Genomic DNA, 60,948 nt, shown 5'->3' on the forward strand with positions numbered 1-60,948 from the left:
TAGAAAGCTCACCCCTTTTAATCACGACGAGACTAATTATGTTTCTGTGAATGTGTGAGAGAGAGAGAGGGATAGAGGAGGCGATATGTGCACTTTCTCATCGCACACATTCTTCTGTGTGTGTTTATGAAACATTAAAATACTACTGAAGTCAAACCTGTCAGTACAAACAGTGAAGGTGTTTTTTTCCTGTCATGCTGAATGTGCTTGAAAAGAGGATGTAGTATTTTCAAACTTGGGCTCTAATTTATATTTTGAGTGATTTATTTATCCGTACACATTTCCCTTATTATCAAAATGAAGGTCATTAGTTCGATTATGTGCCGGAAATTTTGCACTCTTTTGGCGGCTATGAGTTTCGAGAACTCACATTTTAAATGTTCTTGAGTACTACGCTACGCTGTCACTCTTTTGGGTAATATTTGTCTTCTTCGCTCATCTAGTTCTCCTCTTATTTTTGTCTTTTCTGGAGTCTGTGTGGTATAAAGCTAGGCGCTTATCCACCAACTTCAGAACAGCAAAAAATATAAAGTTGCCCCTCGCCCCCCCCAAAGCCTTTATAGTCAAGTTCTCCTTTCACCAAGACTCTGTAGTCAATCTCGTATTTAATATCACTGGCAATAAATCACCATGGTAATGCCTCCTCATTTGATTTAGGCGGGATCTGATTATGTCTTATTGCGGAGTCATTTGAGTGGAGCTGAATTATTAATCACCATCAGCCTATTGTTTTCCTATTTTTATTTTCTCCCAGCCCCTTTTCTTTGTTAATTGAAATCATTCAACCTGAGGCACACTAATCACATTCTCATTGAGTAGTTTGTACGCTTGTTGGGATTCACGGCATGCTACCATAAAGAGCTTTGTGTGTTTATATAAGAGAATAATGTCACCTGAACTATTTAACTTCTTTGTAGGGAAGACAATGTAGGTTGTTCGGTCCTCCTTTTTGGTCCAGACTGAAATATCTCAAAAACTATTTGAAGAATTTCCATGAAATGTGGTAGAAATATCTTTGATGCCCAGAGGATGCATCCTAATTAATTTGGTGATCCGGTTATTAATTTGGTTAGTTATCCTCTCACACCACCAGCTCTACAAAGTTTTGTACCGGATGGAAAAGCACTAGATTTGGTATAGACATTCATGGTTAGCAGACGGTGTTATTCAATCACTTGTAGGACCACCATGAGATAAATATTTGTGATTTGGGGTAAAGGTTTTGACCACAATCTGATGGATTGCTGCATCATTTAGACCGACATTTATGCCCCAATGTGAATACATTTTAATAACTTTGGTGATTTCCTGGTTTCTATCCCTGTCATCAGCTAAAACATTTACTTTAGAAGTTTCAGGTACTGTTGCAGAAAGTCATCTAACCCAGGTTATGTCTCAAGCTTGCATACAAATAAATCTATCCATCTTATGCCACAAAGTAGTCTCTTTCCTTGTCAATCTTCAAGTTAGCTTCATACTTTTGAACCCTTGCAAACCTATCTCAACTCGCATTACCTTCGCTAATGTAGCCATTAAGCCACAGCCCAGTTGAATAAACACACACATAGTCCACTTTCAAAGAGTTTTCAAACAGTCTGAATACACTAGCAGAGTCATTATTGTGCAAAATCCAGTAATATTACTGATCTTGTCAGTTGACATGTGTGGTGGAATTTCTGTACCTATGTATTAAGATTTAAGTGTACAAACATCATCATGTTTTTTTCATCTAGAAACCAAGGACAGCTTAGTGTGTCAAGGGTCTTCTCCTTTATATCTGCATGTTTGGTAGACTTAGTGTCTGTTCCAAATTGTACTACACAGATTAGTTAATGTCAATATGACACTAACGTCAATAATGTATTTTCTATATCTGCAAAGCCTTTGGAAGAGTTTGGGGGAATTGGCATAGCAGGGACACAGCATCAGACGTGTGCTTGCTACTCCATCTCTGCTCCGGAGTATTCTTGTATGTATAAACTTTCATCAACGTAAGCCATCTGAGTCAACTGAGTCTTATTGTGTGAAGTCAAGTTCTTAGTAATTTCCACAACAACATGGTTGTTTAGCTGCTCACAACATCTTTCCCGGCTTCGCACCATCTGCTTGTCAACAAATGCTCGTTGTCCAAGAGAGGAAGGCGTAGCAGCACCATGTGTGTTTTACAACTGTGCAGTTGGACCCCAAAGTGCACCAAACCAAATTCCTTCATATTGTTGCTTTAGATAACAAATATAGTAATAGAAGCCCAGTTATGAGTGTCATTGTCCAGAGTAACGTTGAGTTTTCTCCAGTTATAAATCCAACCTCACATATCAATTATTAGCCCTTTTCAGTCTGATGTTTCAAGGTTTGATATGTATGTCCCTGTGACGTTTCACCTTCAATGTGAATGCGGCGGGGGCGTAATGGGGGGACAAAGTGATCCCCCTCTGTGCCTTCTGAGGTAGTCTCAGAGGGGTTACAGGGCTGGTGGAGCCAGTGGGGGAGTGCAGCGCTGTGTGTATGTGCATATCTGACTGTGTGTGTATGTGGAGCTCCTGCTGTGCCGTGCTCTCTTGTGCTTCTGCAACGCCCAATATCACGCTGTTGGGGAATCAATATGAATGCGGAATCCCACTCTGAAAATGGCTATTGAAAGACATTGCTTAGTTTAAGAAGAGACATTGTCTCCAGTTGGCCTTAGTCGTCTCTGCCACAGAGCAGGACAACATTAGATGATTTTCTTCTGTACTTGAAGCAGTGTGATCAGAGACAGAGGACACTTCACCAAGTCTGTATGAAACCAAATGAGTAAAAAGTGTGGTTTCAGTCATTGTAACAGTGGCTCAAAGTGGAGACAGGGCTGTACTTTATTAGCATGTTGAACACCATCTAATCTGTAATTTTTCCCACTCCTTTTTTTTTTTTTTCATCAGTGGGGTCAGAGCTCAGGTTCAATCATCATAAATGAAAGTGGAGCAGAGATGTCATTACCGCACATCAAGGGCGCACACAATTGCATGCTAACTTTAATGGAGTCTGACCCTGTGATCTTCTGGTCATAAAAGGTCGCCTCTCCAAACAAAAAGCCTGCGTGTGTGTACTTCTCAAATCACTGCTCCAGTATTACTGTATGCCTTTAACATTTGGTTCAAGACCTTAAATTATAGGCTGCTGTGAGATAATATCATGCCATAAAGCTATGCTTAGCAGCAATGCAGCATCCTTACGTAAGGCCTGCGCTGAAGTTCACTTTTCCAGCTTTTTCTTCACTTTGGCTCCTTTCTGTGAATGTCTGCAGCTCCCATTGGCCCCCAGCTCTCCTCTCCTCCCTGCTACCCACCACTACTTTCTTTATTTCTTCCAGCTCTTGTTCCAGAGTTTGTGCTTTTGTGTCTCTGGTCCTCTATGGCCAACTCTGACTCCTGCACTCTTTCAATACTTATGGGCTAGATTTTTTCCATCGGTATCCCCTGTTCAATCTCTTCTCTTTTCACCTCCTCAAACATATATCCTAGAAACACACTTGAACCACTGTCTTGTATCACCCTGTGGCAGGGCAGCAGTGTACTGTAGCGTACTGTAGGATATGTGTGTGTGTTTGTGTGAGTGTGTGTGTGTGAGTGACTGCAGCTGCTTTTGGCCATCCAGGCTGCCTCCTCGTTTTCAGCTTCATTTCCCCTCCTAATGAAGATTCAGAGGCAGTGCTGCTCCTGGTACAGGGCAGGGGAGGAGAGGAGAGGGAAGGAGGGAGGGAGGGAGGGAGGGGGAATAAATGATGCCAGGGAAGAGAAGGGAGGCTGAAATATGTGGAAAAAGGTAGGGAAAGATGAGGGGGATGGAAGGAGAAAAAAGTATGGGAATAATCCAAGGAGGAGAGAGTGGCATGCATGAGAAAAAGGGTGAAGGAGGGGAAGAGAAAGGAATATGTTGCTGAGTTTAGTGAAGAGATGGTTAGAAAGAAAGTAGCCCTCTCTCTCTCTCTCTCTCTCTCTCTCTCTCTTTCTTTCTTTCTGTCTCTCTCTCTCCCCTCTCCTCTCCCTCGCTCTCTCTCTCTTTCTGTCTCTCTCTCTCTCTCTCTCCCCTCTCCTCTCTGTTTCACTCTCTCCTCTCTCGCTCCCTCTTCCTCTCTCTGTCTCTCTCTCTCTCTCCCCTCTCCTCTCTCTCTCTGTCTCTCTCTCTCTCCCCTCTCATCTCTCTCATCTCTCTCTCTGTCTCTCTCTCTCTCCCTGTTCCTCTCTCTGTCTGTCACTCTCTCTCTCTCTCTCTCTCCCCCCTCTCCTCTCTCTCTCTGTCTCTCTCTCTCTCTCTCTCTCCCCCCTCCTAATTAGCTTCCTGGCTGTGATGAATGGCACCGCACTTAGAACCCAATCGTCGAGCCGACCTTGTCATGTGTGTTGATGGGGTGGGGTGACTCTACCCCCCCTCCACCACCACCTCTGTCCCCCTCTTACCTATTGTACCACCTCCTGTGGAAGCAGATGCTGCTAATATATAGGTGTGTGTGTGTGTGTGTGTGTGTGTGTGTGTGTGTGTGTGTGTGTGTGTGTGTGTGTGTGTGTGTGTGTGTGTGTGTGTGTGTGTGTGTGTGTGTGTGTGTGTGTGTGTGTGTGTGTGTGTGTGTGTGTGTGTGTGTGTGTGTGTGTGTGTGTGTGTGTGTGTGTGTGTGTGTGTGTGTGTGTGTGTGTGTGTGTGTGACTGGCCACTTTGTCCTCCAGCTTCAGTGTCTGGCAGTCAGTTATACACACATCAGTGTAAACATTGTGCACGCACATACATTACACACCTTTCTTATTTCATAATTAAGGACTTCTTTTTGCAGATTTAATGTTGTATTATACACTTGGATTAGACTCTGTTATACAAGATTACAAAGAGTAGAGGATAAAACATCCCCCTTTTCTCTCCCTAAGCTGTCGTATTTATCGGCTGTAAATCTGAGACCAAAAAGGTGTTTGACTTTGATTCATTTTCTGCATTGTCTCTCAGAAGTCCTCCCTTTTTTCTTTGAACCACCTCTCTACTGAGAATTCTCTCAGTTCAAAAAGCTCTGTGTTGTTGTCTTTACCCGTTGGGGATTTAATTTGAGACCTGATTTAGTTTGACATGAAAAAAGCTGTGACAATAAAGAACATTTGCTTTTGTTTTGTACAATTTGGCAACTAAGACTTGGCAATCAATTTCAGAGCCCATTCATTAACATCTTCAACAGTATAGATATAGACAGGATGTTTTTCTAGGGCTTTGGGTGTAGCAGTTATCAGCCATTTGGGATAAAGACGTCATTTTCATTGCCCTCATCATTATTTACATTTCGTCTACCAACTCCAGAAGCCAGAAAGTGATTGGAGTTGATGGGCGATGTTTGCAACCAGACTTTATGTATATTTAAAGAGATTGATACAAAGCAAATTTATTGATTAATTCTATATGTCCTGTGTTTGAACTACTGTGCTCAAGTTTTCATCTCTTTTGTTCTCATTGTTGTCCTAACGACAAATGCTCACTATTTATGTCCTCACACTGTACGACCCGATTGTTGGGAACTACCTGAGTTAAATCGGGACAGAGCATTCACCACTGTCGATAGAAAACTCCCAGAGACGGAGGTTGAATAGATCTATGTGTGTTTCAGTCTTTCACCCTCACACACAACCTGCATCACAAATAAACACAAGTCTACAAGCTGCTTTGGTAATTTTGAACGATCACGAGAAAAAGGCCTGATATAGGGAAATCGGCTCATGGCTCTGCTCTCACTGTGCGAGTGTGTGCAGTCCTTCGCTTAAAATATCAAACATACCAGAAAATCATTTGGCTGATCGGGAGCAGCAGATCAGGCCGTGATCCGCTTGCCTTTATCTTTCTGAACTAAAGCCATGATTTAAAAAAATAAAAGACACGCAGGATGAGATTTTTTCATTAAAGCCTACTGTGCATATTTTTACAGAACAGGATAAGCAAGAAAAAAAGAGGGAATTGACTGGAGAACAAAACAAGGGATAGATCCCATGCAGGCAAAACAGAAAGTCAACTGTGGTCAGAATGAAATTGTTGCTACTCGCTATAGTATTCCAAAAGGACATGAAATAATTTTGTAACTTTGCCCAGCTGTGTGCTTATGTTGTAATGTTGTGATCGTTAGTAATTTATACCATTTTAGTGGAACTAACCGTGTGAATACCTGAATGGTTAAAATAAACTGCACTTCTCCTATAGGCAGAACACAGTTTGAAGAATTACTTCATCCAAAACTTTGCACGATATCGTAGGGTTTGATATCAGCAGATGAAGTTCTGAACTTTCTATTATTATTCTGAGCACTTTGACATATTTGTCATCTGTGTTCCCTTAAAAGTTCAACATGACTTTTTATGACAACAGTGGATTAGAGGTCCTTGGACAAGCCAGTTTGATTCATTCGCTTATTCACTGTTTCACACACCTAACAGACTCTCTGTTGTTTTCTCTGCATTAGCACTAAATTGAGATTTCAGACATGTATGAATCACCATCGTTTTTGTGCGTCATCACTGACAGCTGTAGTGTCTCACACCTGTCTCACAGCCTGGTGCTGAGGATTTTGAGATGCAGCTGGAATTTTACCAGGTCAGGAATAATCAGCAAGCTACGGTTGTTGGATGATTTTTACCAATTTGGACTTTATTTTTCAAAATGTGTCCACAGTCATAGAAGTAAGCATTCGTTTTGGAAAAAAAAAAAAAAAAGACTGAAAACTACGACTATAAGAACTTGGATGCAATAAAAAAATGTATCCTTAATTCACCTTTTTTAGCTACTAATAAAGAAACCTTGAACCTTATGGTGATTTTCCATTTACCTCAGAACTCTGAGCTAGGACCGACGTCAAATCTGAGTTCACCGCGTTGCAATTTGGACAAGCAAGATGGACGCCTCAGGAGTACCTTTGTTTTGTAGTCTTAATACCTGACGATAACGATGCACTACGTGATAGTTTGTGCATGAAAATAACATGACATGTATTGTCTACAGATAGAACTTGCATGATACTTCACGTGTGATTGATTTAGATACTCCAAAATAGGACTAACATGCAAATAAACATTTTAGTTACATCTTAAACTTTACTATTGATGCACGAAGCAGCCATCTTGGATTTGAACTCGGACTACTGAAGTTGCTCCTAGTTACGACTTCTGAGGGGCGTATGACCAGTAACTCAGAATTTCCGACTTCCGAGTTCAAATTGAACGCACCATTAATTTTCCAGAAGTTGGTGAGAACATTGGACACAGATAACTAGAGACAATGTGTCCAATGTCATATGTCTGAACTTTGAGTTGACATGTGCTTAATTCCACCAAAATTGTTACCAAGACAGTGTGCTTGTTTTTCGGTTTATTTCTTTTTAAACATGTTCAAGATAAATTTGAATCAATCATCAAAAACATAGACTCTTCCATAAGAAGTGTCTTGTCAGTGATGGGGCTTTTTTGATGGAGTCTTTGACTGCGATATCTGGAGCCACATCGATAGCCTCAGGTCTTCCTTCATGTTTCCATCAGTTTCTCATGGTGTGTGTTTCAGATCTCATGTGTTGTGTCTTTTCTCCCCTGCAGAGCAGTAAGAACTGGCGCGCTGCAGTGGATCTGACGGGCCGGCTGCTGACAGCTCATGGTCAGGGATACGGAAAGGCTGGCCAACCAACCTCCCACACCACCGACTCACTGCAGGTAAGACGCCAGGGTGTTCTCCTCATCAGCTTCTTTTTCTTCTCTTTGTGTATTTGTGGGTGTCGTAGAGTGGAGCCACATCTTCTTCTACAGATTAATCCAATCATTTACAAACTACACCTTAAAATTTATAGATTTTTAAGGTTTTGTTTGTTTCAATGCTTTCCTTCTGACATGATTTGCACCATCTCTCGTGGTTTTGTGAGGCTCTATCCAGGAGATGGATGGCTGCATGAGCTCATTAGAAAGGCCACCCCTGTGTTCAGCTCTGTGCGTGTGACTTGAAATGAATCGACCATGTTGTTGGCTTCTGCTCCATATATATTTTACTTTCTTAAACATACATGCACAAAGGTTTTTTAAAATATGCAGCCCTTTCAAAGTGTGTTAAATGTGTGCTTTTTCCCCATTTACTGCCCCTAAATGAAGCCAAAAGGTCAACAAAAGTATCCCAAAGAAATATGCATCTTAACATGACGCTGTCGACCTTTTACCACCAATAGAACATTAGCACTATGATGAACTTTCTCACTACTTAAGAAAGTTACGTTTATATGAGCATGTAATAAAAGCACAGGTAGAAAAGAATCAATGGTCATTTTTATAAGGAACCCAGAAGAGTACATGCACAGCTGGTTGTACAACTCCAACCTTACACGTTTTGTTTTTCGCTACATTCAGAGCAGACTGGCCACTAACTAGGTCATCAATAGTTGACAATGACGATCTAACTGGTTAAAATGTGGGCAAACATTACCATAGAGCGAGTGGATGTTTTATTGTTGTGCTTTCGAATGCATGTGAAATATAAACCAAGTTGGAAGCAACTGGAATAATTAAAATGTTGTTTGGCCAAAATGAAATGCAAACTTTTCACACAGCGTAGATTGCAAACAATGCAAAGACATGAAATCACTCCAGGCAGTTCAAATCATGATATTCATATGTTGGTGCAAGGTCAATTTTTCAAAGATAGATAGTTGCCTACGCCCTTTAGCTTAAAGATGATCTGTAAGTAAGAAGAAAAAGTTTTTGCAAACTTTTAGAAAACAAGTGTTTTAAAAGTTGTTGCTCTTCTCTTCTCAGAAAAATACCTGACAAATTAGAGATTACATACGAGAACAGCTTTTTTTAAGTGGTGGCGTCTACAACTAAAGGGCTTCTGGGTCCTTCCTTGTCGTTGTCTTACTGGGAGGTAGTCCATCCTTTCCTCAGTCACTTCAGCATACAGCAGCATGTGTCTGGGCTTCTGTCCAACTGCATCTGGGCCACGTGCTGCTCAAACCCCTGAGACACACAACAACATGGTCCTGAAACAGCCTGCGCCCTGCAGATGTTGAGAAGCTCTGCAACATAAACATATTGATGTGTATCGTTTCTGTTTAAGTTCGTCTAAAATAAAATATCGATATGGAGCCTTCTGTCATTTAAACCATTGGATATGTGTGATGATAATATGAAAATGTGGAGGCAACGCGTCACAAATCTGTTTTACCTACAACACCTCCTCAATCATCAACTAATTTATGAATTCAATCATTTATAATCATCATTCTTTATAGTAACTTTGGTTTTGGTTGACTCGGGACATTTCTGGCCGGGGGATCAGTGTTTTTTCTCTAGCCAATGACAGGGCAAGGTGAGTTTAGGAGTGGATACAATTAAAAATGACTGACACAGACATAGCGGCAAAGAAGAGAAAATATAATCATAGTGAGGCAAAACACCAAGAAAAATAAAGCTCAAAAGATGAAGCTTGTTCCAAAATGAGGGTGAACCTTGAGTTAGCTTTCATCCCTGGACGTGGAGTTGGCCTGCAGGTGCTGAACGCTGGCGGTTAGCTTGTGCTAGCATACGGTAGCTTGCAGTTTAGGTACAAGCATTAAACATACACACTAACCCAGCAGTGAGTGTGGACTCGAGGGGGTGATGAGCCCAGGAGGAGGGGCCCTGTTTGAGTGCTGTGTTTACAAGCTCCCACCTTTAAGTTTTAGCAAAACATGTTAATGTTTAATCATGTGATTGAGCTCTAGACCAACATATTTAACCCCCATTATAACATTCTTGAACAACATCTATAGGACATTTAATGGATACTGGACCACTGTAATGTCATGATTTATTATGTAGGTATTAGACAAAGATGGATGTAGTCCATTTTAAATCAAACTGACTGGCAAATATTTGGATGTTTTACAGTAACAGAGTTACTCGTATGTGTATTTTTGTATGTCAGAAAACAGGGGAAAAAACATACCACATACTGTTTTTATGGATGATTCAGACCCGCTGAGAGGAGATAAGATAATTTATACAATCTATCTTTAATGTTTCTGTTTGTACTTGTGCTATTTGATGAATTCTTTATGCATGTTATAAACAGAGGGAGGTGTGTTTGTGTGTGTTCCAGCTGTGGTTTGTGCGGCTCGCCCTCCTCACCAAACTCAACCTGCATCAAAACGCTGAGCTGGAGATTGAGCCCTTTGGCAACCTGGACCAACCGGACCTCTACTACGAGTATTACCCCACTATTTACCCCGGGAGACGAGGTACATAGCTCGGGGTCATTATTATAGATCTTTTGCCTAGCGATTAATGTCAGAATCTCTGTAAAATCAAGCTTCTCTTTTAGTTTATTGGTCCAAAAGCGTCTTCTCTGTGACTGAAGGTTTAGTAGAAGGATTCAGGAAAGTGCTGAAAGCTGCTCTGAAATTTTTATCCGTAAGTTTTTGAATGTGTTATTACTTAGCCTGCTCTCCAAAAGGATTCTTGCATTTTACTCAGTTTTTTTTTTAAGGATACACAAGCATACCAGCACTGTCCTATTAAATATTCAAAGGAAAGTTTGTGCCAGGAGCTTGATATCAGACTGTATCGTCGAGAAGCTCCAACAACTCCACTTGTCTCCTGCAGTTCTTTGGTTTTGTTTTCCTTCGTTTTACACTGCATGAATTGCTCTCTAATGTATTCCCATTACTTTGGATCTGCTTCGCCCCTCGGGCTACCACAGTGAAGGCAGTAGCAGAGACACAGCTGCATGCACACACACACACACACACACACACACACACACACACACACACACACACACACACACACACACACGCACTCTTGTACTTGAAGCTACACTGCACAGCCTTTTAAAGAGAGCACCGATTGACTTTCCATTGCTCAATTTAAACACTCTGTGCCCTGCTAGGTGCTCGCAGACAAACTGGCACGAGTTGTGTAGCCTTGGCATCAGAAGTCGAACATTTCTCCAGCCCAACGCTTACATCGACTATCTATTACTCATGATCGCACTCTTAAGAGACAATAGCACATGTATCACACTCCCAAGTATTACAATTGACTGAGTGCTCAAGAAGAATTCAATGTTAATCAGTTATTAATTTGTTTTTTTAAATGAAATGTTGAGTCCAATTTGGACGCAGAAATATTGAGACCTGAGTGCCACAGGCTCGACAAGCTGCTTTCATTCATGTATTTTTATGAAGCTGCACACTGAAGTCTTTCATATTTCTATAAATCATTTGAGAGAGAAGCACCAGTCTTCTCACAGGATGAATTAAACACACTTGTGGTTGAATGCAAACCTCCGTACCTTCTCTTAAAATAAATCCCTCAGCTGGTTGATTGATTATTGCCAAGTCTGCAATAGTGCTCTTAAAAAAGTCAGTGAACTGGGAAAATGACAGCCCAACTAAATTATGCAAATTCATGGCCTTTATCAAGATAAGAAATATGCTTCTATTGATTTACAGTTATAAAAATATCCCTTTAATGTTGAATCTGGTAAAGATGTGAGTAATCTTTATTACTTTGTATAACACTGAGTAGCATGTAATCTCCTGCACCATGACCACAACTTAATGCAGCTGAAGCCGGCTGATAAGATGTTGAATACTAATTTCAGTAAAGTATAAATGCATTTTTTTAAGAGGAAGTACTTTGTCTTGTTTTGCTCAGAAACTGTGTGGTATGATTTTGAAAGCACATATTTAATGTCTGCATTTGCACCAAGCGTTACCCTCTGGTGCAAAAGTGCAAAAAAAACTGCAGTTCCTCAAGTGTCCACTGGAGGATGGATACAAAAGCCACAGAACCCCCATTAGACCCCATAATAACATGCCCACTTTAAAGCAGAAATGTTTATAGCCTGGTCCAGAAAACATTTGGGGATGGGAAATTTCTGAAACTTATCCTTTTTGATTTCATATTAAGGCTCACTTCACCTCTTCCTCTTTGAGTATTACTAGATTGATCGAAAGTAAGGTTGAGATAGCATTTCCAATATGGTGACTGCCATTGTTGGGCTTCTTAACGCCTCCTCAGAAACCAATGGGTGACATCACTGAGACTACATACACATTTTATACAGTCTATGATTTTAAAAATGTAAATTCTTTGACAGGAGAGACTTGAAAAATATGCAAATATATATATATAAATATTCATATGACATTGAATATATCTGTAGAGAACCATTTGAACCAACAACTCCTGTGTCGGTGTTTAAGGTGTAGTTGGAGGGATAGCCAGCTTACTGTAAAGTTAAATTTTTATACAGATAGATGGATTTAAACGTCAAAAATCTGTACAATATCTGTGAAATGTTGTAGATTCATGGGTTGTTTCCTCTCCGTTACAAACACTTGACCTTAAAGGACACTGTAAAAGCTTAAAAGTCTTGATTTTAAGATGATAAATCTCGCTGACACCCGAGAGAGAGAAAGTAGAGAACAAGTCCACAGGAGAGCGCTGTGTCCAGTCAGCATGAAGATTAAACGCAGTAAAGAGGGCAGCAATAAACACAGGGGTAAATGTGGAGGGATGAGTTTCATGTCATAGGTAGAAACTTGAAACGGGTAAAGAGAGATAGAAATCTGGATCCATAGACTGGCAGAAGCAGCAGCAAAAGATGGACCAGCTAGCTGAGCCTTCAGATCTGATGACAATATCAAAGAGACCCTGATCAAAGCCCGGGGACTCACCTGAATATAGGCTTCTCCTTTTGGGAAAAGTGTGCCTGTGTGTGTGTGTGAGACAGTGTGAATGATGCTCAGGCAGAGAGAGACAGAGGGATGAGGCAGGGAGATGAGTGATGGAGCTGTGCAGCACAGAGAGAGAGAGATGAGAGGGTTTAATAAGCAGCCATACGTAGCTCAATGCCATCTGTAGGTTCCTGCCTTCAGGGCTGTGTGCAGTCTGTGTGTGGGCGGATGGGTTTATATTCTCATCTCGCACTCTGTGTCTTCCTGTCTCACTACGCCTTCCATTTCTCTTTTTTTTTCTCTCTCTCTCCCTCCCCTCATATGTCCTCATCCCACCCTGTTTCTTATTTCCCCCCTTTTCCCTCGCACATTTTCTCCCCCCCTCTCTCCCCTCCCTCCCCTCCTTTCCAGGTTCCATGGTGCCGTTCTCTATGCGGCTGCTGCATGCCGAGCTCCCCCAGTACCTGGCCAAGCCCCAGGAGGCTTTGGACCGCCTGCACACTCTCAAAACCGGCTGCCTCACTGTGAGTACACACACACACACACACACACACACACACACACACACACACACACACACACACACACACACACACACACAAGCCTGAATTCAGCCTCTGGATCAACATAAAGATATGCATACTCTGTAGTATTCACACAATAAAACTGCACACCCACACAGAAGCACATTAGCCATACAAATCCTTAAGCCCACCTGTGTAAACAGCCAAATATGAATGGATTTTAGAGGGAATATGCAGATTCTAATACAAACAGATAAAAAGCCTTCAGCTCTGGCAGTGAAGCAACTTCCACCTTATGAAGTCTGCACCCCACCCTCCTCACCCACCTAACCCCCCTCTCTCATTAACAGATTCTGGAGAACTTGGAGAAAGGCTTGGCTGAGGATGGCAGCATGATCACCTTAACACAGGAGAACAGGCAAGGTAAGAACACACACACACACACACACACACACACACACACACACACACACTCTTTGCACACAGACGTTTGGCTACAGACCTGGCCTCAGTCCCAGACTGCATCAAACTGTGGAAGGAGAGTGAGGTCATGAGCCCCAGTGGGTAATACACACATACACACACACACACACACACACACACACACAAACACACGAGCACTGAGGCTCACCTGGTGCAGGATTGCAGCATACCTCGACTTACACACGCTTCCAACCACACCAACTCCACCAATGCGGTGCTCTAAAAGTGTTTAGCACCTCACTGCTTCGGTACTCGCACTGAATATCAAACGGTCTCTCCAGCCCTTCACACCAAGCAGATCAATACAGATCAATCCAATCCAATCCACTCACATCTGCACAAGTGTGCCGTGGAAACAGGCAGGCACCCTCATTAAAAACTCACCACTTTTAGGGAGATACACCTCCTCACAAGCTGATGTAAATGGAGTTCATTTATTCTTCTTTTCTCTTGTCTCACGCAGCAATACTTCTCCGATCGATGCCGCGTTCTCTGAGTCCTGTGATGACTAATTTAGCAACTTTTACAAAGGTTGTGTCAGGTTTTTCTCTTGTTAAAAGCAGCTAGAAGTCATTTAATCGGCTAATTCAGGGCGATGCACAACAACAAGCCACTCTGCGAAGTTGAGCTAAATGTACCAAGACACTTACTTATAATTGGGGGAAACTGGCGGGGTGAGGCGTGTACGGATGTATGCGTGAGGGCGCAGCGCCTCTGCTAGTTTCTCCCCCCTTCAGAAAGCAGCGTAATAGCCGTGCCCTCTGTCTCTCCTCTCTCTGCCCACGCAGACAGTCGACAGTCAATAACGCAGGGGCCTTGCCTTCACACATCAGACCCCAACTGAGTGATTAGCTCCTCTCCCCAACACACACACAGGCACACACACACACACTAACACACACAGGCGAACATGTGTGCAGCAATGAATACTAATAGGCCTGCAGACAAGCTCTTCCACAGGGCGCTCTGTCTGAGGGAAGAGAGGAAAGAGGAGTGTGCCGCAGTGTCTTCCTCACCACCTCGACTTAAAATAAACCTGTGTGAAGGAGGCGGGTGAGGGGAGGGGGGTAATGAGAGCAATGAAGCAATAAGAACGATGATGGAAGGGAGAGAGGGGGATGTAAGGGGGATGCCCAAAAAAAAAACAAAGTAACAAATTAAACCCTCTGTCTTTCTTCTTCTCTACTGTCTGTAGTGTCTCTGAAGCTGTGGAGGTCTCGCCTCAGCCGGGTCATGTACTCCATGGCCAACTGTCTGCTGCTGATGAAGGTGTGTGTGTGTGTGTGTGTGTGTGTGTGTGTGTGTGTGTGTGTGTGTGTGTGTGTGTGTGTGTGTGTGTGTGTGTGTGTGTGTGTGTGTGTGTGTGTGTGTGTGTGTGTGTGTGTGTGTGTGTGTGTGTGTGTGTGTGTGTGTGTGTGTGTGTGTGTGTGTGTGTGTGTGTGTGTGTGTGTGTGTGTGTGTGTGTGTGTGTGTGTGTGTGTGTGTGTGTGTGTGTGTGTGTGTGTGTGTGTGTGTGTGTGTGTGTGTGTGTGTGTGTGTGTGTGTGTGTGTGTGTGTGTGTGTGTGTGTCGTTCACATTGTGCTGGAGAGGATGTGTTCCTGCGTGCCTGTCTGCGGGAGGGAGTGTTTCTGTGTGTGTGTGTGTGTGTGTGAGACTCTGAGATCTCTGATGCCAGCCTGGTGGAGGATTCACAGTGAAATCCCCCCAGACTGACCACTAATTGGATTCTTGGTCAGTGAGAGAGAGACTGAGAGAGAGCGAGCGAAAGAGACAGAGAGAGGTGGAGGTGTACATGTGGCTCAGATTGTAGAGAGAACCACAGTGCCACCTACTGGTAGGAACAGAAATTACACTTATCTTTTTTTGTTTAATTACTTTGGCTTAGTTTCAATATGGCAAACTCTCACATTTATAGGACTATTCTGATTTTATAAGTTTAAGGACATCATCTTGAAATCATAAATACATTATCTCTTCGTTGACTGCATGTTTTAGATGCTTTAAACTCTTTAGAAAGCCACTGGTTTTTATTTGACTTTATAGTCTGAAGATTTTAATCTTTTAGAAGATTTTAATCTTTTAGATTAAAATATTTATTGTGTTCTTCATTGTGTAGTCAATCAAAGTTAAAACCACAGTTTCATTATCAATGTAAGGAAATGCTTTACACAATGATATCTTTTAAATCACTGTATTTGTTGAAGTCGTTGACTCTACATAACAATGAAGAAGGCATGCCCTCCACCTGCTGTTGGACAAAAGTGAAGCCAAAATACCCTCTGTTACAGCACTGACATATTTCTCACTCACACTAGGCAAAGTTTCCCCATACATAAGCACGATTGCCCCCCCTCCCCATTACCCCGCTGGCCTGCATTCACACTGCTTTAGGACCAACCGGGCCTGAGCACGGTTACCTCGTGTACTCAACATCGTAATAAAAACATGCATGGCTTTAGGTGATCATGAAACATGCTTAGTTGACAGGACAGGCGGACTCAAAATCACGATATTGGAGGCTGGGATCGATTATACTTCATGTCAACGCTGTGTACCCGTGCTTGTGCATGAACTGTACTGTGCTGAAGCAGACATCTCTCAACCGTGCCAGGGCCAAGGAAGTGTACTGTGCTTGAGGCTCAGTGCTCTCGCACTAGTCAAACAAACTGACTTTGAGGGTGAAGCATGCTTAGGCACATGCTTAGTGTGAGTGCGCCCTCAGACTTGCTGGAAGAGCTGTTGTATACTGCAGCCAGTCAGCAGGGGGAGCTCCAAATGTTTTGGCTTCACTTTTGGGGAGCTGTCATGTCAACCTTCTTTTTATACAGTCTGTGGCTAAAAAAACGATTTAATTCCAAACATTTTTAGACTTTAGTTTTTTTTTTTAAGAAAGTGTTTCTCAAACTAGGGGGAATCCTGTCCTGTTTTGGACTTTTTCTTAGCAATAGATGAATCCACATTTGATGCCTCTTTTGTTTGAAGCTGAAGGAATATGTCATGGATGTGTTCTTTCACAAAAACATGGATTGCTAATATATCAGCCTTGTTGAAACTGTTTGCTTTGTGGTCATTTGTGGTTTTTAAGTCTGATTTTGTTCAGAGTTTTGGACACTGTAAACTTGTAAAAGCCAAACCATCTTAAGAAAAAAACACTTCACTGTAATACATATGTACAAAAACAGGAAGCGAACTCTCTCTGCCATATCACAACCAAGTACTTTCACTCGCTTTCTCTCTGCACTCCCACACACACACACCTTGCTGACCTCGCTCAGTCGTCGTGCTCAGCAGTCTGGTCATTGTGTGAGCGATGTGAAGCGGTGCAGTGTGGAGGTGGGACGAGGGTCACATCGCCCTGCTAATACTCCATATGTTTGATTAATGCCCTCTCTCTCTCCAAGCCAAACCCTGCTCTTACTTACCTTGCTCGCCCTCCACCTGTCTCCACCGCCCACTCTTTACCCTGTTTTACCTCGCTCACCTCTAACTAGTGTCTTTACTTGTTTGTCCCTCCATTCTTACTATCTAAACCTGTTTTTCTTATCTAACTATCTCTCTCTCTCCGTCTCTTAGGACTATGTTCTCGCTGTGGAGACCTATCACTCCACCATCCAGTATGAACCCCAGCAGAGAGTGCAGCTGCTCAGTGGCATAGGACGCATCTTCCTCCAGGTCTGCACATTAAAACACACACACACACACACACGCATGCACCTAAAGCTGTTTTCACACATGCATTCCTGAAAATGCTTCAGGGACAGTCTGCCACCCAAAATCTCCCTGAGTTGGTTATTCGTACATGTCCCTCACAGCATGAAGTTTTCACAGTGGAATGGGAGCAGCACCTCTTCAAGTAAAAAAGAAGCTGTAGAAATCCTAAGAGCAACATAGTCAGACACTGCTTGTTTTCAGTGCTCAGCTCACGCTCAGAACATGACAACTTCTGAAAACAATCGTACATAGTTAGAGGATGCTGTATTGAAACTCTTCTGTGGACCATTTTTGTGCCTTAACACACTGCACAGTCAGGGTGTTTACTCGTTGGTTTGCAGATATGTTAGTGCAGATAACTTCCCCTCAGGTCCACTTACCCCCCCCCCCCCCCCCCCCCCCCCCCCAGCCGTTGGTCCATAAGCGAACCTATGCAAACCACGTCCTGACTTTAGCTCTGTAATAAAAGAACAGATATGGGATTAATACCGTACTCCTGTAAAAATAATAACTCCTGATGTTATTGTTTGTTCTATCATCAGAGAAATATTAGTTTTGTCCTTATTGTTCACTCTTGAAGTTTTCCTGTTTGTATTGTTTACTGATGAAATAAGTTAGCTTTCCCTGAGGCATCATACAATCCAACGTAATTCATGAATGCGTATCCTGTTTAACAATACACACACACACACACACACACACACACAGATCGTTATGAATATGTCGTTGCTGCTTTGTTCTTGGGCAGATTGGAGACGTTAAAACGGCAGAGAGGTACTTCCAGGATGCGGAGAAAGACTGTTTGATGAAAGGGAGCCAGCCCGGTCATACCACATGTGTGCTGATGAACAGGTAATGTGTGTGTTGTTGTGTATTTAACACCTCGGCTCTGTGTACTTTTAGCTGCTCAGGATCATTTTCACTCCTCCAGAGTAGCTTCCATCAGGGCTTTTTTGCAGTTTTGTGCTTCCTCCTGGTGTGTGTGTGTTGGCACAGTAGGGCACACCTGTGCACCTCCGACCTGAGGAGATGTGAAGTATGAGACACAGCTCAGGTGACAACTTGTCTCACTCTCACGCAGGGCGATGCTCACTAAGGAATGTATGCAGCTACATTACAAACAAAAGGGTTTCTTCTAACTTTGTGTGAACAGTTTGTGTTTGTCCCTTTCCTTCAAACAAAACAACACCTCAGGCACAAAACCAGCACCATAAAGCCATGGTTTTTCCACTTCTGTGCAGAAAATGTGTGTGGTCTGTCTGTGCTGAATCCTGAACTCAATCCATGAAACATGGAATCAAAAGAGTGAAGGCGACCCGTGAAGCCTTAAGCCTCGTCATGCATGTTCTCCAGAACTTCTATCGATATGTAGCTATGACCAAAGCATAGGATGATTTTTTTATGTTTGTAGATCTCATGACCATGTGTGTTTATTCTTCAGGGCCTTTGTCTACCTCAGTCAGAACAACTACTCTGAAGCACACTCATCCTTCACTGAAGTCTTGAAAATTGACCCGAAGAACCCCGTCGTAAGTGTTTCCACGTATACTGAAGTGAACAAGTCCTTCACTCTAAAGCAGCGCCATAATGCAGGACAGGACTCCGAATCATATGTTACACGCCTTTTGCCACAAAAGTCATAATAGTCATAAGACGGTTTTTATTAAGGCTAATGCAGGGCGAAATATTACAGCCTCTGAGATTTCCAAATTTCACTTTTTGCAATTCAAATTTCGATTATTGCAATTCAAATTCTTGCCCTCCCTCCCTCCATATGTTCCCAGGCCAACAACAATGCAGCGGTGTGTTTGCTGTATCTAGGCCGCTTAAAGGAGTCCCTGGGTCAGCTGGAGGGTCTGGTGCAGCAGGATCCCGCTCTCTACCTCCACGAGAGCGTCCTGTTCAACCTGACCACCATGTATGAGCTGGAGTCGTCTCGCAGCACCCAGAAGAAGCAGGCTCTGCTGGAGGCCGTGGCCAGCAGGGAGGGGGACAGCTTCAATACGCAGTGTCTCAAACTGGTCTGAGAGGCAAGAGGATAAACTGGAAATAACACACACACACACACACATAGACACACTTTCTCATCCTGTGAGAGAGGGAATGAAAAGCCCAAAAGTAAAATCTGTAGAGGAGAAGAGAGATCCTGTTCCTTTAAGAGTGTGGGGACAGCAAAGTGAATGTTTAGTAGATGGGTTTAGTTTCCCAAAATCATTATGAACTGTTTTTATTCTTATGAAAGTGATTTGGTGAGCTAAACCCTGGTACACATTTCTCTTTGTGTCAGCCCACAGGAGGGGGAAGGCATTCCTGTCCCTTTGACCCGATAATGATACAAAACTTTACATGCAGGAACAGAAAAAGTGGTTAAGTCACCTGCAGAAACCTACAAAAGTCCCGTCTATGCAGGAGTTTATCTTGTTTTGTTTTTTTAGCAGATTAAAGGAATAGTCTGACATTTCAGCAACTTCAAATTTAATAAATGTGCTTTTGTTTTTGTTAAAGATCAGTGTCTCTCTCCTTCTGCATTGTTAATATGATGCTAAAGCTAGCAGGCAGTTAGCTTAATTTAGCAAGTTAGAAGAAGTTAGCACACAAGAAGACTGGCTCTGCTTAGAGGTTAATCTAAAAACCCGGCAGCTACCTGCAGATAGCTTCATTTAGCTTCAAGATAAGAAACAGGAAAACATTTAGCCTGGTCTGCTCTTAAAACAAATAAATTACCCATCAGCCTCAGCCTAAGCTTTACTTAGCATTAGGACTACAAACAGGAAAACGCTAGCCTTGCTATGTCTTCATGTTGATACATTCACCCGCTCACAGGAAGGATAGCTTTACATAATAAACCTGGAGCTCTGCTGGAAGGAAGAGAAAGTTCAACTACAAGCTAACAAGCAGTTAGCTTATTCACACCAGGACTAAAAACATATAAACAGACTGGCTCTGTCCAAAAGTTTTTCATAAAAATCAGTTTAAGACTAGAAAGAAAGCAACAGCTGACATCGTCAAAGATCTAAACCGTTCTCCACGGAGGAACCAGTCTGACCTCATGGTGAGGGTCACATGATGCCTACTTTCAGACTGATGCCACATAGTTATTTTTTAACACATTAATATAGAGCCTTATGATGATTTCAGAGCCAGCCCTGTGACTCAAGGCTACTTTCATCATCTGCTTATTTCTTTGTATATATATATTTTTTTACATATAAAAAACATTTTATTTTGGTTCACAGGCTACACATACACAATCATTAAGCTAACTCTACACTAGTTACACCTCTAGCGAGCTTTTCTTCTGGCATGTTAACTTCCAGATGTGTCACATGTTAGTAAATATTATTATTGTTCCACTTTTTTAATTATTTTTCTCACAAAAATGTAGACACACTTTTACTCTTTTTTTAAATCCATCTACTCCATGGAGCTGTTGCCTTTTCATTTTCTGATTCTTTTTTTATACAGACATCTTGAACCAAATGAACCACAGCCTGAGAGGAACACATTTGGAAGAATAAGGGACAATTCTGTGATTAAAAAAAACATGTTATCATGATTTTAAAATCTGGTCAACTGGGTGCTATTTTAGCACCAGAATCATGAGGGATATTTATTTTTGTAAGGGAGCTCAGCTTGTTACCAAACTCTAGTTCGCTTTAACATTTCGGTTACAGTGACGAGGAGCAGCTTTAGCAACGATAAAGTAAAAGTGCAGCAGTATGTCAAACCAGCTTTACTATCGTCTTACCTTTACTGTTAGGAGGACACCTTGTTCTACCTTCATCTGAGATGTGACCCTCATCATGCAGGTCTCAGTCCAGCCAGAAACAGTCCAACACCTGAATCCACTAGTCAGCTAAGCAGAGCCTCATATTAAGGGTGCAGACATTTTTATTTATTCAATCAACGAATTAAAGTGTAAAAAATAATCACCTGAAGTGTCAAACTATTCCTCAGTTGTTTTTCTCACACACGACAACAGACGATAATCCTCCATGAAGCATTGTGAGAGTGGAGGAGACAGCTGGGTTTAAGGGAGTTGTCGGTTCATAACTTGAGACTCGGACACGGGCATTATCCTGAGCGTCAGTGTGACTAATAAACTACCACACAGGTCCAAAGCTTCTCCATCAGCACACACCTAATGTATTAACAGTCACAAACCACTCCTTTTTAAAACTGCCGGGGTCATTATTCACACATCCTGTCCACTACACCATGATGTAAATTTGTACATATCAAAAGGATGATTTTTTTTTTTTTCTGTTAAAATAATTATATCATAAATAACTAAGTTTATTTTTTTTGTGATTTGTCCTGATGGATCTTTAATTATCACTGTTTACATACTGTGCTGATCATATTAATGTATATTATTATAAATCTTTTCTTTTTATCCTAAATAAAAATGTGCTTTTAAATCAACTCTGTCGTGTTCAATGTGAAGAGGAAACAAAAGCAAACAGTAGTGCAGCTTTATTTTCCACAGAACAGAAATCTATAACCTTTGAGTCCGTTTAGAGATGCACAGGGCCGATGTTTGTTTCATGACTTCTTTTGGTGTCAGACTCCCACATTGCCGACATTTTCTCTCAAGTTTGACACTGAAAACAAGTATGAGTTTGTCCAACAGGTGACTTCTTCTGCCCAAATCAACCCTCTTCTCTGAATCAGTAGTTAGGAGAACTAGATGTCCGCATGAAATCGATTTGGCACAACAGACGAACATCAGCTACTGACATCGGCTTGTGTCACATTATTTGTCGATGTCTGAAAAACAGGGTGGCCCATACCGATGTTGAACCGATGCATCCCGAAGTCAGTTACATTTGAATATGGAATTAGAAATGAATGCTCATAAGCTGCATAATTCAGTTTAATACATGTTGTTAAGGGGGGGAGTCTGATAGCCTATCAGAGACCTAGTACAAATGTTTAATAAGGCACCAGTGATTATTCTGCTGTGATTATTTACGCCCCAAAAAATTAAGAAAATACTCCTTTATGAGTCGTAGCCCTCAATCAAATAAAACTTAAAGGTCTAAGAACAAGGGATGTTTTGCTAAGGGGGAAATAAAAAACTGTTTTACCTGTTTTACTTGTTAAATCACCTGAAAGAACTTTTGGATGTCTGTATCTTTTGACTAAGCCCTTTATGCCAACAGAGGGAGAATTTTCATTCTGCTTTTCATTTTGCACTGCCAAGTTTCTACAGTAGCACAGGAGGGACAAACAAAACTTAGGCTCAAGATCTTGACTGTTGGAAGTTTATGCAGCCACACGTTGGCCCAATCTCGATGTCCACCCTCACACACTCACTGACTTTGGTGTGTTCCCGGTAAGTCTGTGAGGGCTTAGTGCTGCCCTCCCACTGTGAAATCATCAAGTGTTTGAGGGATCTCTCGCTGACGAGCCCTTTATGCACCCTGTCCGGAAGTGGCCATATCTGCAGACTTAACATGAGGGAATTACCCATAGTTCATAGCATTGTGACGTCAAACATATGATTTCCCGGGGAAGCCCACAAGAATTGAAAGGTAAACAAACGGCATAAAACGGAAAAAAGGTAGAGATGGTAAAAAAACAGGAAGGTGAAACCATGCTCTATTTACAGTCTACTAATAAAGGTTATTTGGAAACTACAGCTACTTCAGAACTCCTTTGCAAGTCTATAAACGTAAACAAGAGAGACAGAGAGCATATTAGTCCCATAAGATAAACCTTTAATTATCTCACAACGAAGACATTTGTATATAGGCCTATATTGAGTAGAACTTTTTATAAGCGCCATGGCTGTGAGTGAGAAAAGTAAAAACCGTTAAATAAGCTTTTGCCACATTACATCATGTAGTCATGGTAACAGAGAAGTCGCAAAGTGCTGTCCCATTTGTATTTAACCATTAGAGCCCTCGCAGCCTCACGCACTCAATCACTTTCCAGGTGACGTCAATAAAGTCAGTCAGGGTTCAGGGTTTAGGGTTTAGGGTTTAGGGAGGACATCGAGATTCAGCCATTAAAACTGGAGGAGAGGGGTGCAATCTGAAACCTCACCACTAGATGGCACTAAGTCACACACTTCTTGTTAAATCAAATCATGCTCAGATATCAAAAATATAAGAGTTCAAATAGGCCCCTTTACAATGCTCTATAATATTTTATCAGTATTCTTCATGCATACATCTGTACAATTTGAATAAAGCCTTTTAATGGAGAACTAATTATTTATGTAAGTACATAGTAGAAATCGTCAAAGAAAATGTCAGTAACATGAATAAACGTGTAGTTTACCCACTGAAATGTCAAATCTAACTAAAAAGAGAAAATGACGTCTTCTCTGCTATAGAAGATCTTTAAATGATCCACATGTAAAAATATTTTTCATTATAAATCTACTTTTTTTTGTCTCTGCAGAATCACATGAGAAACTCTTATTCTACTGCGCTCGGTGTTCGTATGGAATCTGCTCTGTAGTTCACATGAATGTTTAGTGTTGCAGCTCTCGCTCTCTCAGGATCCCTGCAGAGAAGCCACGTACTTCTGACGGATCTCGAACTCATCCGCAGGCCGGTTGTAAGCTTTCCACACCGGCTCCCCGACAAACAGCCTCATGGCTTTTGTGTACTCCTGAAAAAAACAAACACAAACAACAGAATGTGTCATTTAGTCCTACAGATCAACAAGAAATTAACTTGTTAGCCTCCCTCACAGAAGCCAGTTCACTTAGCTAGCCAGAAGCTAATAAACTAGCAGCTGTACGAGTAAGACTTTGAGTTCAGGCACTCTGAAGACGAAGGCTGACGCTGAGGCTGAATTTCCCTTCTTTGAAGTTCCTAAAAGAATAAAATAAATAGCTGCCAAAAAGAGCAAATTCTCTAAATGCTGAAGACTGGAGCTTCAATGCTTCATTTATATCTCCTGCAGAGGAAACATTATTCCTTTATGAAAAGAACAGGGAAGACACAGTCCCATAGTTCATTGTGAATGTGAATGTGACAGAACATTTACAAGTTCATTAAAACAAGGCATGTAAATGGTTGAAGTAAATCTGGGTTTATCTTAAATCCATTTTATTCCAGGGTCTGGGTGAATGCTTTTTGTAAGGATAGATTTTGGGGCTCTAGTGCCTTTCTTTGATAGGACAGTGGATATAGATGGACACCAGGGAGAGCGAGAGAGAGAGAGAGAGAAAGGATTCAAACAACAATCGCCCGCTTGCAGAACCACAGCCTCCATACATGGGCCTAGGTCATTGGCACTCCATGAATACTGGACTTTGATTTGCTTCAGAGAGTCAACTTATTCTTGACAAATGGACACCTGAGAAGTATTTCCTGTGAATCTCTTCACCTTTCTCCATGATTGCACTGTGAACACATCAGCCTCTATCAGTCAAAGCTTCCGTTTACAAATAACACTGCCTGTTAAAGAACATTAATCTCTCAATAGGAGGGATTTATTCATCCATTTCTCATTTATTTTTTGATGACTTGAATGCAGCTAGAAAAGAAAAAAACTGAGAAGAAATTGAAGACATTTAATTTATATTTTTTGTACATTTTATTTGTTGTATTTCTAGTCCCAAAACTTCTCGTTAAACCCAACATGACCCACATTCACCTGACAAGTCCGGATAAAAGCCATATTTCAAGATATAAAAGGCAAACATTTTACAAAAACTTTCTTGAAATAGGATCTTGCGTAATTTGTTTCTTGTTGCATTTGCTGATTTTTTCAAATTAAAAGCAAGTAGGGCTTATTTTGTGTTACTTTTTACCTGGATTTATCAGGGGAAAAATTCAATTGAAATACCACTTTATGCAATTGTAATGAGATTTCCAGCTTTTAGTCCCACCCTCGAGTGTCAACAGGGAAGCTGTCTGCTTCTTAGAGAATAAAGGAAACTTGTAAACACATAATGTTTTTCACCTGTTTGTCTACTTTCCGTATAAATCAACAGGCTCAAGACCACCGACCATGCAGAAGACGCTCGTTTAGTAACTCCCCTCCCTGAAGAAAAACTGTAGAGTTTGTCAAAATGTCAAAGTAAACCTTTCCTAAAAGTAAAAACAAACAGAGCTCCACTTGCCCCTGGCTGAAGTAAAGACAAAGCAGACATTCATGGCTCATCACACAGCTGCAACACTTTGATGAAGCTGTGTCACTGAGTCTCTAATGGACACAAATATGTCTTCTTTGGACATGTCAACTAGAAAATCATGTTAAAAACTACGGTTAAATTAAAACTCATCTGTACATTTTTTGTTTGTATTCTGCCGTATGGAAACACCGGTCAGCATGTCCTCTCCATATTTGCTTCAGTCTTATTCAAATATTTTTATTTTCTGCAGCAAACTGTCCTCAGGTATCATTTAAATGTCATCTCATGTACTCCGGTTTACTGTGGTGTATTGCTGACACTGTCAGAACATACACACTACCAAATCCATGAAGCAGACGACTTCAAGAAATGTGGCTTTAAATGAGGCTCATCGGCAGCAGCCGCCATGTTGGAAATCCTGTCTCAGTCTAACTTTCAGTCAACATAAAGACAGATGCAGAATTGAAAAAAATCACCCCCTGTACAGTGTGTGTCCATGAGGACAATAACTAATCAGACCTATATCTTTTTTCTACCAGGCTGTAAACATGTTTATTTCTGCTGTAAAAACTGTCTTTTTTCAATGGGTGTGTATGTGACTCTCGTGCTCTTGGAGCCAGCCTCAAGTGGACACTTCACGAACTGCAGGATCTTGCACTTCCTCTTTGACTTCATTTTCAACACTGGCTAAAGCCTTTTACCTTAGAACTGTGAAAACTACTTGAAAGGCGTCTATTGTAACTAATTAGTTGACAACAGCCAATCAGAATCCAGAAATTGACTCACACTGAGATATAAAGTAGTATATGTAACGTACGGTCTCATCCGGGGTGAAGCGGTGGTAGATGCCAGCAGGGAGTGTAATCAGGTCCCCCTTGGCCAAGAAGATGCGGATCCACCTTTCCTGTTTGTCCCTGATGTCAAAGTAGGCGTGGCCATCCAGGATGTAGCGGATCTCATCGTCCAGGTGCAGATGCTCTGAATATAAAACCTTCAACTGACCGACACAAAGAGACAAACAGGCCTGAATGATGCAGTGTCACTGCCCCCCCGCCCGCCACAAAAGGACACAAATGTGAATGTAAATATTTTTTTCTATTCACTTTTAGTTGTAGTCTGACTTTTTTCCCCAAACAAAGAACCAGCTCTTCAGGATAAAAACAAATATTAGATTTATTCTAAATGTCAGGGTGTTACCTTTTCATCGTAGTCAGGTAGTGTGTCCCTGTGAATAGTGATTATGTCCATGTAGGAGTAGCCTTGATCTTTTCTGATCTTTTCCAGCTCGGGGTCGTTCTCATGGATGTCGGCGTTCAGCTGTAACAACAGAACAACAGCTCTGATCAGACACTAAACGTTAAATACAAACATGTGTGGAACAAGTTGGCTGTAAGAGATTGTTTAAACTAATGAAGGGAGCCGACTACCACATTAATAAGTACAGTGGATTTGTTGTTACACCACCTGGATAGTTGGACTTATTCCACTTATACATCATTAAATGAGCTGCTATTTCAATGTCTTGAAGATGAGATATCTTTAGGGTTTATATCTGGCAACAAATTAGAAAATAGTCAAGAAAAGGATATGTGTCTATTCACTTTTATAACCACTTAATGGGGAATGTGTATGTTTGACTCTTTTCTCTCTTCTATCACTTCTTTATTATTTATTCATTCTCTTTATTGTTTTTCCCTGTCTTAATGCTTTTCTTCCTGTGGACAGGTGTTGTTTAGAACTAGCATGTATGCTAAAACACTTAGATAATGCATCTGGTTCGTCCAATGTATCTGTGATGTCCATGTCAAATAAAGTCTATCTATCTAATATTATGGTATTCTGAGCAGTGAGCGTTAGAAGGCTGAGAACAAGCATGTAAAGAAATAAAAGCCTTATATGTGCATTTACAACAATCATGGGTCGAAATCATGCAAAAACAGCTGAATTAATAAAACCAAAGTATCAGTCTTTAAAATGCCTTCAGGAGCTCATATGGGCGCGGTCACACTAGTCAGCTCTTACTGCTGATCTGAGACAAATTATCTGAATAGGTCAGATTAGAAATAATTTCCATCACTCGTATGTCATTTTTTTTAAACTATGTATTAAATCAAAGTTTACATGAGTCCCTAACTGTGTCTGTTATGTAATGATAATCTGTCATGTGATAATACCCATACGGCCAACTAACCTGCAGGGTGCTGGAAGTTCAAAATAACAACTTCATCCAGGTTTTTGTGTTTATTCTCACTGGCTTTACATCTTCATTCGCTTCTGATTTTTGTACATAACAATAGTTTCAACTTTTACGAGCTCAATCATTTAAAAACTACAGCCAAAGAGTGGACATATTTGTTTTGATTTGTAGTTATATAACATGAATTAGTGATTAACTGAGAGAGGCTTTGTTAATTATTAAGAAACAATGTCAAAGGAAAAAGTTGCCCTTTGCTAAACAGAGTACTGATAGAAACATGCATGTGTTAGTTTACAGCTGTTATGAGGAATGCATTGAACCAGCGTGTCGTACCTTCCATGAAAAGACCCCCAGCTCCCTTAACTGGTCCACAGACACGGACTGGTTCGGCTCCAGTCTGTGCGGCTTTTTCGGGTCTTCTTCCGAGCTGTCCATGAACCACGCTTCTATAGCCATGTTTCAGAGATCCGCACGACGTTTCTGCAGCTGCTGGACTTAAAACACAGTAAAACACACTGAAAGAGAGTACGACAAGTCTGCAGACACACTTCCTGTTTATGATAGTGGCGCATGCTCAGTTAACGTGAACCTACACAAGGCTGTTTCTGCAGGGCTTGGGGGTCTGCAGACAGGCTGCATGTTTATGGAACTGTAGATAATAAACGTCTTCTTTCTGAAAATAAATTTACAAAAGTTATTTAATAAAATCACGCTCAGCTAGGCTATCTATTTTGGTAGTTTTACTTTGAAGGGTGGCGCCGGAAGTCGCTACTTCGCATGACTTGTCATTCAAAACTTTTTCAAGAACAAATATGTACAAAATAGAGCATCATTAATTTTTTTAACATGAGTCAATTCTTATTTCCATGTCCTGTCTTTCATTTAATCTTTTATTCCATTGTTTGCTTTAACGCCAGGAGGGGGCGATATAGATATATCCCCGTACATTGACATGTTTAAATGTATATTCATCCACTCCATGTAGTTTTGTACTTTATCTCTATTTGTCAAGCTTTATTCTATAAGTTTCAAGAACCATATTTATGTATTTGTGTATTACATACTTTGCCATTGTAGTGTAGAAGATTCTGATTTTTCCAAACTTTTGACTCGTTATGCTGAATCTATTTTCTGTTTTCCCTTTAGTTTGTTTGACACACAAGTCAAGGACATCGAGTAATTACCAACTTATTGACAGTTTATTATGTCATTTGGCACCAAGAGTTAAAAGAAGTCACATAAACATGTTGTATTTCAAGATTCAAGATTTAAAAAAACGTTATTGTCTATCACATATAGTGGCAGAAATCTATCTATCTATCTATCTATCTATCTACCTATCTATCTTCAAAGTTGGGGAGCATACCTGAATTTTATCATTTGGAAAACAAATTTCCGACTATTCCGTCATCGCGTGAATGCAGCGTTATTTCAGCGTTACAAACATGAATAGATGTTGAGTGACCACGTGATAATCTGTAGCGTGAAAAAAAGTTAAATGTCGACGAGGATGGGATTCGAACCCACGCGTGCAGAGCACAATGGATTAGCAGTCCATCGCCTTAACCACTCGGCCACCTCGTCGATGCGACCCACGGTCCCACATTGCCATTCTGTAAACGAGATGCGTTCAATGTTGATAGAAAATAAGCCTTGTGGTAGGTAACCTGCACATCATGACAAACACGGTGGTTTTAAAAACAGGCTAAAACCTCCTGCATGCAGAGAAACAGCTTTCAGAGAGATGACTTCTCTCCACGTAAACATTGCATATAACCTACTGTTACTTTAATTCACTGCTGCAATCAAGAAAAACTGATTGTAAGTGTCCAAAATCGATCTGAAAGTTTACACAAATGTGGTTATTGGTTTGCAGCTAAACGTGTAAGCTAACAGCGATAGCAACGCTAGCTCCTAACAAGAAGTGTTAGGAACAAAAAGGCCTTTGTGTTAAGGCTTTATGTTTGTATGCAGTGTAACAAGCAATGCATATTATGCTACATTTTGATTATTTCACATTAAGGATTGTTAAATAGAAAGTGTAGAAAGCATTACTAAGAAGGAAACGGGCAGGGAATACAACTTTATGCACACAGCCTTCCTGATGGGAAAACTATAACACCAAGGCAACGAACATGAAGACAAAAGTCTGTAAAAACTAGGTCAGATTTACGTTTTAAAATTCCAAATACAGACGCAATTTAAAGTTCTGTATTAAGACAAATACAAAAGTGTGACAGTTTAACCACCAGAGGGCGCCACACTTCAGTAAGAGACAGACTGCACCCCACCTGGTTCACCTGGAGGGTGTTTCATAAAGCCGGATTTGTCCAGAGAGCTGTGAAATAAATGTCACACTGTGTGATATGACTTGTTTCAGGCCGAGAAGACAAATCTTCAACTATCAGCGATAGGAAAATGTACATGTCTGACATTTTGTGAGTCTGATATCCCCCAGAGAGTCAGTGTCCTTCAATTTCAAGGTGAACCGACACATCATCCTCCACGGGAGGAGAAGACGTCATGAGGCTGTGTCATATCAGCTGGCACTGAACATTCAGTGTGAGGTTACTGAACACACACCAGCATATTTCAGCACATTTGGCTTACAGATCTGCAGGGATTTATATCTTTTTCATAAAGCCTAATGACGTGTGTTGCTGTTCCTATCGTCATATTGAATTTCCTTTTTCTCAGCTGTATATTTCAAACTTGTAGTTTAACATTTCAGCTTTTAATCCAGAGGAGGAGAAAGTGCACTTGTGTGTGAAAACATTCAGATAAATTATTTAAAAAACAAGAAGAATTTGTTATAATTTGTGATAATTAAATTCTCACAGAGGTCGGCCACTGACAGTTTCTTACTCAGCCCTTTAAAGTTTATGTAATCAGAGATATGACCTCAAATATGCTGAAAACCTGCCTGATTCTTGCAGCAGGGTAATATATGGTTACTGAATTACACCGGAGTAAATGACAGTAAAGCAACAAAAAGCAATAACAGAGTGCACGGTCACAGATGTAATACTTGTGCTCAACTCCTCTGAGCCATGTGCCCATGAATAATGTAACTTTATTGACTATTCCAGACAATTATTGGCTGTGTTTGGTTGAATCTTTTCTGTTTTGTTATGTGCTTAAATTGAATAATTAAACTTTATGTAACTGAAATTTTACTAATGTTAGATTAGTTTTGAGGCAGCTAAGGTGGGCTATAAAATGAAGATGTTTCAGTAGTTAATCTGGACTGGTTTATTATTTAATTAGTGCTGCACAGCTACACCAGTGTGATCTGAAAGCATGACTTCTATGGCTTTCAAACATGCACTTAACTCCTGAAGTTTTCAAGGTGAGCTGCATGTGTGATCACAAACAGCAGAATCTTTCACTCAGACTTCATGCATAGTTTCTCCTGCCAGTCCTCTAATATTTTTTTCCTCAGAAAGTCTGAGTGAGCTGATGTGAAAAGTTGAACGCAGCAGATTATAATCAGGAGAATTCCTCTTGAGCGAGTGGGAGGGGTTGGTGACGTTTATTCCCTGCGGTCGGTGCACGACCTTAGACTGTACTGTATGCATGTGACCGTTGTGATCTAGGTACATGTTAGGCAGGGGTGTTTCTTCTGTAAATGTTCAATGATGAAATCATGAAACAGACTGTTGATTTACTCCATTTATTCAGCCAAGGTCAGACAGAACAGGATGAGAAAGACAAACCTTTCATGTTAGCAGTCTTGAAGCCACAGCCTACAAATTGCTTTCTATTTGTATGCTCCTAAAAGGCTAGAAAGGTGACATCACCCTTACTTATAAATGTCAGACATATACATTCCAGTCTGAGCAAACCTTGTTTCCTTTCAAGCTCACAACATTAACCTGGCTCCTCTCCAAATATAGATCTGCTGCTATGAGGGTCTGACACATACTGTTACATCTATACAAACCTAAAAAGAACCCTTACATGGCTTACACAGATTTAAAATAATATATCCACAAAATGACCAAAATGAATATATGAAAAAACAAACTAACAGTACACTTATTTACAAGTCTGCATTATGTTTTCTGTTCTCCAGTATGTTCTTCTTCCTTTGTTGATTTTGTGATTCTGTCATCTGCACATAACATTTATATAAAGGCAAATATTCTCATTACAGTATCGCATAACGGGCTCAGTTTCTTTGTCCGCCGTTGATTACCCGTCGTTCTTTTTAAGGTACAACTTACCTCAGGAAACACCCCATCCGCTGTGAGGTGCATGTGTGAACAACATCAGGATGATTTCAGGGTGCATATGTGAAAACGGCTTCAAAGTGCTTATTCAGTGAAATTCAGTATTTAACGTTACACATTATGAAATATGAAGGAGAGTATGCACAAAATGACTCACTGACCTCCAGAGATTCCGGTTGGTCCAACAGCATTTGGACTTCTCTGGAGTTCCAGTTTAGTTTCTTTCTCTGTATTAGTAACCCAACCATAAAGCCAGGATCTTTTCTCAAGAAACTGTACTTTATCATGCTTTTACTTTGTATTTTGTACGTTCTTAAGCATTGATTTCCGACCTTAATCTCATTGCGATTTACGCGTCACCGCTGACAGCCCTACTAATAAGTAATTAGTGATGCACCAGATAGATCCTTTGTTGCATGGGGAAAGGAAGATGCATTAGTGTGCCGGATTTGAAGGAGCTTTTGAAATGTGACAGCATTCAATGCACTGCTGGGACGTAATCAAGTGCACCCTCTGAAGGATGCAGCACCTGAAGTGGGACACAGACAATCTATGGTTTAGATGCCCACCACAGGCTGTTTCACTCTTAGTGCTTATTGCTAGATTTTAGGCGTCATGTTATTTCCATGCCAAAAATATGAAAGATATACTTTAAGTGATGAATCAAAAAACAATTAAAAGTTTTGTCTTGTTCTGAGAAAACCTTGATGAAAATTCAGCGGCAGGGTCTAATTTAGTTTGGCTAAACCCCACGTCACATCTCATCTCAGAGTCCTTTGAATGTGCTCCTTCATGAGAAGCAAGCTAACACTGCAGGTGCTGTTTTCAATTACGCTTATCAGCCTGGAAGAAAAAGCAGCCACTTTTATCTGTGCGTTGTCCAAATCCCTGCAGAGGGGAATTCATATCATCATCCTTATCCCACAATATTCATATTCTGTCTTTACCAACACCACACACATCCACCCACCTACCATACTGTACAAGAGTCTATGAGCCTGTGCAGCTCTGTCTGTCTTTATTCAGCTCTGATTCCTGCTGAAAAACACAGAAACAAACGTCAGGAGTTTCTGGAATCATTTGACCAGGAGAGAAATTTGGAGGTGCCTCACTGCGATAAAAGCCCCAGTCTGCATTATGTAACTTTCCTTTAAAGTCCCAGTTTGCTTTCTACCAGGTTCTGAAGGGAGGGAAACACACACACACACACACACACACACACACACACACACACACACACACACACACACACACACAGAGTTTTCTGCAATGGCCAACATATCAGCCCACACTGCTTCTTTCTCTGAGCTCAGGCCCAGGTTTAAAATAGCTCCGCTCCCTCTCAGGTCCTTACCATGATATTTGTGATAGTCTTATATAAGCAGCACCTCCTGATCTTCTCGTTCTCTTCCTCATAGTGTATTTGCATCCCCTTCTGCCTGCCTATATCTGTTTCTCTTTCACAGCTCTCTTCCGTGGCTTTGACAGAGGAGGAAACGGGGGGAGAAAAAAAAATTGTCAGAGCAATTTTCATGGCAAAGACAGCCGGTGTGCTCCGGCCCAGACAGACTGGCAAACATTAAAATCCTCCTGTTTTCAGCTTTTGTTGCTGCTTTTTGTCATGTGGTAGTTGAGGAATGAAATGAAACGGATATGAACATGCTAAGGGATGGATTTCACTCGTCCTAATTGCACCAAAGAGACAGTTTATTTTGTGGCAACTTCATCTCCTGCTACGCAGATAACCGGTTTGAGTTGAGTTCCCTGCATGCTGTGAAACTCAGTACCACCTCCATTGATGCCTGCGGATATTTGACCAACAATACAAGTCCAAAAATTAGTGTTCCTGTTACAACAGCTCGGAGAGACTAGCACACCTCTCAGACTGACTTTGGTGGAAAACTTAAATACAATCTAGAATACATTTTACATTTACAGAAAATTAAAAAAAGCTTTGCACTCCACTGATGTTCAGTTTTTTAGTTTTCAGTCATGCAGCAGAAGAAGGAGTCTTTAGTAATGTTGAATGTTTCTGGGTTACTTTCTCTGAAACCATCGGCTATTTTCTAACGAATGTGAGTTTGTTTGGAAGGATCTTTGGATTTTTCGCTTAAGTTCACTTTTGTTTTTTAAACATAGGACAGATTGTTAGCTATACTTGAAGATATCTGCCTTTTGCCTTCCTGTCCCAGAATCCACATACGCCCCTTAACTCTTATCCTTCAAATAAATAAAAGACATGAGGTATTCAGACCAAAATGTTTTTTTTACCAGGCTCTAACTGTGGCTATTTCTGCTGTGTGAGGGACTTTTGTGTCTTTTGGAGCCTGCCTCAAGTGGACACTAGAGGAACTGCAGTGTTTTCCCTCTGCATTGGAATAATTTTCAACACTGGTGGTTGTGGCTGAGTATAAAGCAGAGAAACTCAAGTTATCACCCCATTTACTGTTTGCAGGGAATAATCCGGACTATGACCTATTGCGTTCCTGCAGCCCTCCCAGACAATGTTAGGAAATGTTCAGTGCAGTGCATGAGTGAAAGTGCTCATGCTATCTATAATCAATTCTGCTAATTCCTTCTTATCTTCTGTTACATGCCGTAGTGTTGTGTATGTGTGTTTGTTCCTCTCTCTCCCTCTCCTGTTGCTCTGCAGGCTGGTGCTCTCCCTTCAGCTGGTGATTGAGCTCACCTGACGCCATTTAGAAATGAAGGGACTCAGCGAAAAAAGCAGGAGAGAGGAGAAAGCAGTGACCAGTGGGGGTCAAACTGTGATCGGGTGGAAACGAGCGCTTAACTTACTTCTGAAGTGGAAGAAGGGTGTTGCCATAGTTAATAGTTTCCTTTGTTAACTAGGATTTGTGTAGGTGTTTCATTTTGTCAGTGTTTGGCTTCTCTTTAGTTATTCTGCTTATTTTCAGTTAAATTGTGTACCCACTTTAAATTGTTAAATAAATCATTTGTTAGTTTTTCTAAATCCCCGTCTTTTTTCTTCATTCCCGATTTTCAATTATTATTGTTACTCCCCTCATCCTTTAGCCATTTCGGGGAACGTAACATCTTCTAATTTAACTAACAAGTCCATCTGAAATCGTACAGGCCTGCATTATGCACATGTTCTCTTTCCCTCCCAACATCTAGATTTAAGGCCATTTAAGGTGGCACAAGCAGGTGCAGGTAAAAATAATGACGACTATAATCAGGATTCATGATTGTTGTTGTCAGTGATGAAAAACCTAGATTCTAACCTGGCAATGTAGGCGACTCTCTACTGTAGAGACTGAGATGCAACCTTGAATCCTGATGCCTTCCACTTTATATTCTTGCACACTTGTGTTCGAGTGAATGTGAGATTCAGCAGCTCCTTTTTCGTCCTCCTCTCTTCACACATGCAGTGCATACAAACAGCCAGCACCCACACAGAACTACACACACGCATAGACAACAACAAAAGCCAGCAACCACCCACCCACACATGTACACACACGCCCACACATGGTCAAAAAACCTCAAAAACAATGTGAAGGATAGACACCTAGGAGACATGGAGAGGCAGAGATAGACACTGATGCATCCACTACTGCTCATGTTCTGTACGCCTGCTAGCATAAATACTAAATGTACGATAATGATACTGAAATGAGGAAGACATAAGGCTACAGATAAAAGACCAGCTGAGGGATAAGCTCAATTATCTGCTGTGTTCGTGTGCAGCAGGCGAGTTTAAATGTGGATGTTGTGTTAATGGTCACTGCAGACACAGTGGGCAGATTAAAAAAGGTGTTGTTGTTTTTACACAGCATGGTGGCATTTTGTATTTCTCACATGCAGCTCTATTCGTGCAGGTTTCCATTTGATATTTTGGTAAATAATCACCATTAATCTAACCGCCTGTGAACAACAAACTGCCCCAGCAAGCCACAAGTGTACACAGGATAATCAGACAGCATAAGGCAGTTACCCACCTGCACAGGCTACTTCCACACCAATACATTTTAGATTTACAAAAACACAAAGCTTTTCAGTCCTTCCAGGATTTTGCAGGCTCTGTAATTGTCACAGTCTAAAATGCCTGATTTCGCAGCTGTTTTTTTTTTTTTATTTGCAATGCAAATTTGCAGTTTCTCAAAATATATATTTTCTGTGGAGTGTATTGCCCCTTGTCAGGAACTGAACAAAAGTTTGTCCCTCATTCATCATGCCCCTGTTACGTGATCCTTCATAAAAGTTTTTGGAGAATGTAAAGACATAGCTCACCTTGATGTCTATTCAAGCTACATACACAGATCAAGTAACCCCAAACTGTTGTTTTTTTCCCATCATGAGAATTCTTTTTTACTCCTCATTTGCACATACTCGGCCACGGTCCGTCAGCGCCACTGTTCTGCTCCGTCGGATGGCGTGCGCCCTGTCCCCACTGGGTCCGTTACTGGAACGTATGCTCAGCAGAGCTCAGCTGTACACACATCTCAGGAGAACTACAAGATCACGTGGGAATAAAGTGGAAACCTTTTGTCTTGAGGTAGAGGTTATTACATAATGTTGATAAAGTGATGGAAAATACATACAGTCTGTATATTGTTTTATTCAGATATTGACTGGACGCTCCGTGCGTTTCTTTGTCTGACTTCCTGTCCGGGTCGATCTATTCTGTCCAGCTTGAAGCATGCTTGTTGTCAAAAATAGACTAGCAGCGTATTTGAACGAGGCAAAGAGAAGTGGAGCTGCTGGCACGCTCCGTAGACAGACCTCAGCGCTTGATGTGGACACAGGAGCATTGACTAAAGTGTGTGCAAATGGCGGCGTAGTGCACGGCGCTGACCGTCCGCACACAGAGTAAAAAAGACACAGAGGGTTAGAATATGAGTCCCATAAAAGAAAAGACAGCGTGGCCTTCATTAAAATACTTTAAAAATATATATATATTTATAAATTCAATGGCACGTTCAATGCATTAAATCTGTAATGTAAGTCACACCCGTTTATAAGACACAGTTTGTTTCTTGGAGTCTCCCAGAGGGAAGTAGATTTAAACTCTTACTGCGTGACGATTTCCATTTCGCTCAGCAAATTCCACAACCTGCACTTTCTTAGCGGCTGTGTGGCTCTTCTAGAACCATTTTCACCATGTGGAGTTTGTAATCCTGCTAGCTGCTAGTGGTGCAACACATCATAAATCTCACGCTTCAGATGGGATCATGAAAACCGTCTTTTAAAAAGGCTGAAATGTCTTCCTATTTGTACAGCAGGTGTCCATGACGCCCACATGCACTAATTAAATGCTGCCTTCTTTTCACTGAGGTTCAGCACAGAGATCAGTGGGAGCAGCAGTGCATCTATTTTAAACAATGTTGATACATTTTCCATGGATCACATGCGGTCTGCGATGAAGAATGGGGGGTGTGCCGAACGTATCACAGATCAGCTGTGATCCGTTTCACCACTATAGCTACCTGTACGGTTATGAGCTCTCACCCTAACATCGATAGTTGTGAAGCAGTGACCTACAGCCCATGACCAATTCGCTTAGAGTCGCACTTCCCATCTCCGCTGGTCACTTTTTGTCTTGAATTTAATACTTTTGCACGTCTTGATATTGTATACTGGTGAATTCATTGTCTTCACATGATGTCAAACACTTGTGGAAGCACCCACCTGGCCTGACAGAAAGGCTTCCTACTGCAGCACACAGCAGAGAGGTTGCTGGTCTCAGTGGCCTCCTACATGTTTTAACCAGTTTTATTCTGTATTTTTTTTAACATTAGAGAGTTAGTTGTTGTTCATTTCAATGCGCTAGCCAATGAGGAGAGAAGCTCAGGTTCTACGAAATCCCATCAGAGAAAGAAAACCGAGAGAGGAGGAGATTATTATTAAACGCTCCGTTGTTACTTTAGGGAACAAGAGAATGGACTTCTTCTAATCCTGCTATAAATGCTGTGGTACCTTAATTTAAATATAACCGCATTTTAACGGACATTACTGCCCATGAACACTGACTGAAAGTGACAGCCGACAGTGATTCTGATACTATATTGATAGCTAACATTTACTAGCTAATCTAAGCTAATTAGCTTCACCTATGCTTTGATGATGAATAATTTATTGCCTTGATTAGAAGCACTTTGGATTGCCTTGTTGCTGAAATGTGCAATTTGAATAAACTTGTCTTGCCTTACCTTCACTTCCCAAATAGCAGCCTTACTGACCCAGCCTGTTTGTTCTGGAAAGGACTTGAAGGTTTTAAGAGATTTAAATATTGTACAGGGTGAGGAATAAGGGTAACAAGTGCCAAAACTTGCAGTTTATCTTCTTAGTTGATCTGTGGTTGTCAGGTGATGTAATAGTGTTGTTTTGAAGATATGGAAAATGAACAAGTCTGAGCTGCAGCTCTGCAGAGTGTTCAATGGTGATGGCCACTTCATTATTTATTTTTGTCCTCAATGATTTAACGCCATGTCACTTGACTGAAAACTATGAGTTGGTCACACAGGTATTATTGTATACTGTAGTACACAGCCTACTTTTAAGATGAAAAAATGTATGTGTCTAATACAACACATTGTAGGATAATTTGATGAATGTAACCATAAATTAAAAATGTGCAACTCCGCCCCCCCTACAGGAAGGCCGAAGGATGCGTATGAAAGCTTCTGGAACGATAAACAAACACATTTTTAACTTTACAAATAACCTTCATTTGCAAATGGATTAAACCATTTTTATTCATAAAGGTCCATTTACTTGTTAGTGTGAAAGCAGCTTGTCCAGAGGAACCTTTTTGTAATGTTACTAAAAGAAAAAAGGCCCAATCAAGAAAGAGCTCAGACCCCTCCAATTTACAACCAAAATTCTGAGTTACAAATTGGGGATGTCAGCTGGTTAGACAAGGAAAGGAAAGTATAATGAAGAGACGGGGTCGAATAGGGAAGTGTAGAAACTTCTGTCTTTGGAACTTTAACCATACAAGAATAAAAGTCAGGGTATCTCATCCTCCAGATTCAATCTTTAAACAACCTGGGCCATGGTACATATAGATCCACTGTGGTTGGACCCACTATTATTTTTAGTCTGCTGTCAAGTAAAGCTTTAGTGTTGGATCCAGTACAAACTGTTTACATCTCGACTGTGTCGAATGAGTTGCTGTCAGGTGAGCGTGTCTATGTTCCCTCAGTATTACTGCAGCAATGAATACAAGGCTGCATATCCAAAACATAAAATACGATGGGGTTGGGGGAGGGGGGAGGGGGGTTGCAACAACATGCATTATAGAAGGGCCAGCCCTGATGCTGGGCAAATGTAGACCTGAGGGAACAAAGGGATGACCCTTAAAATAATCTGCACATCTTTCATCTTGTGTCATTTGTGAGATTAAACTATAATCTAAAAGATAGTACTTATACGGCACCCCACTTAGAAAACACAGTGCCCAACAAATCTCGCCTGAGTTGGAAAAAGAACAACTTCTGTGAATTTGAGTCTTTGCCCAATTTGTGTTTATGCACTGACTTTGTGCAGAAGATGCGGCATAAAAAAATTGTTTTTCTTTCGCTTTCGTTTTTCAATTCCTCTTGTCTAAAAAACACGTACAGTTTGTTTATCAAAGAAGCTTTTATGAGAAAAAAAACACGGAGGGTTAACAAGACTGCAGCATTGTTAAAAGTGTCACTTCACTGCAAGGCCTGGGTCGGTTATAATCCGCTGGTGAGTTTGTAATGAAAACACAAAAACTTTCTATGCTTATATTCATTTTTCTGAATAGATGAGTCACGAAAATGATCAAAACTTGTAATTATCTTTCTCCAAGACATCCATTCAGTGCAGCTCATTGTGTTGCATTTTTAAAAGACCTTCTTTGCATTTCTCAAAGGAGTTATTGGTGACACACATCTTGCGGCTTTAAGGCATAATAGAGAGAAAATAGTGACCTCTACTTTGAGCTACATGTCTACAATCACCTCATTGTAGGAGAGCGATGAAAACAACAGCCTATGTGTTTATTTTTTACCCAAAAAGTTACTTAAATCCAGTCTCCCATCTTTCTTTGAGTGCACTGATCCTCAAAGTTTGTTCAAATTGGTTCAAGAATTACAGTAAATCTGGTGGTATATTCTTACAGACTATGTGACAAACAGACTGTGTCATCTGGCCCAATAAATCTCCACAGTCCCCGCGGTGGCTGAAGAAGTGGCACATAGATAAAGTATTCATAAATGTAGTCTCTCTCTCTCTCTCTCTGGCCTTATTCTCAGTGCTCTAATTAATCAGCCCTAAATAGATGGACAGACCTACATTACTGACACAACTCCTTATTCAACATGTACTAATAGACAGATGGTATCACAGGCTGCATGTAAGTGTGTATGTGTGTGTGTGTGTGTGTGTGACTGAGAAAAATACTGTTTTCATAAAGACACTCAGGAGAAGCTTTGGTAATAGTTCTTGTACCAAAGGTTGGGAAATGTATTCTGGTCTTATGCCAAAACACCAGTGACACCAGATTTAAGTGTCTGAATAAACTTGTTGGGAAATGAAGTTGGACTCCTGTCATTGGGATTGTTTTGGTTTGATGTCGATGGAAAAGTTAGCTGTTAGCATACAGCATTGCCCCTCTTTCTTTCACAATTGCTCTGTAGGGTTAGAAATTTGACATATTACAAAACTTCCTCCACAGGCGTTAAACAACCACTGCTGAAAAAGGATCATTATAGTTTTTTGCACTAAATTCCTGAAGCTAACAAATAGACAACAGCGCTCAGTATTCATAATCAGTCGCTGTCACTAGCCACATAGTTTGCATGTGACTATCTTGCGATTGCCTGAATGATTATTTTTTAATCAATTTGTTCACTGAATGACAAGTGGCAAAAATGCTATTTTACATTTTTCATTGCTAGCAGTTATCATTCACATGCAAAGTTAGCTGACTTCCTTCTATTTGTTCTCAGAAGTCTTTGTTTTGTTAGCTAGTTTATCACTAAACTCTCTCAAACAAACAATGCTTTAAAGAGGTCATCAAAGTCGTGCGCTTCAATCCTGCAGCCTTATGGTTGCCTCACACAAACAATTGTTAACATTATTTTAATGAGCCAAAAAAAACCTGTATGTATTTTAAAGTTAGCAGTTAGCATACACATAACATAGTTTGTTCTCAGAGGCCCTGTATCCATCCTCAGGCTTAAGACATCAACCATCGCACTTATGTCCTTCAGCTAGGTAGCCGGTCAAGGCGGAATATTTTCCCTGTAAAACCTCATAATGCACGGAGGCAGAACGGGTGGGCGTCGAGAGGTAGTAACAGATATAACAGGGGGAGATGGTGACAACGTATTACGTCGGAGCCGGTGTAGGTACAAGAAGTGCTCTGTTGGTCTGATCTGCTCAGTGTCCTTCAACCGGAATTGCAATCTGAAAAAAGGCTGGTGAGTGCCAAAAAATAAATTCCCATTTCAAAGTAAGCAGTTAGCATAAACATGCTACTGTAAGTTAGCTGAGATTGTCTCTCTTTGTTCTGAAAGGCTCTGTACTATTAGCTATTGCCATCTCATTATAGAATTTCCTCCTCAGATACTAAAATAACATGATTGCAAATAGGTTATCGTTGGCTTGCACTTCAATCCTGCGTCAGAAAAAATACAAAACTGCGCTTAACACTCAAAACCGGTCACCAATCCCCCGGTAACTAAGCTAACCCTGTGCGTATACTGTGCTGGAATATGACTTTCATGCAACAACTTTTTAGAAATAGTTGAAAGTGTTCCTAGTGAATATCTACCCCGGCTAATTAAAACCCAATTTTGGGAAAGTTACAGAAACAGACATTTTTAATTGATATTGAAAAAGATTGTGGATGCTTTAAGGTGCTTACTAACATATCATTCTCTTTGGCTCATTACTTTCCTGAGTGTTAAGGTTAACAGGGTCAAAACAGTTGAACAACAAACAGGTTAGTCACATTACACCATCAAGTTAAGTCTTTATTTGTACATTAATGCGTTTCAACAAGGCTTGTGAATACAGCACACAATAAGATTTTACATAAATCATGAATTTCCACTTAAGAAAATCTCTCAGGTCTTAGTTCTTAATCACCACTAAGCTTCAACAGTGATCAGCGTTAACATGAACAGCAAAGTATTATGGCCTGGTATTACTGGATTTTTTGTTTTATTTTTTACAAAAGATGTGTACAGTAATTTTTCCTCAGTATGTCACAGTGAAACTAGATGTCTTACCACAGTTTGATGCGAGCAAATCAAAGATTTCTTTGATAAAAATGTACACTCACCTCATTTGGTCCAATTGGTGAACTTTAAAGTTTCATAACCTGGACATAAAAATCCTTCCAACAGACATGAAAAGCAGCAGGGTTTGAATATGTCATTATCCAATAGAAAGCATGTTTCAAGTGCTACACATAATAATGCCAATTGTATAATACAATGGAGAAAAAAATCCACACAGGTCACATTCAATAAACAGTTTCATGTAAAAAGCCTTTTTAGAGCCACTAGAGTCCGTGTGACGTCAAGGCGATGTGGACCAACTGACATTTAGTCCAGGTGGCTTTACAAATGCAGTGGCTTTTTCCCATTTCAAAGAAACAGCCAGCCTCAAACAGAGCTTTTCCATACATGATCAAAATTGGGATGCCATAGCTAGAATGATTTGATAAAAGAAACATTGTCAACTGTGGAGCTGCAGGATAAAAATTGGCTCCGTTTAACTTGATCTTCAGCCATTTTCATGCATTAAATCTTTAAAATACAAACAAAGAGATAAAATAAAAATACCTCTGTAAAAATTAGGTCTCTCATAACACATTCACCCGCTTCATTTCTTTATATTGCTCATATGTGAAATGTGGGTGGTATGTGTCCAAACTGCAGATTATCACACTGTGAGCTTGGCTACTTCCAAATACAGAGAGAAAATGAAGGCATGCAGCTGACAGAAAAAAAATCAATTTTATACTTTTAAATCCCAAATTGAAGTCTGGATACCTCACATGGCTAGTTTCAGGTTCACTGTTTTACGATAATTAAATTAATATTAGAATGCTTTTTGCAGTTTTGCATTGTACACATTTTCTAGCCCAAAAAAGCAGTAAAGATGTTAATAATTAAAGTTTAGCCCATGGCCACTGGAGTTCCTGACTTGTAATTGGCAGCAGGGTCTAGATTAACCATTGGTGATCAGATAAAGTATGGGCTGTGTTTAATAAGTGTTATTACAGTCTTGATAAAAACAGACAGCGACAGTAAGGCTTTGTCAAAGAGCTTGGAGCGAGTGTTATCTATGCAACCAAAAACTAAAAATGGTTAACGCAGCAATTGAATTAAAAAGATGGAAAGTATATTTTTTGATTCCTGATTAAAAAATAATCAAAAGTGGTGTACCATAGATGGAGAAAAAGGGTGTTATAATGAAACGGGGTCTTTTTGACTCATGGCTGGACTCAGATGCAACATCCAGGAGTGTGTCTGGAGGGTTGGCATGGGACACCTTGAAATCTGATTGGAAACCCCTGGTGCCACCCATAAAGTGTAAACTTAAATTGGCTTTTTGCTTCGTCAGATTGGGACTTATGGTGAAATCAACCTGTTCAGTCGCACGAGCTGCTAGTAACTTTTTTAACATTTCAGTATTGCACATTTTCTTTTGTTAGCACTTTTAATTCATCACTTTGGACATATTTAAATGTTTCCACTTTGTTGTGTTACATTTTAAAGTTAAAGTAGATATGATTAGTGGACTCTGTCCATATGTGTGTGTGCAAACACATTTCATGCAACCCCTGCATAAAGAGGGGTATTTTTACTCACCTACAGGTTGTGCTACATGTAATGGGCATGCTCAATTCATTTCATCCTTTTTTTTCTTGTTTCTATGTGAATTTTCAGAGAAAATGTAGTTAAAAAAGTACAATCATCAATTAATTCTGCCAATTTTTAGAGACAGGACGCTGGTTATTTGTAAATGGAATCCGTAAGCGTAACTGTTTATTCATATTACCAAAAACTGACAAAGGAAACCTGTAGATACAGTAGGTCGTGTTTTTTCCCAGCACAGGATTATTAGTATGGTTCTCCTTCCAAGGGGGCTCCAAAGGGGTCCCAACAGCAAACTTGTGCTCACATTCAACATTTTGATTGGCCGTGCCAAAATGTCCCCGCAGCCCACTTTTTAGACTTTGAGACTGCTGACTTTAAGCAGGGATTTTAGGTGCAAGTAGATATTAAATATCAAGAAAAGAAATGTTAAAAATAATAAGCATGGTTAAGAATAAAAAGCAGCCACCTCTGCTTGTCACTAATTCAGTCCTGATTAACATTCAACTCTGAAGACATTCTGACAATCCTGCAGCCCCTCAAAAATACAGACATGCTAATGGAGCACTTAATACCTCTGTGGATGTGCATGTAAATCAGTGTTCAAAAGAACCAGAAATAAATCAGTCGCTGAACCTGACAGGTGCATTTTCAGCCCTGCCAAATCCTGTTGGTTTTACATTGAGCCTCATTACTGAGAACAAGGACTGGCAGAGAATTTCACAGTTCATGTTCAACAGTTAAAGCTGCACAAGGCAACAGTTCTTATTTTGTAAATAAAAAACACAGCTTCACACCCCACTTATCTAAATCAAGAAATGGCCACGATAGATTCCAACCTCCAAATTCCAGTGGCATCACCTCCACTGTCAACACTTGCGACACACTAAGAGACATTGCCTTGAAGGTATCATAGCTCAAACAGTAACATGTCTACTTTGAAATTTAAGTGCAAGTTTAAAATAGCAACTTGCTTAGGAAGCAATTTGCCCGTCAGGCCATGACCTCCCACACAGCCCCCATAACCACACGAACCCTTACTGTGTTAGTGACAATAACTTGTTCACCTGCCATCTTTGACTCTGCAACATTTGTAAAAGGATGTCAAATCCGATAGCACTGTGCTCTCATTTAAAAGTGTAATGTGCATCACTTTTATCATCAGTAAATAATTACCACATTAATTGTAAGACATGTCTGTAATTAATCAACTGAGAGACCACTGCTGGGTTGATTGGCAGTTCAAACAGCCTGTGCACTGCATATTACAGTGTGTGCTAGAACTGAGGATTTAAAGGGACATCTCCTGGTTTGTTTTCACTTTAAGCACAATCAGGGCTCAACCTGTCCTCATGCTGATCCTCTTCAGTAAAGATGCCACAGATGGGATTATAGGAGATCTAAATCTTTAGAGAAAACACCAGCTCTAAAATTACACTGGTGTGAGACAAAGGCTATCAATCATCTCAACAGTGGCCTCATTGTATAGAGTAATTGTACCTGATGATGATTTGATGTTTGAAAATGTTACACATATAACCTTTAAATGGGTGTAAGACTGCATTAACAAATAGTATTTGGCTGTATAAATAAAATTAAACCCAGCCGTTATTATGTACATCACCCAGGCAACACTTTCACGTATGAAACATAGGATATAGCATATTGCTCGAATATTACATTCACAAATCTATCTCATAAATAAAACATTCACATGTTATTACTAACATCCCTCCATTATTTGTTCCTGTTTCCACATTCATTATATGTATAATTCGCTCTATAATTATCTCAAAGTTTAAAATATATTATTGACACACTGTTAAATACATTTTAAAGTTGGATGTGATTATAAAATACATTGTACACTGTAAAGTTTGACCTCTGTCAGTTTTTAAAATCAAGTTCTTAAAGTATATATATGTTTAAATAAAGAAGTAAGGTTTAGGGTTGGGTGTAAAAGAAAGGCATAACATTAAAAGTAAAGGTTATATGTTAGAAGGCCTGAGTCAAATTTACATTGTTGGGTCATTAAACATCAGCACATGTCGGAGATTGTCTCAAATTAGTTTCTCTAACTTTCTGACTACTTTCTGTCAAGTCCAACATGGTGGTACTGTTTAAATCCTTACGTCATAGCCAATTAAGAATGCCAATTACTTGAGTTCTGTTTTATTGTGAATTTGTTGTGTATAGTTGTGTATGTCCTGTAAGGTACATTCAATAATAATGAATTTTTTTTAAACTTAAAGAACTTGTCATATGTATAGTTAGAAATAGAATAAAGTGAGTGTGTAATTATTAAATCAACCCTGCATTTCAAAATATGGCCAATGATAAAAACCAGACTGCATATCTTGCCTAAGTGTTCAAGCATAGGCCATTATTCCACATAATCTCAACCTGAAGTTGTCTGTTTAGCCTGAGTCTCATACTGTCTTAAAATGTGTGAACAATATTGATTAGACTGGTCTGTGAAAATGCAACGATAAACTAGTCTTACGCAGCCTTTAAAAGGTTGTAAAAAGGCAATGGCAGCAGCTTGATGAAAGATTCAAAAATCTACAGGCGAAAAAAGCTGTAGTGGTTCCAGCCATCAGTTTCTTTTTGATAAATTTAAGATCTTCTCTACCTTTGTGCAATCATCCGGGTTTCAGGCAATGAAAGCTCCTTCCAAGAAGATGAAAAAAAAAGTCCTTCACAAATCAACCAGAGGAGGATGAGGAGGGTGACGAGGATGAAGAAGATGAAGATGAAGGGGGAGGTCTATCGTCCCCACCATATTCTGTGAACCTTGATGATGTCATTTCCTTGTCTTTCTCCTTTCTGCTTCCTGTGCAGACTGATCTCTGGGCTGGTTTAAACTGCCAAGTCACCTTAGACGTTGACGACTCAACTGTTGTCGACTGCCTCATTTGCGTAGTAACAGCCCTAGTTGCCCTGGGAATGGCTTGTGCCCCTGCCATGGTGGTGACCCCGGTAACCCTCTGTTCTTCCCCATTGTTGTTTCTGTCCTCTCCTGTGAAAACCTCACTCGGCACTTCGGGTTCCGGGGTGTCTCCTAACATGTCCCAGTCCGGTTCATTTGGCAGCCGTTTGGGTGGAGCTATGCCACCAGATTTGTTAGCAGCTGCAGAGATTCTTGAGGAGCGACTAGGATCAGAGTCCGACAAGTCTGAGTCCCAGTCACTATCCCCTGCCACCGATCCACAACCCAGCACTGACACATCAGCTGCGCCAGATTCGGAACTCTCTGAGTCTGACTCCCTGGAAAATTACAACAGAAAAAAACTGAGTTAAATATTGAACTAAGGAAATGTTACAACAGCACCACAAAGTTTGTTGATTTGGGAATTATACAATTTGAGTCCTGCAGTACTGACAAGACTAAGACAATCCATCCAACCATCCATCCATCCATCCATCCATCCATCCATCCATCTGTCCATCCATTTACTGCTCGACTTAGCCAGCACATCCAAGGGGGGCTTTACCTACTTAGGTATGCCTTAACTGAGCATGGACTCAGAGTAGGCTTTTAAATTGACCTGATTTGGCCTTGTGAGCATTTATGTGGCCTAGAAATAGGCATACCTTATACAGCAAACATGGGTACTGCGTTGGTCCCGAGTAAGTATCCTTACTACCCATATTGGCCCATGTTGGAGGCTCTCAAGGGTCCTTCATCAAGTCTTTTGGACTAACCCATGTGAGACCACTAATGCAATTTTGATCAAAATTGGCTAAGCCCAAGTTGGGTATTCCTTTGGGCCCTACCTGGGTGTACTGGCTGGGATCTTGGTCAGTGTTACACTGACTTGATGCGTTTTCCTCTAACTATGTCTTACAGCACTCCCTGGGGAATAAAGATAAGATTAGCAGCCCAGATGTTATATGTGATCACTTCATTGTGCTTTCAAAGGGACATTCTCCCAGCTTGGTCCACCTTGAATTCATGGACAAGGGAAGTCAATGAGGCCTACTGATCAGGTGCCAATGTCAAACCTTTGGTCATTATTTCCTACCAGCAGCTGACATTGTTTCCAGCTTTGGTCAGTACCCTTCCCTGCTCATACTAGCCTGGGCTCTGTCTCCATGTTTTCCCTTGTTTCTTTCCCCCAAACCCATTCAGCTCTCATACCTGTATTCTTTGCGTCTTACCATGCGCTGACCCAGGCCTCAAACTGAATTGCAAAAGGGAGATTAGCCTGACAGAGTTGTCCAATTGAGTGGTCATTCTACATTCCAACCATCCCCATTTGTTGCAAGTATCTTATTATGAACAAACAAAGCAAATTACCAGACTGACAGCCGGTGGTGGTGTCAACCCTATAGACAAGTGAGACACCATAAAGAAGCAGAAAGGCTGCTCTGTTGGGTTGAAAGTAGCAATTTACACAAGTAAAATTGAATTGGGATCAGATCAGGTGTAAGTATCTCTTCCCCCTTATGGGATGGTATCCTATTGGTACTCCAAAGGGAGAGCTGGAAGAAATGGCTAGAAAAAAAGATGTCTTGCCACGACAACCTTGCCCAAGATACGTGGAAATGAAAAATGGATGTGTCGATAGATCAATAGGTAATTAAATGCTTAAATGTTTGAAATGCTTTTTTTTTTTTTATTTCTCTGACCCCACACTGAAATAATTTAAATGCACAAAAGCCACAATGACAAAAGAAAAATTGACATACCTGCCGCTGTACTGTGTGCTTCCTGCAGGGCCCAGTAGGAGGCATTGTGGAGCAGCAAGGTAGACAAAGCTGTCAGTGCAAAGAAAATCTCCTTCCTCTGGTTTTTGTGTTGTAAGGTGAGTTGGCTTGACATCCCCTTCTGTATTTGTCTGGTTCAAATTTGATTTCATGCTATCATAATGTTGCTGTACAATGTCTTTTTTTAAAACATGGGTGGGAACCTCTGTCACTTTGGTGACTTCACCACAGCCAGGTCTTGCAGACACAGCAAGGTAAACAAAGCTGTCTGATTGGACAAAAGGATCTATGTCACCACAGTCCAATCCAAAGGTTCTGATAGGCTTCTGATTAGGATCTAGCAGGTGTTTGATTTGTTGTTTTGAGGGAGATAAAGGGAGAGGTGTGTCTTCTCTCTTGAGGGTTACTTTTTTTCTGGATGGTATTTCTTCACTTAGAGGGGCATTAAAATTTGTGGAGACCTCACTGTGGCCATGGTTGAGTGGGGCCCTAATGATTGAAACAGTTCCTATCTTACCAACTCTCCTTCCGGTCTCTTCTTTGCTTTTCTCTTCCGCTCCCTCCATCTTTTTACGTCCTGGTTCTTCTCTTTCAGCATTGCCTACAGTATCTTCCTGCAAGGAGGTGTTGAGGAGTGATGGGTAGCACCAATCTAGCTCTGCACTCTCCTCCCTCCCCCACTCCTTTAGACCTCCTTCATCACCGTATTTCTCCAGTGATGTATTACTGCTGCCTAAGTCAGAGCCACTGATTTGCTGGTCACTGTCAGAACCGGCCTCTTCCTGGCTCTGATTGGATAAGGACATGAAGATGCCACTGGAGTCGGACTCCAATGTTAGGTTAGAGTCTGGAGAGCTGTCCTCCTTAATGGAGCTAGAAAAGAAAGAAAATATAGTCAAATGACTGCTCCATACTCCCCATGAGATTGCTAAACTCCTGTGCCTTCCAATGCTCTATCTTTCTACCATTGGCTACAAAGGATGCTGTTTATATTTGTCTTAAAGACAGGGTTGGAAACTTTTATATATTATGATTCTGAAAGTAGCATTCTGTGCTGCATCTACACCAACCCCCTCCCCCTCTGTGCTCCCTCAAAAGCCCAGCTCATTGCTTGCATTGTGTAGAAACTACGTCGTCTCATGTCTCATTTAGCAGTAAGGAAACACTAAACTTCATTAGAACAAATGTAAAAAAAACCTGACTATTTTACTACTCACAACGGCCAACGACAAACTCACAGTATAAACTCTGTCATTGGTGACTCACTATGAGTGTGGGCTAGTCCACGCAAAGGGTAGAGAACGAGCAGGGAGGCGAGATGTTCATGAAATGGGTACCTCATGGCAGACACTGAAGTTTTTACAGGCTGCTACAGATGACATGTATTATTAATTTCTGTCAGGACCATCAATTTTAACCAACATATTAAAAAGTGTATTTGGAGAAAATTACCAACCCTAACCTATCTTTATGATCAAGACCTAGATCTGTTAATGTCTCTGGAGCACTTCGATTTTGTGGCTTTTTCAAATGGTTGCTCGAAGGCATTTAAACTATTAAACAGCAATCAGTGAAGTGAACTTGCCTCCATTCAAAAAGCAGCTATTACCATTAATAAGTGAACACAGCCACTGTGTGAAATTGGGTTGAAATACTGCTAAACATCCAAAGCATTTGAGATATTTATAAACATATTCGTTAAGTGTATTGGAATACAATGGATGCCATTCTCTTTCAAATTCAATTCATGGTAGAACAAAGAAAACACAGTGTTAGTTCTGAAACAAATAATAACTTCTGTTTTATCAGTTATATTCTTCTTTAATGCACCGTGACACACTTCTCAACGTGTCTGTTCTAGTCCAAAATGAAGGCCTGTCACTCTGCTATTCTAGCAGTATGAGATGTTTATAATATTGAGCAATAAAAAACAACGCTGAATCATCCATTTGTACACACAAACCTAAATAAAGCCCAAACTTTAGTAACATGTGCAAAAAGCCTTTATGTCTCTTTGATCTAATGGCATTGTGCACTCACAACCACCTCTAAACATAGTTTGATCAGATATGTATTCCCATGTAAATAAACCATCAGTGACCAAAAAAGCATGTCTAGATTTAGTGCAGAAAAGTTCTGAATCAGGGCAATCACAAATTCTTTGATAAAATTACCTTGTAACAACAGTGGAGTTCCCAGCAGATTTGGTTGACCAGTCAGCAGGATGTCTGTCTGTGTCTGTAGCAGGTGAGGCCATCGTGCTCAGCTCCAAACTGACCTGCGATCTACTCGCAACCCCTAGAAAAAAGAGCAGATTTCAGATAATTAAAAGAGAGAAACAGAGAATATAAGGTCATCATTCATCCACATCCTTGTCGAGCTTAGGTGTATTTAATCACTGCAGAGAGATCAACATTTTAAATCATCTAATGATGTTGTTAACTTGTTCATTGTCAACAGGAGAATAATTGTCAAACATGGATTTTGTAGTGGGAGTTTTCCAATAGTACTGTAACCAACGATTACTCAATTGAAGTAATAGTATAGACATTGGGTAGAGCTGACGTATGAAATGCAAACAGCAAGCACCATGACTTAGAAAATCAATCAAATCAGACTCAATCATAACTTATCTGCAAGTCCAAATACCATCTTAATGAAACTGTTGGTGCTGCAGAGGCATTTCAGATTCCTCAACATTGAGTAATGGCCCTGAGTCTGCCTTCCTCCTTGGTCAAGTTCATGTTTCATCCACCCCCAATCCCTGGTACACTGACCTACATGTATCAGGCATCCAGGACGCTTGACATACAAAAAACTAGAAATGAAAAGCTAAAATGTCTTAATTTTGAAACAAAAATGTATCCATCTGAAAAAATCTGAACAAAAACAAAGCACACCTTTTTTTTACTGCTAGCAAATCATGGCACATTTTGTGAGAGGAGTTCCAGAGAAATACAAGGCTGAAAATGAATCTACACCAAGCGTCACACATTTGGAAGTTTTCATGTCATGGTTTCACATTTAGTTGCTTCCTCTTTAAAAGGGGTTAGTTCGTTTTTTCAGTTACACACTAAACTAATATTCTGTAGTTTTTGTAGACAATGTTTGAGATCAATTATATGTCAATATAAATATGTTCATATACAAGTTGATGTAATTGTTGATGGGTGGGTTCGGGGGGCTTGACAGTATTTATATATTATAATGTCTACCAAAGGGAAGTCCAGCAGAAAAAGTTTGGGAACCACTGCTCTAAGACAAGATGTCCGAATTGTCTAAGGATTGGGATAGTATTATGTTAAGGATGCAGCTGTCATAGGTTGAGTAGAAGATTCATGACAAACTTTTTATGACATGTTCCAACAATCATTTAAGTGTTACGCATGAATTAAAAACAGAAATAACAAAAAAACATATAAATAAAATGTATTTCTACCTGTAAATGCAGGGACTTTCTCCCTCTGTGGCCCAGGGTGTGTTTGGTACATGTCAGCTCGTTCCCTCTGTGGCTCCAGAAGTGTTTGGTATTCATCCTGAGTGTCTCGCTGGGGCTGAGACAGGTCGAGGTGCTCCAAGTCAGAGTCCAGCTCCCTAGCTCTCCTTTCTATCTCCGTCAGGCTGAGCTCTGAGGCTGCTGAGGAGGGGGGATGCGAGCCCCCAAAGCCAATTGGGGGCCGGAGGAGAGGCCAACGCTGCAGGGATCCTGAGAAAGAGTCTGTATCTCCTTCTCCTGCTGCCGCTTCCCCTTTATCCCAGCCTTCATCCCACAACGTGGTGACCATCTCAAGGACATCATCCCAGCCCTCCATCCCTTCCTCTCCTTCTCCTCCTTCCATTTCACCATATTCTTTTTTTATTTGAGCCACTTCCAACTCTTGACCATGCTTGTCTTGTATTCCACCCTTGATCTTCATTTCACTATCCTCTATCTTTTCACGCTTTATTTCTACAACCTTTTCCATTTTCATGTCTTCTTTTTTGTTTTCTTTCCCTTCCCCTCTTCTTTCTGACTTTGGTTGTTTGGTGTCCTTCCCCAACCCCTCACTGACAGCAACCCTTTCTTTCTCCCTACCCACCTTCTCCTCCTTTGAGCCTCTTTCTTCTCTTCTTTCCTCTTCCCTGATCTCTTCTTTACTCTTTCTCTCCTCCCTCTCAGCCTTCTCTTTACTCTGATCTGCTTTTTTCTCCTTGCTCCTGGATCTCTTTGCTTCTTCCAGCTCTCTGCAGACTCGCCAGTGCTCCAAGTTCTGCTCTTTCAGGGAAGCCCTGCCCACCAAATTGGCTCCAAGTCCAAGATCTGCATGGGAAGGCTCTTTAAGTGAGCATCGTCCCACCATACTTGTTGAATTTATACAGGTTGTTAGTGGGTTTTCTGAGAAGTGGCCAGTACGGGGGTGAAGGTGACCATGTGGGCGCCTCTTCTCCAATGCTGAGAGGACTGAGGGGAGTGGGGGTAGAATAGGGAGGTTGTGAAGTGCCCCCCCCTGCCGAACAGTCCTCTTCCTGACCATAATGCGCCGTGGCCATGTGGACTCAATACCTTCAGGAGGGCCTGTTGACTCAAGATCTCCAAGCCCTCTGCTTAGCCGAGGACTTACAACAACACCTGGTCGTAGCCCTGTGGCAGTGCCAGGTCGAGTCCTGGAGCTGGACTTGGATGACTTGGACTTCTGGGATCTGGAACTTTTCTCTACATGGCTAGATTCAGTGTTTTCAGAATCTAAAGACATTTTCTCTGCCTGATCAGCAGGGGTAGCGTCAGTTTTATCACCAGTTATGTCTTTAATCTGTGCTTTATCTGTTTTCTGGTTGCTGTTCTGGCTTTCACTGACAACTCCAATCTCACCTTTAGTCCTTGTGTCAGTACTAACTCTGTTTTCTTTCACTGCCTCAGGCTGAGATGGGGGAGAAATCTTTACATCTGTCTCAACTTTAGCCTCTATTTTGGACTCTGGTGCTGAAACAATCTCTTTATTAACTTTAGCTACACATACAGCTTCACTTCCAGTCCTGTGCTCAACTTTTTGTGAACTAGCTTTTTCCTCAACCTTAACTGTCTCCACCTCTGGTTTCATCCCTGGTCCTGGTCCAGTTCCCATGTCAACTTTATCTCTAGGCACAACCTTGTTGTCATGGTCTATCACAGTTGGAGGTACAACCTCAGAAATATATTCTGGTTTAGTCGCAATCCTTCCATTATTTTCTCCACCCCTTGTCCCTCCCCTGTGAGACTCCCTGTTTACAGCCGGAGCTGTCTTTTCTATCTCCATCCCAGACTGTACCTTACCTTCTAACTCACGTCCCCCTGGTCTTGTTTTTACCTGGGAGCCCATTCTTGTTTCAGAAGCATGTTTATTGCTCGCCCTAGATCCATTGTCATATTTGTTCCAACTTTCAGCTCTATGGTGTTCTTGTATTGAAGCCCTTACATCAGCCTCTGACATGTTTCCAGATCCAACTTCACCTACTAGCCTGGGCCCACATCCAGATTTGCTGTCCACTAAAACCAAACCGACATTCCCATTGTCATATTTAGAAACCATACCCCCACTTACACTGTCATGACCAACCTTTGACCCGGCTCTATTCCTACCCACAGCACAGGTGCCCATTCTGGGGGCATTGGGGGAAGGGGAGGGTGAAGGTGAGGGCTGGGGGAGCAACAGGGGTGTTGTGTCTAAACCGTGGTCAGGTTCTAAAAACACAGAGTCTCTTTCGGAGCGAAGAGGAACTGGTCGTCCATATCCAAAGGTCCCAAATGTGGATGTTTCTCTCCTCTCTCTTTCTCTCGCCCGCTCCCTCTCCAGCCTCCCTCTCTCCCTTTCTCTTTCCCACTCTCGCTGGGCCCACCCCCGCTCCATCTCCCTTTCTCTCTCCCTCTCCCACTCTCTTTCTCGCTCACTCATCGCTCGCCCCCATCCTCCTGCTCGTTCCCTCAGGTCCTGCTCGAGGTCATGAGCTGACAGTTGGACTAGTGGGGATCGGTAAGGGGATCTTCGGAGTTCCTGGGGTGGTGACAGCCTGAGGCTTTGGGTTTGGGAGTAATGCCTTGGCTGAACAACCTGGGGTGGGGAGCAGCGCAAACTCTGAGTCTGACTGGGGCGAGGTTTGGCAGGGGAGAAAAAGACTGGTGTATGGTAGCCTGAAGAAAGAGGTGAGCCAGAAAAGGGAGAAATTAGAGGGGAAGTAAGAGAGGAGGATTGGCCCCCAGTGGGGGGGTAGTGCCCTGGATTTAGATATCCACCTCCTCTGTCCATCATTTCAGATGTAGTAATCTCCATACACTCCAGGTGTTTTGGAGGTGTTAACACTTTCCAGGATTGTCGGCCATCTCTGCTATTTGTGCTGTCTCCATGGTGATAGTGGTGGTGATGGTGTTGTTTCTTGGATGAGGAGGAGGACACTCCCGGCGCTGAGAAAGAGGACACAGAGGGAGAAACTGAGCGGTTGTAATGTCCTGGAGAATGGCAGCCACCAACATCAGCCTCCTGTCCCGCAAGCTTTAATGAATCATAGATTACTCTTTCGTCCAGTCGGCGCACAAAGGAGGGGTTCGGAGTTAAAGAGCGAGGCTGGGGATCAAACATGTCAGCCTGAGGCCTGCCAACCCTCAAGGAGCCGCTTGCAGAGTAGCTAAAATTCCCCTCACAGTCTCTCCTTACGGACCCTCCAGGGTGATGGTGATGGCTGTCAATTTGTTGATTGATGCACATGGTATCATAGATGGACCTTTGGGGTATGTAGCCATCTCCGTAGCCCCCATCCACTCCCCCAGGTCGTCCTCCCACTCCCCCATCCCTAGCTCCATGCTTCTCCAGGCAGCAGGAGCTCTTCCTGAAACACCCGGGACGGCTAAGAGGCTTGCCCATGATTGGTCGGATGGCTGATGGGAGGGGTTGGTGGGAGGCACGGTTGCAGTTTGAAGAGTGAATCGTGAAGTCGTTAATTGCCCTAATTCTGAAAAATGTTGCTCACATAAGACATTTTGGTATGCGCAAGGTGCATGAAAGCAGATTTTGGGAGGGCCATGGCAAGTGAAACAAAAAGAGAAATATCAAATTTGTGCTTCTTCTTTTCCGTTAAAATTCTGAAGCTTATTCCTTCTGTTTAAGCTTATGATCAATGTATGCTGCGAAACCATCTGCCTGTCAAAAGCTCCAAGGCACAAAACAAAGCCAGCAATATAATGTCCAAATAAAAATTGGAAATTGATTCCTTCTTCCGAAAATATTCCAAAAAGATTTTTGCAGAAAAACAGCAAAAAGAGTCCAGTTTTTATGTCCACAGGGTTTCTGTTCTTAGCTCATCTTCTCCCACTCTCTTCTCAGCATGACTGCATTCGTATTTATTCTGCTTGTTTATTGTTCTGGCTGTCTTTTCAGAGCCAATTAAGTCTTTATCCAGTGGAGCGTTAGTCAGTCAGACACAGAGCGACAGAAAGACCGAGCACAGTTGATGGAGGATTGAATCCAGTGAAAGCTTCTCCTCTCATTCTGGCAATTGTAATTGGTTGATTAGTGTCGTAGGCCTGTGGAAAACAAAGCAAAAGACAACAAGATTTGAATAGATCACAGCTTGAAAAGTGTCTTCAAGATGATACAATTGAGTGGCTATTAGCATATTCAGTAAAAAGAAATAACAATCAGTGATATTCTTGCATGTCCAATAAAATGGGCAAATGCAGTATACTTGCTCAGAACCAATCAATTTGCAAATCAGTTGTAATATGCCTTCTGTTGCTCTCATATTAGATTTTTTTATCTGGCAAAACTAACCCTGCTTTGTTCTTAAGAGTTATTTTTAAATAAAATAAAAAGCAGTTTCAAATTGTATTGAACTTGACCAATATCAGGGAGTAAGTGTCAGGATATCTCGGCCTCTGCTGCCTGGATTTTGATTGGACATTTTATCTGTTAATAGAAGTGCAAAGCTAAATTGCCGGAGTGCATGTTACATTTCAATCTAGCAGTGCCTGAAGAGCACTTTGCAATCAACTAAGAAGAAAAGCTGTCCATAGCTGTCTAAAAAGTATCAAACCATTTCCTTAGTTTATTGATTTGAACATCAGAATCACTTATGCAGTCATCAAGGCACAAACCCATGAACCTTGATCCATCACTGCGTTATCAATGGTGCTGGGAAGAGCAGCCTTGAGCCAAGATTAGGGGAGGATGGACTTGGAATGAAAAGATGCTTTTGTCTGTATATAAGAAATTTACCTTGTTTTTTTTTTAGGTATGCACTACTGAGAATTTCAGGAAGACTGCCCCTGAAATCCTCCTGAACAGGTTGTTTACACATGCACGTCACAGTGGGAGACTATCCCTGTTGGACGGGAGGGGGGGCTGGGGAAAGTTGTGACATAAAAAGAATGACGGAGAAGTGGTGGCTGAAGCAACTGAGTCTGCTATACAACACTATAATGAGAATATTTACCTCATTATAGTGAGGTAAATGCTATGTATAGTTGACTGAATCTCAATATCAACAAAGAAGCGGAGTAGAATATTCTGGCAAACTTGTACCGAGATCACAAAGGTTGCGTGCATACAGTCTATAGTTGTGCACTAATCGCTGGGAATTAACGTCATTACCCCCTCTCACCTGATCAAAGTGAATTCTCCTGATAACATCCTGTTGCCTTCTTACATCAGCTCACACTGACTTCCTTTCAGAAAAAATACCAGGGAGCTGGCAGGAGAAACTAGATGACGTCAGAGTGAAAAAAAATCAGCTGTTTGCGTTCACACATGCAGCTAATCCCGAAAACTTCAGTTTTGTGCAAGTGTGAACAAGGCTTGAGTTGCACAAGTTGGGCAAATGCAAAAGTGCCTTAAACCTGCATTCTGTCTAATTGCCAGTAGGGGGCAAGTTTTCCAAAAAACGAGACAGAGGGCAAAATAACCATACGTCTGAGTACTCTAAGTCGATTATAACTTCAGTAAATATTTTCCTCATGATTTCATGGTCTCAATTTCTCCTAATATGTTTTCTTCAATGCCCTGTGATGCAGGCTACATTTAGTGAAATTTGGTCCCATTTAGAGTTCAATGTACAATAAGAAATAACTTTTCTAAAGAATGTAGAAGTTGCTACCACGAAACCTTGTTAGGTCAGATACACTTTGACTCTTTGACTCTGGTTTCTCACCTGGTATTTGTTTTCTTACTTAAAAACATTTTCAGGGTGAATGCGATGGACAAAAACTTTCCCATGCTCAGACTGAATGCTGAGCTTGGATCCGTAGCTTTAGTTGGCTAATTTCAGATAATCTTCAACTAAGAACACATAATATATCACATTGAACATTAAGGTTTTTCTCTGGGGATTGGTTAGACATTAAGTTTAATGCTAAGGCCTTTGTTACTCTATTTGATCAGTTGTATAGTAGTTGTATGATATGGCATAGACCAACAAACTTTACAAACCAAAGGGTGAAGGGTAAGAATTTCCTTGATTATTTTGGTCGACATTTTCTTCCATTGGACATGATAAAGCTGAGCTAAAAACTGTTACCTTGTTTTTGGTTAGTCTCTGAGGTCAATTTTGTAGAGGTTTTTTGTGAGAAAATTTGCCAACTGTCTTCAAAATCTCAAGGGTGAAAATCTTCAACGCATAAACAACAAGAGTAAGGATCTTAAGTGTTGTTTTTGCATGACTTAGTGTTTCTCTAAAGATGTGCTAAACCTAGACTGAAACCTTTGATGGATACTAGAACAAACTGTTCAACAGTCTTTTTAGCCTCAAATCACAACCCTGAAACTTTAAGAAGATAAGACAAAAATGATAAAATCCTTGTGATTGCTTTAAGAACTTTCCCCACTGGTATTTGACATCAAGGTTGATACTGAAAACCTATTAGGTGCATTTTGTTGGAGTTATGTTTAAGAAAACACAAACAGTTCTGACAACCCAGAAGGGATCAAGCAACAGGGCTGAAAATAATTGGATTTTGTGTTTCTAAGAACTTAACGTTTCTTCCCCAAAGGATGTGCCAAACACAATATGAATGCTGTGACCCTTGTTGGTAAAAAATGTCAGGACAATTTTTAAGACGTTAGATATTAGGTTGAATCAAACATTTTTCACTGCCTTGTTAGAAAATTACTCCTACAGCAATGAAAGCCTTTTTATAAACCTTTCCTCACTGGCTTGTCTCCAAGACAACTACTGCAGCCTGTGTTGGTCAATTTTGTGAAATTCTCATCTTAAAACATCCCGACAGCTCTGACAATCAAAGGGGGAAAGCCAAGACAACAAAAGTTAAAAACAATCAAATGACTCCGAGTGGGATTTCAAAGTTGGAGAGATGTTAATGTGACAGCCTGCACCAAGCAGCCTTAAAGCCCCATGCAAATGTGCTGCCAAAAATAAAGTCAAGATGACGTCAACTTTCCATCAAAGCTGTTCCCTCTGTCAATATGAGAAATGACAAGCGGAATCTGTCAACTTCATCACGCAGAATGACATTTTGGAAATTCGGTCCGATGTTGTCGTTTCTGCTAGCTGGCTTGGAAATTCCAACTTTGTGGGAGGCAACAGCAGTATGATGATGAGCTCTGGAGGTTGGCTTACATAAAGTCACGATTAACGAAAAAAGGGACGTTTAAGACCAATTATGAACCCAGAAGAGACGACGAGAGATCTAGTAACCTCAGGATGACGCTTGAACCACTTCAGAGGTGTAGGAAAAGTTACAAGACTAATCAATCACTGATGCAAAAACTCCATTTAGACTTATTTCAACCCAAACAGACAAGAACAGATTGACATGCACATATTGAAAAAAAACATCCTGACAAAGCTTTTAACATAGATATCAGTTTGAACTGTAACATTAAGGAGTCCGAATTTACTAATTTGCATCTATTAGTGATGCCTTCCCCGCAAATTAGTCAAGCTCCATCAAAGGAGCCTATTGATAGTTGAAATCCATCCCTGGTCTCTCTATCGCTTCATCTTTTCAGCATGTCTTCATTCTTAAGCATCCTCTCTCTCCCCCTCTATCTCTCTCTCTCTCTCTTTTTCATCAATGCTGCCGCCACCTGCTCTATTTTCTCCCGATCAATAGAAAAAGCCAGAACCTTATCAACATGGTCACAGTCATTTAGAGGCATCAGTCAATCCCGTCCGTCGATCTCAGTCCCATCCTGGTTATGTCTTGTCATTCAGCTTCAAATCAGCATCATTTGTTTTTCTTACCGGCATCTCTCTCTCTCTCTCCCTCTTTATCTCTGCCGTTTTTCTCTTTCTCTCTCTCTCTCTCTCTCTCCCCCTCTTTCTCTCTCCCTCCGCTGTGAATCATGCCTTCTGTCAGAGGACGGTTTTTTTGACAAGCGCTCTCCCTGCCAACCAACACACCAACGCAAACCCTCCTCCTCCTCCTCCTCTTCCTCTCTCTCTCTCTCTCCCGTGTAGCTTTTCTTCATCTCAATTCAGCCTCGCTCTACCCCTCGCTCTCTCCCTCCCATTTACACTCCACACAGCTTCAGGGCTTTAAGAGCTTTGGAGCTGCACAGAGACCAACTTCTCCTCTCCAGTTGCTTTCTCTTTTTCTCTCTTCCTCTATCTCATCTCTCACTATTGTTATCCCTCTATTTCCCTCTCTTGTCACCTTCACTCATTCCCTTCTAGATTTAGTTTGACCTGAGTTGGTTACTCTCGGGAAATCATCACCGTCAGTCATTTTAGAAATGAGGTAACGAAGGTGGAGACGAATGAAGGAAGGAAGGACATATCTATCTATCTATCAAACTATCTATCTACTGTAGCCATCTATCTATCCCACATATCTACGTTTTCAGTCTCCCACACACTCTTTTCTTCTCTGGCTCTCTCTCCATCCCTCTTGTAGCCCTCTCAGTTTGCCCTCTACCTCCCACTCTTCACCTCACCGTTAATGTAACATGCATCACTGTGGAGGCAGCAGGGAGAGTGAGAGAGAGAGAGAAAGAGAGCGAGAAAGCAACAATGGGTACTCATTCGTACTGTACAGTGCAATTTGAACGCATCATCATTAGTAACATCATTTGACCACTAAGGGCTGTGTGGAAAAAAAACGGCAGCTATTTCTGATCATTAGGAGACGCTATTATAATGATATCACAATGTACTTTTCTCTTTTGTGTTAGTGATGTAACAGCTTCCTCTTACCAAACAATCCTAGAAATGAATCCTCTGGTGTCTTTCTTGTGAGGACTAAATGGAAAAGGAAAGAACAGGATACTGTAGTTAGCTCGGGCAGCAGCAGCCACCATGTTTGGGCAAGAAAATCAAGAGCCACCTACAGAAACACAAACTTCATCCAAATCAGAAAAGTAGATGTCACCGTGCTGCCCACATGGTTTGATTGACAAACTGAGGGATTGACCTTTTGGAATCCAATGATACATGGGAATAAACAGCATAAGAGACTGCATGCCTCTGCTAAAGCTTAAGAATCCTTTCAATATATTCATTATGTAATGGATAAT

General features: G+C 41.1%; 3 protein-coding genes and 1 non-coding gene across 5 annotated transcripts in view; 1 reads left to right on the forward strand and 3 right to left on the reverse strand.

Annotated features, from left to right (window-relative positions):
* The window catches only part of trappc12 (trafficking protein particle complex subunit 12), a 31,865-nt gene extending 10,030 nt beyond the window's left edge, over window positions 1-21,835 (forward strand). For both annotated transcript variants that reach the window (XM_061063555.1, XM_061063556.1), the window contains exons 4-12: window positions 7,584-7,697; window positions 10,108-10,246; window positions 13,103-13,215; window positions 13,566-13,638; window positions 14,894-14,967; window positions 17,273-17,371; window positions 18,159-18,262; window positions 18,852-18,939; window positions 19,195-21,835. In XM_061063555.1, coding sequence (XP_060919538.1) covers window positions 7,584-7,697; window positions 10,108-10,246; window positions 13,103-13,215; window positions 13,566-13,638; window positions 14,894-14,967; window positions 17,273-17,371; window positions 18,159-18,262; window positions 18,852-18,939; window positions 19,195-19,437 — 1,047 coding nt within the window. In that variant the 3' untranslated portion in view covers window positions 19,438-21,835. The remainder of the gene's footprint in view (window positions 1-7,583; window positions 7,698-10,107; window positions 10,247-13,102; window positions 13,216-13,565; window positions 13,639-14,893; window positions 14,968-17,272; window positions 17,372-18,158; window positions 18,263-18,851; window positions 18,940-19,194) is intronic.
* A 1,758-nt stretch (window positions 21,836-23,593) lies between these two features.
* Window positions 23,594-28,269, reverse strand: adi1 (acireductone dioxygenase 1). The gene is made up of 4 exons (XM_061063557.1): window positions 28,039-28,269; window positions 26,706-26,825; window positions 26,326-26,505; window positions 23,594-24,034 (listed from the first exon to the last, which is right to left on the reverse strand). The coding sequence occupies exons 1-4, from the start codon at window positions 28,159-28,161 to the stop codon at window positions 23,918-23,920; spliced, it is 540 nt and encodes a 179-aa protein (XP_060919540.1). The 5' UTR covers window positions 28,162-28,269; the 3' UTR covers window positions 23,594-23,917.
* Window positions 28,270-29,207: 938 nt separating this feature from the next.
* Window positions 29,208-29,289, reverse strand: trnas-gcu (transfer RNA serine (anticodon GCU)). Its single transcript has one exon. It is a non-coding gene; the product is annotated as a tRNA-Ser (tRNA).
* Window positions 29,290-41,887: 12,598 nt separating this feature from the next.
* On the reverse strand, window positions 41,888-60,344 carry LOC132993259 (uncharacterized). Its single transcript, XM_061062986.1, has 5 exons — window positions 59,560-60,344; window positions 51,912-56,003; window positions 50,647-50,770; window positions 48,455-49,345; window positions 41,888-47,029 (listed from the first exon to the last, which is right to left on the reverse strand). The coding sequence occupies exons 2-5, from the start codon at window positions 55,342-55,344 to the stop codon at window positions 46,468-46,470; spliced, it is 5,010 nt and encodes a 1,669-aa protein (XP_060918969.1). The 5' UTR covers window positions 55,345-56,003; window positions 59,560-60,344; the 3' UTR covers window positions 41,888-46,467.
* Window positions 60,345-60,948: the final 604 nt, after the last annotated feature.

This window comes from Labrus mixtus, chromosome 18, assembly GCF_963584025.1.
Source record: "Labrus mixtus chromosome 18, fLabMix1.1, whole genome shotgun sequence".
NCBI classification, from domain to species: Eukaryota; Metazoa; Chordata; class Actinopteri; order Labriformes; family Labridae; genus Labrus; species Labrus mixtus.

Excerpts from the sequence above, each read along its gene's own strand:
- adi1 (XM_061063557.1), bottom strand. The coding sequence starts at position 28,161 with ATGGCTATAGAAGCGTGGTTCATGGACAGCTCGGAAGAAGACCCGAAA. Across the intron at positions 26,826-28,038 it reads TGGGGGTCTTTTCATGGAAG|CTGAACGCCGACATCCATGA; the intron begins GTACGACACGCT and ends CTGTTGTTACAG. Across the intron at positions 24,035-26,325 it reads GCTTCACCCCGGATGAGACC|GAGTACACAAAAGCCATGAG; the intron begins GTACGTTACATA and ends TGTTTTTTTCAG.
- LOC132993259 (XM_061062986.1), bottom strand. The coding sequence starts at position 55,344 with ATGGGCAAGCCTCTTAGCCGTCCCGGGTGTTTCAGGAAGAGCTCCTGC. Across the intron at positions 49,346-50,646 it reads AACTCCACTGTTGTTACAAG|CTCCATTAAGGAGGACAGCT; the intron begins GTAATTTTATCA and ends TTTCTTTTCTAG. Across the intron at positions 47,030-48,454 it reads AGCACACAGTACAGCGGCAG|GGAGTCAGACTCAGAGAGTT; the intron begins GTATGTCAATTT and ends GTAATTTTCCAG.